Source organism: Zingiber officinale, chromosome 1A (assembly GCF_018446385.1).
Source record: "Zingiber officinale cultivar Zhangliang chromosome 1A, Zo_v1.1, whole genome shotgun sequence".
NCBI lineage: Eukaryota > Viridiplantae > Streptophyta > Magnoliopsida > Zingiberales > Zingiberaceae > Zingiber > Zingiber officinale.
In genome coordinates, this window is record NC_055987.1 from 150,265,423 (window position 1) to 150,337,511 (window position 72,089).

At 40.9% G+C, this 72,089-nt stretch overlaps 3 protein-coding genes and 1 long non-coding RNA gene across 6 annotated transcripts; 1 reads left to right on the top strand and 3 right to left on the bottom strand.

The window, feature by feature from the left end:
* Positions 1-12,368: 12,368 nt before the first annotated feature.
* On the bottom strand, positions 12,369-16,126 carry LOC122037949 (uncharacterized protein At1g01500-like). The gene is made up of 2 exons (XM_042597447.1): positions 15,180-16,126; positions 12,369-12,854 (listed from the first exon to the last, which is right to left on the bottom strand). Exons 1-2 carry the CDS (start codon positions 15,972-15,974, stop codon positions 12,627-12,629), a joined length of 1,023 nt encoding a protein of 340 aa, XP_042453381.1. The 5' UTR covers positions 15,975-16,126; the 3' UTR covers positions 12,369-12,626.
* A 1,823-nt stretch (positions 16,127-17,949) lies between these two features.
* LOC122037950 (protein RCC2-like) lies at positions 17,950-26,447 on the bottom strand. The gene is made up of 16 exons (XM_042597448.1): positions 26,077-26,447; positions 25,722-25,783; positions 25,580-25,647; positions 24,502-24,623; positions 24,060-24,165; positions 23,893-23,944; positions 23,704-23,821; positions 23,576-23,606; positions 23,361-23,384; positions 23,122-23,246; positions 22,331-22,412; positions 21,250-21,372; positions 21,085-21,138; positions 20,942-21,011; positions 19,507-19,540; positions 17,950-18,496 (listed from the first exon to the last, which is right to left on the bottom strand). Exons 1-16 carry the CDS (start codon positions 26,273-26,275, stop codon positions 18,174-18,176), a joined length of 1,593 nt encoding a protein of 530 aa, XP_042453382.1. The 5' UTR covers positions 26,276-26,447; the 3' UTR covers positions 17,950-18,173.
* Positions 26,448-51,167: 24,720 nt separating this feature from the next.
* On the bottom strand, positions 51,168-53,923 carry LOC122011086. Of its 3 annotated transcripts, none has more exons than XR_006119922.1 (3): positions 53,696-53,923; positions 52,370-52,471; positions 51,168-52,280 (listed from the first exon to the last, which is right to left on the bottom strand). It is a non-coding gene; the product is annotated as an uncharacterized LOC122011086 (long non-coding RNA). The 3 variants fall into 3 exon arrangements; XR_006119924.1 differs by having other exon boundaries at positions 52,370-53,465; XR_006119923.1 differs by having other exon boundaries at positions 51,168-52,114; positions 52,210-52,280; positions 52,370-53,923.
* Positions 53,924-68,558: 14,635 nt separating this feature from the next.
* Positions 68,559-69,681, top strand: LOC122037951 (60S acidic ribosomal protein P1-like). The gene is made up of 5 exons (XM_042597449.1): positions 68,559-68,710; positions 68,808-68,893; positions 68,977-69,100; positions 69,208-69,299; positions 69,399-69,681. Exons 2-5 carry the CDS (start codon positions 68,825-68,827, stop codon positions 69,450-69,452), a joined length of 339 nt encoding a protein of 112 aa, XP_042453383.1. The 5' UTR covers positions 68,559-68,710; positions 68,808-68,824; the 3' UTR covers positions 69,453-69,681.
* The last annotated feature ends 2,408 nt before the right edge of the window (positions 69,682-72,089 follow it).

Below are 72,089 nucleotides of genomic sequence, written 5' to 3' on the forward strand. Positions count from 1 at the left end.
GACCCTAAAGGGTAGATGAGTGTGAGTCAGCTGAGGAGTTGGATCTGGGAGAGATGACACAAAATCCGGTGCAACATGGATCAAAAAGGAGCATGTCGGTTGAAATATGACGACGGCTCCTGAGTCGGAATACTACAACGGCTCACGGGCCGGGACACGACACGCAGGACGGATAATATAATAACTCATAATCATAATAGCGAAACGAAACACAGCGGCTCGGTGGTCGAAATACAACACACAGTGCAAGACGCAAGTCACAAAGGTAGAGTGCAACAACAATAGCCCGAAGGTCGAATCAGCGATGGCTCGAGAGCTGGTTCATCACCCGATAGGAGTGCCAACAGTGATGATGGTGTTGTACCCCCTTGACAAAGGTCGTAGGTCGGTTGGTGGCTGTCGCTGGAGGTGGCATCGGAGGGTAGCCTCGACCACTAGAGGTGGCAGCAGTGGTCGCTGGACTCGGCGGCGGCGGAGGCCGCTGGATGCGGTAGAGCTGCTGGGGAGGAAGAGGACTGCGGACCCCCAATCTGGCCGGCGTCGGAGATGACAAAAGGGGACGTCAGTGTCAGAGACGGAGAAGGGGGCATCGACCTCGGAAAAGAGGGGAGGTGGGGCGGGAGGTTGCTGGTGGCGAGAGAAAAAGGAGAGCATGGGTGGCACCGGAGGGCGCGCTGCGTGAGGAAGGCGGCGTCGAGTCCGTCCAATGGCGGCGGTGCGAGGAGGAGGAGGGGAGTGGCAGCCGCATGTGTGCTACGGAGAAGGCGGCGTTGATGCATGAGATGGCTCCGGCGTGCATGAAACAGCGTCGTGAGGGCACGGGGCTGTCGGCGTCGGATTAGGCTGGCGTCGGACTAGGCTGGCGTCGGAGGCAACGAGGATGGACAAATCCGTGCATCCTCATCCTGGCGGCGGAAAAAGCACGGAGGAAGAAGAAGATCCCCACTGCGTGAACAGTGCTGCCTTTTAAAACAAAACCCTACTCATGCCAAAAGATCGAAATGCCCCTCTTCTTTTCCTTAATTCCCTTTGGGCTCCTCCCCCCAATATATCTGCATCACAAGCCTCCCCTTCAAGTCTAGTTGAAGAAGGCATAAGTCCTACTGACTAGATAGTCTGTCGCAAAGGCTAAATCGTTCTCGATAACAAAGTCAAATTGCTGAACCTCTTGTATAATACCACACGAGCGGTCCCTATAGTAATGGTGTCGCACGAGAGGTGATAGCGATGTTGAGCGAACTATGAAAAAATAGTGCCGAGTTAATAACCGGCCAACTGTCGAGCGAGCGACAAAACATCAAGCGAGCGATGAGTAAACTAATAGTTTACCGAGCGGCACGCGGAATACCGAGCAAACCGGGCAGACGAGCGGGAGGTGTCAATCGGGCAACCGAGAAAGTGTCGGCCAATTGATCATAAAATGCTGACTAGATCATCTAGAGAATGTCGAGCGCTCAACCCAAGTAGTTTAACTGTGTGGCCGAACGGACGGCTGATCGATACCGGTCAGATGACTATGAGAGTGTTGAATGAGTGGCCCAGAGAATGTTGACCTGGCGATCGTAGAATGCTGGCCCGACAATCGAGTAGTACTGAGTGGGATAATACCGAGTGGGAGAGGATCGTGAGTGCAAAAAGCACGATGTCGACGTCCCGAGTGGGTGCGAGGCTCATGCGATAGAAGGGCATGGAACTCGCAGGATACCCTGGCCTGATATCAGTGAAGATACTTCAGTCCTAGATCATTGGAGATAACTCGACCCTGAATGGGGGAGATGGACGCTCTGATAAGTTGGTCTGTGACCAGTGGAGATTGCTCGACCCCGAATGGGGGAGACCTGAGATCCGATATGCTGGTCCGAGACCAGTGAAGGTCGCTCGACCCCGAATGGGGGATATATGAGATCTGATATGCTGATCCGCGACCAGTGAAGATCGCTCGACCCAGAACGAGGGAGATATGAGATCCGATAAGTTGGTCCGAGACCAGTGACGATTGCTCGACTCCGAACGGGGGAGATAGAATATTTGATATCCTGGTCCGAGACAAGTGAAGGTCACTCGACCCCGAACGGGGAAGATATGAGATCCGATATGCTGGTCTGCGACCAGTGAAGATCACTCGACCCCGAACGGGGGAGATAGAATATCCGATATCCTGGTCCAAGACCAGTGAAGGTCACTCAACCTCGAACGGGGGAGATATGAGAGCTGATATGCTGGTCCGCGACCAGTGAAGACCGCTCGACCCTGAACAGGGGAGATAGAATATCCGATATCCTAGTCCGAGATCAGTGAAGGCCACTCGACCTCAAACGAGGAAGATTTGAGATCCGATATGCTGATCCGCGACCAATGACGAAAGCTCGACCCCAAACGGGGGAGATAGAATATCCGATAAGACTGGTCCGAGGCCAGTGACGACCTTCACATGGGTTTAACATCGCCGCTCGACGGTCTTCACAGTGGTTTAACGTCGCCGCTCGACAGTCTTCACAGGGGTTTAACGTTGTTGCTCGACGGTCTTCACAGTGGTTTAACGTGGCCGCTTGACGGTCTTCACAGGGGTTTAACGTCGTTGCTCGACGGTCTTCACAGGGGTTTATAGTCACCAGTCGACTCTGGGGTTTATAGTCGTCGCTCGACTCTGGGTTTTATAGTCACCGCTCGACTCTAGGGTTTATAGTGGTCGCTCGACTCTGGGCTTTATAGTCGCCGCTCGACTCTAGGGTTTATAGTCGCCGCTCGACTCCTAGAGTATGTGGCTCTAATATAACTCAAACTCGGCTGATCGACACAGGAGTCTTCGACATTGAGCCTGCGACTCTAATATAATATAATCCCGACCGATCGGCACGGGAGTCTTCGATATTGAGCCTGCGGCTCTAATATAATATAATCCCGGTCGATTGGCTGGAGTCTTCGACATTGAGCCCGCGACTCTAATATAATATAATCCTAGTCGATCAGCACAAGAGTCTTCGACATTGAGCCCGCGGCTCTAATATAGTATAATCCCGGCCGATCGACACGGGAGTCTTCAACATTGAGCTCGTGGCTCTAATATAATATAATCCCAGCCGATTGACACAGGATCTTCGACATTGAGCTCGTGGCTCAAATACAATGTACGCCCGGCTGATCGGCACAGGGTCTTCGATCGGGGAACTATGGCAGATCTCATGTTCGAAAGAGAAAATATAACGGAAACACTGACCTGTTGACTAGCAGAGGATCTGACTCAATTTCTCGACTCTCGAATACCCGTGGAGTGAGGAGAATATGATATACTCATCGAAGCCCACCAAGGTTATGAGTATGACAGAATTTTCCAGCGTCGTCCATCTTCACGTTCCAGATCAGGCGGAGTTCCCACAGACGACGCCAATTATCATCTTGTCGGGAATCTGAGAAGACGGGGCTGCCAGAATGACGTGGTTGGAATGTTGACCGCATCTCCACGACCCGGATGGTGAGCTGTCTTCTGTGTTGATCAAGTCATCAGAAGTCCTCTGGTCAACAGTACCTGTAGCCAGCGACCGGGTTGCCCCGATCCCTGGTACCTTGATGCTCGAGGCGGGCCCCAGGAATATATGAGCAGTCGTATAATAGTAGAGAAATGAAATGCACGAATAATGAGTACAGGAACGTACCCTGATCTGGGGGGGGCGCCTCGGATGGATCGATGAGCTGATCGTGAGGCTGATCGAGTCGTCGCGGCCCTGAAGGGTAGATGAGTGTGAGTCAGCTGAGGAGCCAAATCTAGGAGTGACGACATGAAATCCGGTGCAGCATGGATCCAAAAGGTGGCATGCCGACCGAAATATGACGACGGCTCCTGAGTCTGAATACTACAACGGCTCGCGGGCTGGGACACGATGTTGGGACTTTCGAGCCGCAAAAATTGCTTTTTGCGTTGCGGAAACCCCGAAGTCCCATGTCACCGGATCCGTGCGAAGATAAAATTTCATAATTTCGTGTACAAGTTTCTCTAGTCCTAGATCTACCTTAGATCTACATGGAAGAAAGATATACCTTTGTAGCGAAGCCCTTCGCTTATCCCGCTCATCCAAGAAGATGTCGGATCTCAAGTGTGTCAAGTGAACACCCCTCTATGTGTATCCACACGAACGATTAGGTGGAGAAAAACACCTAGAGTGTGCTAGCACTCTTGGATGTTTCGGCCAAGGAGGAGAGGGAGAGAAGAAGAATCAAGGAGGAATAATGATGATCGATAATGAAAAAATAAGAGTAAAAATGGCTTAAGTATTTTCATCTAATGAAAATACTTAATGCTCATTAACATCATTAATGAGCCTTAATGAGTATTTAATATTCTTCATTAAATGGTCATTTTGAAACTCATTCGAAATTTGAATCTAAAATTCAAATTGAATTCCATTTATCATTTAATTCAAAATTCAATGAATATCATCATTAAGCCTCACTTGAGTCTAACTCAAGTCTACCCTCACTTGAGTCTAACTCAATCGAGTCTTACTCAATTAATCTAATTTGGATTACAATTAATCCAATTTGGTTCATCACATGGACCTAATCCTCTAGGTACATCAAATGAACCTAATCTCCATCTAATTACCCTTTGTGTGTCACCCTATAGGTTCTTGTAACGTTGGCAATGCTCCTAACCCCATTTAGAAACATAAGTAATGAGTGGTATCTAGCAGCACATCATTACTACCCAAGTTACAAGAATGTTGAGATCCAACATCACCTTGTGACTACTAATTGTGACCATTCACAATATATGACAAGTGTCCTTCTATCCTTGACATCTAGATTGATCAATTTGAGGCATAGACGGTGTTATCCTCTGATCAATCTAAATCTTGAACTCCAAGTAGACTCACTATAATCAAATGAGCTCAATATCTCATATTGACTCATTTGGGCATGGCCATGCACTTAGTGGTCTCACTCTATCAAGAATAACGATGTCACTCCCGTTATATAGGAGGGATAGATCCCATCTATATCACTTACATCCCTCCGCATAATTTGTTACATACCCAGTAATCGCCTTTATAGTCCACCCAGTTACAGGTGACATTTGACGAAACCAAAGTATGCAACTCCTTATGTAGGGAACCATGGTGACTTCAGGTCCAAGGACTAATAGTCATACTAATAGCCACATGAGAAAGTATATGACACTCATATAACAATCCATGATACTTTCTCATAGCGGGTCATTCAGTATACATTCTCCAATGCATACCCATGTGTCAACTTGATATCCTATATCCATGACTTGTGAGATCAAGTCATCGAGTTGACCTACATGTTAGTCTCGTCGCATTAACATTGTCCCTGAATGTTAATACTTGACTAGGAATGATTAAGAGTAGTGTTCTCTATATCATCTCACTATCGATTCAACCAATCGATTGATATAGATAAGAACCTTCTACACAAGGACGCTATTATACTTAGTTATTTGGCACCAATACAAGTAAGTATAATAACCAAAACAAATGCCTTTATATATATCGGAATATGATACAATGAGTCCATACAACAATCATCATATGATTGACTCTAGGGCTCTAACTAACACATGACACATAGGCCGGATAATACCAGTAACATACAATCATAATAGCGATACGAAACACAGTGGCTCGGTGGTCGAAACACAACACACAGTGCAAGACGCAAGTCACAAAGGTAGAGTGCAACAACAATAGCCCGAAGGTTGGATTAGCAATGGCTCGAGAGCTGGCTCATTGCCCGATAGGAGTGCCAACAGAGACGATGGCGTTGTACCCCCTCGACGAAGGTCGTAGGTCGGCTGGTGGTTGTCGTTGGAGGTGGCATCGGAAGGCAACCTCGGCCACTAGAGGTGGCGGCAGTGGCCGCTGACGGTGGTGGCGGAGGTCGATGGATGCGGCAGAGATGCTGGGGAGGAAGAGGACTGCGGACCCCTGATCTGGCCAACGTCGGAGACGACAAAAGGGGGTGTCGGTGCCGGAGACAGTGAAGGGGGTGTCGGCCTTGGAAAAGAGGGGAGGTGGCGGCGGGAGGTTGCTGGTGGTAAGAGAAAAGGGAGAGCATGGGTGGCGCCGGAGGGCACGCTGCGTGAGGAGGGCGGCGCCAAGTCTGTCCGATGACAGCGACGCGAGGAGGAGGAGGGGAGTGACAGCCGCGTGTGTGCTACGGAGAAGGCGACGTCGATGCATGAGATGGCTCCGGCGTGCATGAGACAGCGTCGTTATGGCACGGGGCTGCCGGCGTCGGACTAGGCTGGCGTCAGAGGCAACGAGGACGACCAAGTCTGTGCATCCTCATCCTAGCGGCGGAAACAGCACAGAGGAAGAAGAAGATCCCTACTGCGTGAACAGTGCTACCTTTTAAAACAAAACTCTACTCGTGCCAAAAGATCGGAATGCCTCTCTTATTTTCCTTAATTCCCTTTGGGCCCCTCCCCCCAATATATCCACATCATGGGATTTTGATTGAACCCCAACAATCCTCCCCTCGAACGAAGGACTATAATTACTCTCAAGCTCTGGTCTCCTGTGAGCATTCAGTCATCCTGACCTGTTCTGGGCCTTCCTATAAGTAGCTGGATCCGGTCAATCTTGACCTGTTTTGAGCCTATCCATGAGTATCTGATCACCCTGACATGCTCTGGGTCTCCCTGCAAGCATCCGCACCCGGTCACCTTGACCTACTCTGGGTCTCTCCGTAAGCATTTGGTCACCTTGACCTACTTCGGGGGCCCACCCTCATCTTCGTTCAAGGCCGTCCACATGATATCTGGTCTGGACCATAACTCTGATACTATTTGTTGTGCTCAAAGGATGTTCACATATCTCCATAATGATATGATATTATCTACTTTGGACCTAAATCCTCATAACTTTATTCTTGAGCTCTACCCAAAAGATCTCATACCAATAAAAATATCCTATATCCTTTTAAACCTACTATCTTTACTAAATTTTTTCAGAGACTTTAATTGAAACTAACAGTACGTCATAACAATTGATTGAACATTCCTACAACTGATGCAATTCACGCTAATTGGATAGATCGATACAAAGATCTGATACCTGAAATCAGTCTCCTAGACCCCACATGGCTATCTTCCGTGGCTATAGCATTCTTTATCTCTAATCTCTCTACCTACTGGTTGCAATTTTCTTTTGACTTAGAAGAAGCTAGCACGACGGTAGTTCTATTTCTTTCCTCTCTTTTTGATTTGTCCCCTCTTCCTGCCTAATTCAATTAACAATTTACACCTGTAAAAGAAGCCTTGTATAAAAGAAGAATACTATAGCAGCTGAGGAAACAATTTAGGACAAAAAAAAAAAAAAAAAGACAGGTAATAGGATCCAACCAATTTTATAAAGACTATTTTTTTTAACTGGATATCCGGTTCTCATAAGTTGACTAATCCCGGAATGGATAATCCGATCGAATATTTTGTCCATCAAATAAATTCCAACATTACTAGTATACCATCAAAATTACGTAATTTAATTATCGTAAATATATCCTATATGGAAATTGAACCCTAATTATTTAAAAATGCATTCTACTCTCATCACCATACCAAACACGAAGGAATTGTAACCGGATAGTTTTATCAAGACTATTGTTCATAATAAAATGAGTTTGACAAGCTTATAGTACCGTACATCATTGCATAATGTTGCATATCTCAGACTTTATTTTCAAATTTTATTAATGAATTCCTAAACATATTTACTCATCAATAAAAAAAAAACAGATTTCTCAAACATGTCCCATATTTTTATTTTTTTCCCAACTTTTTCCTACTTAACAGTTTTGTGCAATCAATCTTATTTTATTTCTATTGCAGAAGAGATTAGTAGGAACAATTGAACCTGATAAGCTAATTAACATTCGGATGTATGTCGTAGATATAGGTTATAGAAGAAGGGATGAATGTGATTTATACCCCAAATCATCCTTTTCCCGTGTGTATTAATTACTCCATAAGCTTCTAAACACACCCATCTACCTAAAAGGACAGCCTTATCGAATCGTCATTGATCCGGTGATGAGGAGGGGTCCGGTCAGCAGGAGGTCAAAGTCAAATTGGTCAACGCTCCGACATTATCGTCCGATGTCCTCTTTCCCGACCGGGAGGAAGAATCTCCGAGCCTACATGAGGCAGATGTTAGCACAGTTCTATCATGAACCGAGCTTTCGGCACTCAAACAGTCTATCATGAACCGAGCTTTCGGCACTCAAACAGACAAGGTATGCACCGAGCGGCCAGTCCGCTTGGACTCACATCGGCAAAACAGTGACAATCGAGCAGACTACATTCAGACATAGCTCCTCTGATCGACATAACAGCGGAGCCCGGATAGGATGTTGGCCAGGCGGCCATTCCGCTCGGCCCGAGGACAAGATCGCTCGGGCGGCCAAGGGCTGGCCGAGCGGCCCTTCCACTCGACCTGTAACAAACAAAAGGAGTATCAGAGGATATCCTTCTGGGAACCTGTGCCATCGGCAATCAACATGCTTAGCGGCATGGTCGGGCAGAAGATCGTACGACGGAAACTTCCGCTGTTTTGTCAGAGTTATGCTCGGGTCGTTAAGGTATTATGTCAGGGACACTTTTCTGACACATCTTTTCAGGATATGCTTTGAGGAGCGTGCACACCTCGAGAAGCGCGCACGCGCTCCCCGAGAGTCCTATATAAAGACTCCCAAGTTTCGACGGAGGTATGCATAATCACTACTGTAGCTACAGTTACTCTGCCATTTTACTTTCTCGTTTCTTCTACATCGCCGGTGTTTGACTTGAACGTCGGAGGGTTATCGCCGAGAAACCCCTCCTCGGCTCGGCACTGACGTTGTTGTGGTTGCAGACTTCATTGACGAAATGACGAGGAGTCCAACGGTCAACGGGAGCGTCACGTCCCCAGCATCCATTGCCTCGACTCTCGGACAGGATCAGTCATAATATGTAAGGGTACTACAAATCGGATTGTTCTCCGTGGAAATCGATTGGAATCGTAGCAGGACTTGTGGTTTCAAGCGAGCTTGACTGAAGGCTTGCTGCAGAGCTGTGTAGCAGGGAGATCGGATGCGTGAATGTCCTGAGCGAGACGACAACAAACGTTGATATCGTGCCCGACGGTAGGGAAACTTGTCGCATCGACGTGGCGAAAGGGCAGCGGTCGCTCCTAGCCAAATGACGCTCGAGATGGGTGTACAGTCCCTTCTATATTTGTGTGTGTGTGTGATACGTTGGGCACCCCATGCGAGTCCAATTTGCACGACTGAGGAGGCGTCCCCTCAATCGTGCAACCTGGGGTGCCTAGGTAGAGGTTAAAGAGGTTCCCTCCTATCCTATCCGATTTGACTTAGGGATGATAATTTCCTCTCTGATGGAGTTTTTGATATCCAATTTAAATGAAGGATAACAATTAACATGGAAGGACTATTAATATCTTATATCTGATTCGAATACCTAATTAAATTATATATATTTATATATATAACTCATTAACTATTTTTATTTAGGTTAGGAGTAGATTATATAGATTTTTAATCTAATTAAATTTTTAATTGTATTTTCTTTGTTTTTAATATGATGTTAAGTGATTGAGTCTAAGAAGTCAAGTTAATTGGTTAAATGTTAAGTAAAGGTAGAGGTTAAAGTGGTTCAGTAGACTCCTTTGACCTGATCCTACTTAAGGATGACGATTTCTTTTGAGCCCGATGGAGGTTTCGATATCTAACCCGAATGAAGGAGGGCATATAGGGACTACCAATATCCGTAGGTTATATACATGTTTATGCTTTTGTTGAATAATGATGGTTGGATGGAAAGAAAAAAAAATTATTAGTATAGAATATATTCGATTCTTTAATGGTATGAGGATGGAATGGATATGCGATACTCGATGGGTATGAGGTTAGAGGATATGAAATCCGATCCGAACCCAATCTATTTGACTCCTTGGGCTCGATCCATTTGACCCCTTCAACCTGATCCATCCAACCCTTCCTGTAATTACCCCGTGGTAATTTTGATGTGATCAATCAAATCAAGTTAGGTCTTGTTGTCTTTTGATATCTTGTGTCTAAGTGTGCAGGAACTTAAGAGCATAAGAAGTCGAGTGAAAGATGCAACTAGTGAGAAAGACGGCACGAGAGAGAGCCGACAGGCTCAGTATGTCTGAAGGACGAGGCGCTGTGGAAGAGTACGTTGGCGGATGAGAAAGAAGCGCGTAGCAGTTCCGAGGGACAAAAAGCCGAAGCGAAAGGTTGTTCGAGAATGTCATAAAATGGGTTTGGGTCAGTCCTATTTCGGATGGCCGGAATCACCCAAGCGAACGAAGCTAGATCAGGGAGAAAATGGGTAGTCAACAAAATGTTGACTGTCTGGGGCGCCTAGACCAAGTCCAAGCGCCAGGATGATCCGGGCGACCGGATCCCCTGGGCGCCCCTGGGGTGCCTCACCCGAGGGAAGTCGTATCAACACTGTTCAAGCGCCCGGAACCCTTCCAAGCGCCCGGACCGAAAAATTTATCAAAACGCAGCTTGTCGTAACCCGTTGTGACGTGGATAAAGTTCTATCCACGTCCAGGCATCTGGAACCCTTCCAGGTGTCCCGATTAGGGCTATAAATATAACTTTGATCCCAGTGGCTATATATAACACTTGTAAACAATTCTTTTCTTGTTTAGCTTTGTAACTGAGTGCCTCAATTGCTATAAGAGGCTTCTTCGCCTGAAGGAGATTGAATAGTGAGCTTTCAACGTCTTGAATTAGCAATCCCCTGATTGCAAACCAAGTAATCCTCGGTGTCTCTTTCTCTTTTTAATTAGTTTGTTAATTCATTTTATGCAAGTATTAATTTTAATCAAATTATAAAGATCGAGAAAGGTGCTCATTTTTTGTGCAGGGTAATTCACCCCCCTCTTGTCGGCCTCCAAGGGGCGTACACTTCCTACTTGATCACCCGACCCCTCTAACCCGGTCCATCCAATTATTCGAGTTCTATCCATCTGACTCCTCTGACTTGGCATCAAGCTCCTTCAGCTCAGTTATCCTCGATTGGGACCTACATCCTATGTGGCTCACTAAACCATTTCTCCCGTAGGATGTGGACAACATAGTCATTTTTCCCAAGGGCATCGACAACATAGCCCTTTCTTCCAGAAAATGTGGGTAACATAAGGACTCATATCGAAATGTGTGGGCATGTAAGTGTTCATCTCGGAATGCATGGATAACATAAGGACACTCTTTAAAAGGTCGCTTGTTTTTGCGGGCGTAAATACGCACACACAGATATTAAAACTCTTCTTTTCACGTTTCACTAGCCCCTGTACTAATGTGCTCCTATGCTAACTTGAGTGATGGAATGATCATACTGAGTTCAACTTCGACGCTCATTCTAACATCTTATTTAGTATTTTTAGAAATTTCATGATACCCTTTATCATCTACAAGCTTCTCCATGACCGTTATAGAAACAAGAACAATAGTATACTGATGATCGATCCCTCCAATCACATAGTCTTTGTAAAGCAATCCCACATCGAATCCCGTACTCGACCTGCGAAGACAACTCCCAGTATTTTCGCACTACTGCGTTGTGCCCATGGGAAAATAATAATATTTTTGTGTTTACGCAGAGGAAGAGAGGTAGAAAATAAAGATTTTTTTTCATTTTTTATCATATCGTTTATTGGGCAAAAATTAAAAGAATATATATATATATATATATATATATATATATATATATATATATATATATATATATATATATATATATATATATCCGTTACATTAACAACCCTCTTAAGATGCATACAGGTACACAGACGTCAGGCGCATGATGGGATAAATCCCAAGTCGTTAATTCCTGAGAATCGACCTCTGACTATTACGCTAGAGATATCATACGTCCACCGTAATGATGGGATAAATCTCAAGTCGTTAATTCCTAAGAATCGACCTCTGACTATTACGCTAGAGATATCATACGTTCACCGTCTGTACTGCGTCCTGAAGGCAAGAATGCCCTTTATCAAAAGATAAGCTGATTTGATGATGATTCTAAGCCCTAGCTAGAACGTTGGGACCACATTTTAAGATGTCCCAACATTTTAAGAGATCACAAACCCTTCTAAGTTTCTAACTTAAATGTAATTCTCAACATGAGTTTTGTTATTCAATCCTCTTTGATATAAATCTTACATTTACAGAGAGACGTAAAGTTAACAAAATGATACGAGAAATATGATTACTAACCGTGACTGCCCCCAATATAGCACACGAAACATGTTCATTGACTAGCCAACACCCAACAATCATGCACATTAAGAGACACGGTTTGATACACAAACAAATAATAGAAAACTTTTGAAAGTTTACCGGTCCATGGAGGAGGAAACGTACATGGGAACGAGATATACAAACAAGGCTTTATAGAGCTTAGAGAGGGTGTGCAGGGGAAAACCCGTATCTACATTAACCACTCAACTCGTGACAACCAATGCCACTAAAACATATAAAAAGTGCAAGAAACAAAAAGCCATTATTAATCTTATTCAACAGGACGGTAGTTTATGATTTTCCAGTAGACGTGTCATGTTTCTTGTGTAAACTCAGAAGAAACGCCTCTTGAAACTTCTGGTAGTTGCCTGGTACGAGTTCATGAGGAGTCCGACCCCAATCCCTACCCCGACACACATTCCCAGGCCTATTCCAAGGCCAACTCTAACTCCTGCATTAAACCATGATAGTTGTCCATCCTCATCTGAATACCAACCGCCATGATAGCTGTGTTTGACGGCCATAGTTGGATTGTATTCATTGGGTTCTTTCTCTGCCACCTGAAGGTTTTAGATCGATCAAGAACTGAAAATCTAGAATAGCCAAGTAATATATTTTATGATCCAAAAGGGAGTCCGGAAGGAGCTAAATAGGAAAACTTGTTGTGCATATTCTTTTATGTCTTCTCTTAAAGATATTGCATCGACCAAGCCAAGTGAAACCATAGTTCTTTATTATTAACACTCAGTAGCATTGCAAATAATACAAAGTGGAGTGAAATAAGATCACGAAGCTTAAATAATAGATCTGCTCAACAATGAAGTAACTATGATATAGCAAAATATAAAAGATTTAGAACACAGTTCACCTCAATTATAGCTTACCATCAGAGCAATTAGGACTAATTAAAAAGAAAAACTAAGCACGACTATCGCAGCAAATGGACTCAAGATATAAATACAGAACAACAAAATTATAGCCAAAAAACTCTTTTGAAAACTAGACAAATGTTTTTTGTTTTTCCGTTTTTGTTTTAACTAGGAGCAAAAGTGGAACCATCACCGACTAGGTTTGTCCTCTATATGACCATCAAGTTATAACAAGCAAAAACAGCCACCAAAATTAGAACATCTTTCTAATTCTAATGACAAATAACAAAGGATCCAGTATGAACAAATTCTATATAATACGAACCAAAATAAAATAGCAACAACGATCAAGACGGAAATCAAGCAGTAGAATCAATCAATGCAGATAGCATAAATATATTAACCCAGAAACTAGGAAACAGTTGGTAGTATTCTTCAACGTTATTGCACATTCTTCTATCTAACAATATCTCCAAGCAGTCAACTGGAGATGAGCATCAATCCACTGAAGTAGTGAGTAGTCGGTCAACCCGTCTGTTCAGAGAACAAAATATTTCTATCAAGCTCTAGTCGACTATGCTAAGGTCCAACTGGATGTACTGGATTACAGTTGACTTGACAGGTTATTAGTCTAATCGGCTGACAGATTTTACAGGTTGACTAATCTGAAGATTGTTAGCTACCCAATGGCTACAAGACCTATCAGTCGATTGGAGATGTTTGAAAACTAGTCATTAGATTTAAAGCCAATTCTAAATGAATCTTCAAGGTTGTTTGGCTTGTATAGTAGTGCACAAATTTTGTATTAATTGTTGTGTAATACGGTGGTTGAGCTAAAACAATGTTCAAATGCTTGGAAAATGAAGGGAACTACACAATGGCTAAAAGAGTCCGATAAGTCAATTGGAGATGTTCAAAAACTGGCCTTTGAAGCCACTTCTATATATACCTTCGAGGTTGTTTGGCTTGTATAGTAGTAGTACACGAATTCCCTATTACCTGTTGTGTGATACGGTGCTCAAGCTAAACAATGTTCAAGGGCTTGGAAATTAAAGAGAATGTCATTCTCTCTGAGTTCTTGCTAACTCTTCCCATCTTTAAGTATTTGCATATATTGTTCTCTTAATAGGCTGTGAAGTAGGAGTCAAGTTCCAAACCGCATACAATATTTTGTTAGCATTGCTTTTGTTCATATTGTTTACTTTATATTTCTGTTGCGTAATTATTTGACACAACTAATCGAATCCACAAATAAGTATCATGTGTACTAATGGGTTTACTTTGGCTTTGCACTGGCAAGAGAAAAAAATGAATTTTTTAATCACAGGTCACCAACTATTCATACCTCATCTCTATCCTGCCTGATCATCATCAACTACAGCAATCAATGTACTTAATTCTAAAGCATTCTGTTGAATAAACAAAATGTCCAATTGTTAGCTCCAACAGAGACAATCAACCAAACGATGCAGAGATCCATCAAATGTTAGACTGTGTAGTATAATTTAATGCAAACATTTGGAAAGTTGCACCACTTCTTGTCTTTTTTACTTCCGACAACAAACTTGAAATAAAATGTAGGCATATATACTCAATCCTAAAGCATGCTGTTGAAGTAACAAAAAACTTCAACTAAGACTATCGACCTAAAGATGCAGTGAGAAATCAAATGTTGGCCATGTATGTGTCATCTCATAGTTAACTTAAATTCTAGGGTGTCTTTTAATATCAAAATTGTTTAACAATGGTTCAGTGAAAACACAGATTCAATGGCATGAAGCTATAGTATGTCCCAATTATTAATCAAAGTAAACGTATTTGTAAATATTATGATCAGATGATAACAATGGTTTTGTAGCAGACGAGGTGATGAATAAATCTAACCTTCACCAATAAATTCAGTATCTTTTACTTGAATATAGAACTATAAATGCTGTAAGTCCTTTTAAATTGGCGCAACAAATCAGATAAATCCAATTAAATATCCAGATATAGTAAACTCAGATTTGTGATTACCGTTGATGCTGGCGAACTTTTATGAGATTCTAAGCCATAGTCCTTCGCTGGCTCCCCATCTGTTGCTTCTTCATCCTCTGGAATTGCGCCCAATGTTGCCAACCTAACAGACCCCCATCTGGGACTGAGCTGAATAGTCTGCGTGAGAATCAAAGGAACAGCAGCAAAACACCCGGCAACATAGACCTCGATGGAGGGAGATAATTGTAGCCCAGACTTCGAAGGCTGCATGAAAACAGAAGACCCGATTGATGCTGCTAAGTAGCAATCCATGCTCCATCCTGCCTTGGGATCTCTATCTGATGTTTGTAACCGATGATGGTCGAACCCAATCGCTCCGTTGCTCCACGGTGCGTCCATCCTGTCCAGCGAGCCACATAGCATGAGATTGCCCTGATCATCACTTACCTCGAAATCGATAGCTCCAATAAGACGAACGACATCGGTACTGATGTACGTCACATCGGCCGCATCACGATCGGCGCGGTTGCGCCGGAGGTGGATGGTCGTGGGCTCGGATTCGGGGATGCGCGCGTTGTTGATCTCGAGGGCAGCACCCCGATCGCGGCGGAGGTGCGAGAGGGCGAGGAAGGGCGGGGCGGCACCGGAGGCGCAAGGGGAGACACGGACGTAAAACAGACGTATCTCGAGCCAGGAAGAAGAAAGCGGACCAGGGTCATCATCGCCGCAGGGCAAACGGATTAAGGGAAGGGAATTCCGGCGGGTAGAAGGGACGGAGATGGCCGAGGAGGTGGGCCGTTCCCCTGCCACCGGCGTCGGAAGTTGAACCGTCATCACGGTGCACGACTGGGACCTAGAATTCAACAATTGTGGTTTCTTTAGACATCGGATTCGGTCTAGGGTTAGGGTTCCTGGGATCGAAGCGGTGCCGGAAGACGGAGGAAACAAAGAGAGAAAGAGACGCGAATGAATTGCAAAGGATAAGAAATGAATCCTGAATAGGATATATCATTCGTGTATTTTGCTACAATTTAAATATTAATTTTTAATAATGTAGGGTACTGAATTACAGTACGCGTCCTCGCATTAAAAAAAATCTAAACTAATTCGAATTTAATTACAAAGTATGATTTGATAAAATTAGGTAACCGAACTTGACTTAAATATCTATAAATATCAAACTATGAAATATTCACGGTCAACGTAGTTTAGATCATATATTAAGTTTCTTGGATTACTTACCATATTTGCAACAAAATCTCCCGTGTGTGCTAGATGTAAAAGTGTAATGAAAGTTAATTAGAAATCAATTGGGCCAAAAAAAAAAGGACGATTACCCTGTACCAAAATCCCGTCAATCAGTTTCAAGATTATGAGGTGAAAGATAAATCATAACAAATGAGAAGATACATCCTGATGCAAAGATTTATATCGTATCAATCTTGAAATTCAACTAAATCTTTCATTTATTTATTATCTCAGCTAAGTTTATAGGGACAAGTTAATTAGGAATCAAGTGACAAAAGATGATTTGCTCATCCTGAATGTCCCTGTCAATCCGTCCTAGGTTAATATGGATGAAGTAAATCACGGATGACTATTAACCATTAGTGTATGTGGCTAAGGTATGAGAGAAACATGTTTGAACGTGCTGAATTTCGACCCAAAATCTCATATGATAATATCTCATATCTTAACCATCGTATTATCCTGAAAGGATAAGTTAATTAGGAATCAACTTGTTGACTACATCAAACAATAATCATAATGTGTGGTTTCAATTTATTCATGATTTAGGATAAAATAAAATTAAAAGGAAATGCTCTCGTGGTTAAAATATGTACACCTAATGATAGGGATTATAAGTCTCCAGGGATATAAGTGGTAGATGTATCATAATGGAACAAGGGATTAATTTTTAATGGACGTATATTTTCAGAGAAAAAATCTCTCTCGCCCCATATCTAACTTGATGGTTAATTATAAACTGACCTCGTAATTTAACCTTTAACTAACTTGGGAAGGTGAGCTCCACTGGGTAGAAGAATTTACACTCCCATCAATTCTGAAATTTGACCCTTCACTTCTTGAATAAATTTATCATCTATTTATTATCTCAACTAAGCCCCATGGATAAATTAATTAGAATTAAGATCGTTGACTACGTCAATCAATAATTATCATGATCTTCAGATATATGGATATGTGGTTTCAATTTAACGTAGAAAGGATAAAATAAAATCTTGTGGTTAAAATATATACACCTTGTAATCGATTACGATAGGGATCATAAGACACACCATTAATGTGATCAGCATTTAATACAACTTTACCGAAGGCCTGATATAGAGTTTGCATCCTGAAATGAACTGATATCTTCCCTATCAATATTAGTTAAAAGTCCACCAAACCGGAAAAACTTTATCTGCTTATGATCATTTAGCTTGAATCGTTAATATCGACGAAATCTTATAGAGTTGAATTAGAAATTCAAATTTCAGGTTAAAATTAGCTTCACAACAAAAAAGGTGGAGCAAATATACAGAATCCATAGAAAAGCAAATTTTAAAGGTTAAATAAAAATTCTGAACGAGACTAGATAATTCACCTGCATGATATGGTTGGGATATACCTCTAGGGTCTCCCACATCACACTACAAAACATCACTTGTATTCATATGATAATACTGTCACTTCGGTAATCCTCAGTGACCAAGTTCTTGTAAGCATCAAATGCATAAAACAGAGGTATCTTAGCAACAATGATCTTGTTCGCAAAAGCATCAAATGCATAAAAAACAGAGGTATCTTAACAACAATAACAATTTAAGTTTAATGAACCAACAAAATGTACAGCATCTCTACCACCTCAAAACACATCCTAACCAATGAACGCAATTCATATTTGTAGCAATGAGTAGTATCATCGAAGACTGTGGAGGAACTGTTGAACAAATATGAGAGTCAGGTTAACAAGTCAGAGCCAGAGTTGTCAATTCCAATCAGGTATGAAATCTCAAGTGCATAGCATTATCATCTGCTGGAACCGCCCCTCTTTTTAGGACGACCCCTTCCTCTGCCAGAACTCTTTGCGGTTGTCGCCATCTTGTTGGCACCCCTTCCTCGCCCTCGGCCACGGCCTGAAGTCCTCCCTCCCCGCTTCTGTTTTACTCCATAAGCTTCACCATTTAAATCTTCATCATCTTCACTGTCTTCACCATCATTGTCTTCGGACTCTGATGAGTCTGAGTCTGAGTCATCACCTTTCCGTTTCTTGGAACCAGCAGATGACTTATCCTTCTTTTTAGGCGTTCTCTTCACAGCAGCAACGTCCCCATTTTTATTTTCTTCTGTTCCTGAAGCAAAGTCATCCAACAGTATCAAAATCAAACTGCCAGCACTTCCATAACAGTCTAAGCAGGAACGAGCATTGTTTGCAAAACGTCCACGGCCTATAAACCTTTTGATCATTTCAAGAAAAGATTGATTTTCTGTTATCACATCTTGTAAGATGCAAGTGAAGTAATGAAAGACGAAACACTTTCAAGACAGACGTAAATATCATCATCAGTGAAAATTTGCTTATCTAGGAAATGATGATTTCATTAGGTATATATAGGTTAAACAAAAACCTTGACTGGAAACATTTGGTAAAACTAACCTATCTACCAATCAAACCATTAAAAATGAACAAGTAGGTTTATACATGGAGCTGGTTCCAACCATTTTAAACCAGTTGGATGTTTGGTAAAGTTTGATGAGATCGACATGCTCTTCATACTAAGGTCCAGCCCAAAGTAGAACAATTTTTTTTTAAAATGGCTATGAGAATAATGTTTTAACCATAAATATTGTGTCAGTTTAACAGGTAAGCAACCTAGTAAGCTCTTCAGCAGGGTCCAAGCCAGTATAATCCTTTTATTTACCCATCTGGACTCGATCTGATCCATTTTTCCCGACTATCAATACTCAATACTCTTTTCAAAATTGACAACATGACACATCATTTTGTTATCACGCCTATCTATTTCAAAAGAAAGAAGGTACAACATGTTTTTCTATGTGCAATGAACTATCTATTCGTGATCAACATACTCAATAAAGAAGCAGGTTCGATGTTGCTTTTATAGTATTTTGCTATAGAAGAAAAAGTTTGCCACGGCATAACCATGAATTAATATTGCATAACTAGAGACATTTAAACAAAAAATTAATTGGATCAGTAATGCTATTTATTAGGTAGCCTTCTTTTCTATCTTGCTAAGAAATATGTTAAGAATACAGAAAGAAAAATGAAGTCTCATAACTTTTTGCTTGATAGAAAACTGTCTGTTCACAACATCAAAGAGCATTGTTCCAGACATACCTTCAACAGAAGACTCACCATCATAGACTTCCAGCTACAAAATATGGAAAATTATTAGAGGAACCGACTCCCAATAAAAATCCAGAAATTTAATGCCTCTTTTTGCATGTCAAATAATGATGTCCATTCATGGAATCCATAGCTGGCATAAAAGTATAATGCAAGTGATGGCTCAAAAATATCAAGATCAACCTATTTATAGACACAACATAAGCAAAGACATCCTGAGAAAATCATTTGAATAGCACATACATGAGCACTGACAGAGATCAAACAGACAGTTGTCTTAAATCATATATGATTTTATACTGACAGAGATTTAGCATTCCATCATTATACTGGAAGTAACCCATTCTAATTAGACGAATGGAACTGCTGTAAATTTACAGAAAAAACTAAAAACTTAAATGCAACTATTCTTTTGTTCATACACGGAATATACTTGTTCTAAAATTCCAAAATGCCTCCTTTCCAACTAAAGAGCACACAAGTCAATTTTAAAAATTGGTTCAGTTTTTACTACCTTGTTCAGCATGGCATAGACAAATGACAAAAACAAAAAAAAAAGATTTAACTAGGATCAACAACTTAGAGCATGAAGTGGTCATAGTTTATTGCACTAAAATTATTGTTTAACAAATTTTTTTTACATGCATTATTTTTTTTTATACTTGATTTTCTTTTATTTTTAAAATTTGACTATTTCTAGCAAATTAGTCTTATGTCTCATTGTTTATCATACAAATACGAAATACAAAATTTTCCATGATGGAGATTCTTTTCTCCTTTGCAGGATCACCATTGGAGGCACATAGACCTGTGAGATTGGGGCTATGCATATGATATATCCTTGTTGCACTAGCACGTACACATCCTAGGCATAGACTTGTTTGTTGTTGACCCAATCGTTGTGTTGCAGAAAGAAAACTTATGGTCAATTCTTTTACTCTATTGTAACCTGAAGTTTTGAGCAATAACATTGTACCAGTGCAATTCTTCAGGCAGTCTATGAAACTATTTGTGACAAAGCAATAAAATAGGCCTTTACGATCAAGTGTGGTATTACAAACCTAGGAGAAAAACCTCCAATAAAAATCAATACCATGATTTTTTAAGGATCAACAATCAATAACTAGATTGGTTCAAAGGAACCAAAAGATACTAACAGCTAAATGATGGACCAAGGACATGGCCAACAAAGAGAATCCAATAGTTGGGCATGTTAACATAGATGAAACAACTTACCTTTCTACGTATGCAACTGTAATACAGAAACTGTACACTAAGAAAGGTACGAAAAACAAATCCAATATGGCAAGCAAACCAAATTATGCAAACATACTTAGGATTGAATATTGCATTAAAAAAATCAAATAATAATATGGTAAATGAGAGAGGAAAGTATAATAAAGTTTGTTTGTCTTCCAATGCATACCTGATCTAGTCTATCACCACCATTTGTTCTATCAACTACAATAAGTGAAAGGCCCATCCCGCAAGCCACACTAAAAGCAATCCCTAAAATTTTTATCAAGAAGCTACAATATAAATATAAAGGCAGCAATATGTTCAAAGTACCTCATGACACGCATGCCCTCAAGGATATCAACTTTTTTTGGATTTGCAGAAGACCTAAATTACATAATAATAATTTCTTGTTGGTAGACAAATTGAAGGAAAGCAACAAAAATTAGATATTGGCCAAGAAAGGAACATCGAGACAACTATAAAAGGTTGTGTTACTTCTGTCCAAGAGGGCCATAGCCAAGTTCCCCATATTGAGCATGACCCCAACTTATGCATGAATTTTCTGCTCCTACAAGATGGTGCATATTACCAGAATCCATGCAACGAATGTTCCAACCACTGACAAAAATAGAAAGACATCCGTAAGCAAAAATAGCAGCCAGTTAAAGAAAGAAATATCCAAGCAGAAATTATGAAGTTGTGCAGAGGCCTGAAATTACCGATTAACACTTGTCTATTTGATCTGAGAAGTTTCTATGTTTCATGTCAACATTCATAACACCAGAAAAGTAGCAATCTAAAACAGCGGCATATGGCACCGGAGCTGCCATTATTGGATATTACTTCACCAACTAAGGATGATTCTGAATTATAAGTTGAACTTCATGCCTTAATGAATAGGTCAACAGTCTTGAGTTAGGATGACTATAATTTCCCAAGGAAGAGGTTGTGGGTTGCGGCTTAGAAGAGTGAACTATCAGTAACTTGGGTTTAGCTATTTTTGGATAATGAGTGGACCTACCAAAGAGAATAAATTATCTCATCAGCGTGAGTGGTTATAACCACTGCTTGATGCAGTTGTTATCTCATAGTCAATAGTTCTATATCTCAATGTTGTCTATCCAATAGCAATCCCAAAGGCGAAGAGGTGGAAAGCCCAGCAAGGCATTTTTGGTGATTATTAAGGATGAAGCATATTTTCGGCAAACTCTAGTTATCAAAGCAGCTGCAAAACACAATACCCAGTAAAAGTAGACAATGGTAAGGAACTGTTTTGATCTAAGACTGCAAATCAATTAAGACATTGTTATTTTTGAGGCATGGAATGGTCTTCCCAATAATGTAACATAAAAATTCAAAAAGCCAATAATGCAAACAAAATATTTTATTTTTAACAAAAAAAATCTCATCAATTTTTTATAATTCAATCAGGAATATCAAGTAATCTTTTTTCCTAAAATCGTTTATAAAAGGCCACCTCAATATGCTTCTTGTGCAATATTTAAACCAAAAATAACTCATGGTAACAGAGTTAAAAGACACTAATCAGGTGAAACAAAAAATTACTGAACAAAACCTTAAGTCCATCACAGGCTTGGGATACATCCAATCATCACCAGTAATTTTTAGTTTTCCCCACATGTACAGTTGTCCTCCTCCTGAAGAGGAAAAAAACATCTTAGGTTGCCTTACGTCATGCAAATGAAATGACTATTTGCACAAATAGTAAGTGATAAAACAAAACGAAAAAAAGCAAGAATGTTAACAAGCACACAAGCATTCTCAAAGAAGTGATGCAAGCTAAGGTTAACTATTCAATATTCATGAACAAGCTTACAGCAAATTAACATTTGCACAGACCATTGACTATCGAGCCCATTCAATATCAACAGAAATGTTTGACTGCCTAACTGAAATGAAACCATCATGAGATTCATCAAAATCCTTTAAACAATAATAAAGTAAAAAAAAAACTGTGTTCATGTATGCAAAAAGTCACAATTGCATGACAGCAGTGATTTAAAACCAAACAGGATAAAATGGTTTAACCAATTGACCTAGAAACTAGAAGCCAAGCCAGTCAAATTGAATTAGTAGAGAAACCTCAGTTGGATATGATTTTGGATAAGCTCAACCAGAAAACTGCAAACCTAAAAGAAACCTAGTTCATCCGTTAGTCAGGTTTCTGAACACTCAGAAAAAACATTAATAAAAAAGTAGCTTCTGCACAATGTCTAAAAGCAGAAGACTGTATAATCAGTTCGGCAATCATCTATCCAAATGTTCGAATTGAGATCCAAAACATGGGATACAGAATCTGAAATTAGGAGATAAAGTGAGAGAAAACAGGAAGAGGAAGATAATTACCAGCAGTGCAGGCAGAATTTACAGAACCTGCTGATACTATAGCATTAGGAGGTAAAACATTTTGCTTCTGGAAGACCTCCACAAGACGTGGAGCCCACTCATCCTTCTGCTCCCGATGGCCCAGCCTAACATCAGCATGCACAGAGAATAAACACGTGTTTATAAGACCTGGAAGAAATCATAGATCCGGACATAAACTGAAAAGAAAGAAGTAACAAAAGAATGACATTTTGCAATACCTTCCATATCCACCAAACCCCCATCTGTAGTTGAGAAAAGAAAACATTGAAAATATATAATATAATTAGTAACGCACTTTAAGTAGATAAAAATTGAAAAATGTGAAGTGCTATCCAGTACAAATTAAGTGCTGAATTAGAAAACTTAAATGCACAATAGTTGCAATGAATCAAACTAAGATAAGCCAGATAACAGTTACTTGAATGACACATACGTGTAAACAAAGCCGTTTGAATCAACAGCAACTGGAAAGGGATGTCCAGTCCACAACATAAGCACAAAAAAAAATTATTAACAGTTAGCTTAACCTCAACATTATAGCAAATAAATATGGCGCAAAACCTGTGTGATTTGTTCCACATGCAACTTTGAGAATAGTTTTCCCAGATAATGTAGCTATTGCACGTGGGCGTGGCTGGGGCTCGTAAACTAGCTTTACTGAGCTGTCTTTAGAGTTGTACTGCAAGTTATTAAAACAGCCATCAATCGTAAGAAAGCACAGAAGCAACTTCAAACACCTTCCAAACAGACCTCATTATTAGTTCCATGCCCAAGTTGTCCATACTGAGGAAGACCAGCAGTCCTACATATGAGCATTGAGAAAGATAGCCAATTTGATAGAGAACTTCTATAAACAAGCAAATCAGAAGGGACAATAAAATTTGTAGCTTCAGAACTCTTTTTTCATTGAAACATACAGAATTGAAGACCCTTCCACTGATGAAAGCCATACAGTAAAATCAGCACCGCAAACAACATTTGTAGCTTCAGAAACCATACATGCAACTGGAGATGGCTCAATTTCTACAGAAGTTAAAAAACAAGAAGTATGAAAATGCATGTACCTTGCTAACAAGAATCTCAATCTTGGTGAATTCTATTTAAAAAAAATTGATGAAACAGAAGAAAGCATGCATATCCTATGCAATTTTCACTGAATTTTTTTCCTAATTAAATGGTTCGCATGGTTAGATTACCTCAAGAAATGAAAGAAAACTGCATGTCAATCAGATTATTTAGTGGTAGGGGAATAATCAAATTATATATAGGCATTGAATAAAAATTTCAAAATAGTAAACAATCACAAAAAAATAATAAAGAAATGTCAAAATGAATAAAATATCATGCATCACTACTAACCAGTTTTCGCTGAACCAGTTCCCAACTGCCCATGTTTATTCAGCCCAAAAGAGAAAGATTTCCCTTTATCGGTAACAACAACAGTATGATTTCTTCCGGCACCTGCTTTGATAATCTTATACCTGCATCATTGTGACTTAAAGATAAGCCTACCTATGAGTTAATTTATCTCAACAAGAAATAGCAAAGAGGAAAATCAAGGCAACTGTCATTGTTAAAGACTGTGTTTAATTCTATGAACAATGTGGAAGGACCATGAAAAAAATTTTAATTGTTGATTTCTAGAGGACTAGATTTTGAATGACCCTTTCAGTGGTTGTTTAATCATAGATGCACAGGTCATGGTCATCTAAGGAAGCCACTTTGTTATGTGAAATCAACTGAACAAAGAGAAAAAAAATGGGATAATATTGAACTTGCTGCCCGGTGCACGAAGCTCCCGCCATGCGGGGTCTCGGGGAAAGATCCATTATACGCAGTCTTACCCTGCTTTTTGTAAGAAACTGTTTCCAGGATTCGAACCCGTGACCTTTTGGTCACATGGCAACAACTTTACCATTGCGCCAAGGCTCCCCTTCAATATTGAACTTGCTGATTTTCAAAAAAACATCGGATTTTTAGATGATCCATTTGATGAAATTCAGTACGTAGTTGCTTCAATCCACATTCTTGATGTTGATATTTAACATATACGCAAAACAAGCGAAAGATCCATATACAATTCATTTGGATCTACTAGGACGTATTATGTATATCAGACATTGACAATCACAAAAAAAAAATCAGGAAAAAAACTGTATCAAACTTAGTAATACAACGAAAATGATTTTTTTTTAAAAAAAACTCATCATTGCAGTTGCAAATGGTTCAATGAATATGCAGTTACAATTATTATATAACCAGCACAAATATGAAATAACTCGATTATGAAGGCATTTTAATCATTTATTTGAAACAGACAGTACAAAAATATGAACGAACTGGGTATAAGATAAGTATGCGAAAAGATGAGACTTGAAAGCATAAAAGAGATTGAGGACAAACAGAAAAATTCAAACAAACAAACAAAAAAACTCACTTGGATAGTTTAGACGCAATTGTTGGAACACTACGTTGAAGAGTATCCCCATGTCCCAACTGACCTTTCTGTCACCAATGGCGCAGAATGAGAAGCAGAAAAGGACTAGCCGTTATTTACCGTTGTTTAACTCAAATGGTACCTCATTTCTTCCCCACGTGTAGCAACGTCCTTGAGCATCCAAAGCCACGCAATGACAAGAAGCTGCAATGACATTCGACATGGCGATAAATTTTTTTATAGAAATCATACAGGGACCTCATTCAAGGAACGACCTATAATCCGCTTAGCACTAGGTAAATATGTAAAGGGAATTTCAACAAAGCACCAGCTGAAATCTAGCATTGGGTTCACGTAGAACTTTCAAATGGCAACATGCATTTAAGATGTTAACACGAGAAGTCAGCATGAAGCAACAACTATTTCCACCGGTTAATTTGTCGGATTAAAGGAAACGGGAGAAAGGTACGAAAGGCCAAAATGGGAAAGGAACTCACTGCAGCCAGAAGCCACGAAGCGTATATCAACTCCGACGAGGGGCCGAAGCCTGGTGGGCGAAGCGAGGTTCACGGCATTTGGAGGACCCTTCCGGCCGAGCGAGTCCCAGTCGGTCCCCCCGCAGTAGAGGATCTCCCCGGCGACCGGCAGCGCCGCCTTCTCCTCCTCCAGCTTCGTCTCGGCTTCGGCTTCTGACATCTCGACGGAGCGGCTAGGGTCGATCTAAGGCGGGCGGCGGAGCTAGGGTTTGCTCACCGCCCAAATAAAGCAAAAAGAGAAAGGGCAGAGGGGAAATGAAAGCTCAGAGGGAGGAGCACGAGAAAGGAAGGGAGGGATTTAATTGTTTAGGTTTGGTTTGGTCTGGCGTGACAAGGAATCAAACACTCACAGCCTTTTTAAATTTCTACCATTTTTATTAGCTTTTATTTTGGGGAGGGATTTAATTGCAATCAGTTTCTTTAGCGTAATTGGTACTAATGATCGTGTTAGGGTTACTTTGTGTGGACAATTTCTCTTCACAAAGGTATCTGGATTATTGGCTTGTTTGCTTCTCGATGCACATTCTCTCTCCCACTCTCTCTACCAAACTCATTTTTAAAAAAAAAAAAAATTACTTAACACGACCTAATACTTAAAAAAAAATATTTTTTTAAATTTTTTAGGATGAAATGCCACCGTACTCCTCGCGTCAAAAATGTGATGATCCTTTTTCAAGAAAGGGCTAAAAATTTTATGTTTAAATCTTTATTTAGCACATATCAATATTTTACATTCAATATTTGTGACTCTCTGATCATGATTTGTTCTTGATCATATGCTTAGACTCCAGCTTTGGTTTAGATATAAAGAATTCAAGTACAGCTCTTCAAATTGGAGATGGAACTCGAATTGTTTTCCTAGCTTATGAGCAATCTCTGGAACGAGAATCTCTCTTTTTTTTCTTTTTTTTTGGTTCAACTGCTGGGTAGCGTCTTTGGTTGAAGAACAATATTACCTAATCGATATCACGAGCGAGTAAAAAATTAGTATCACACATAAAGCAAAGCAATAATGAGCTGCTAAGGCATGTAATCCTGAATAATAAGAATGAATTAAAACAATTCAGCTGAACAACTAAATTTATGTTTGTTATGATAATTATTGAGTTGGAGCTCTTCTCAAGTTTGAAGTGTATTCAGAGATCCATGTATAAATAAGCTTCTGACTAACGGATCTCGACCAGCTAGAGCTTTAACAGCTTATTTGCAAACTTTTCAAGAGTTTAAAGGTAGAGCTTTAAACCTTAACGCGACATTTTGATATATGTGAAAGCAATGTATTATGTGAAAACCCAATGTATAAATCTAATTGAACATTGAAACAAGTATAATATGCACTGACGTTAGTAGATATTGAGATATTTAATCTGCAAATAAAAACTTTGGGGATATTTACAACATGGTATTGAAAATTTAATTGAAGCTAGAACTGTTTACAAATGTTAGCCAGCTTTGTTTGCAAATAGATTTCATGATTGACTCTAGAGCTTTTGTTTATAGACATCAACAGGTAGAGCTCGTCGACTTACAAATTCAACTCGCTTAGGATAGTTTAGCATAGGGCAATGAAATCATTTTGTATTGAATTCCTTACTAATAGCTCAAGTTTTTGAATTCATGATAGTCCAACATGATATTGGATAGAGGTAGTGCCTTTTATGACGGTTCCTGTCTGAAATTGATGAAGGTGACTAACTGGGAACGCAGTTCTGATTTTGACCAAATGAAAACTCCAAGTTGTCCTACGGGTCATAAAGAGCATTAGCTATTGGGCTAGGGAAGAGGTCTCTAACGTTGGCCCGCTAACGCTGAAGTTGGTAATTGAGTAAGCAAATAGTGAAATCAACAATAGCTACAAGCGTGTCAAAAAAATGTAGCATTGTATACCTACGTTTGTAGATGGAGACCCTTTTCTATCGTACGCTGTGGTGTCTTTGCACAAATTTCAAAGCATTTCCCAAAAGGTTAGACCATAAAGAGACTCTGACATCTTTCCCAAAATGAGCCTGTAATCTCTGTGATTGACAGGATGAAACTTCGAATATGCATATTATATGCAGAATATTCTCTGTTCTCTGTTCTCTATGACACAAAATGCCAAAAAAAAATATGAGGCCGATGGGCTACGGGGCCCGCAATAGCCTACTTTGGCTAATCAACCGAACCACTAGAATAGTCTAATCGGCCATTACTCTCAAGGGGCACTCGGTTGACTTTTATGAATCTGGTCAATGACTCGGCCTTGAATTAACTTCTTCAGTTGAGTTGGAAAGCTTAACTAGACTGAGTGCTCAGCTAGTCTGATCGGACGTAAACAAACTGAGTACACAGCTGGTCCGATCGGTTAGACAACTTTGTCGAGCTGATTCACTGTGCTACTTCTGAATCATGGATAAGCTAGCTCAGTGGAATGCTGGCTTGGTTCAAAGCTCCATGAACGTCGTGTGAATGGGCATCCAACCGGACTCTCAATTCGGTCAGCTTGATGGCCCGGTCAGCTATCTCTTGGCCGAAGTTATCATCGACGTTGGCTTCAAAGGTTGACACTTCCTTGACTTTGATCGCCCTATCATCTGATTCTCTTGACTTTGATCCAACTCAAAGGCTCCAGCTCAATCGTCGCATCACAAGTCTCCCCATTAAGTCTAGTCAAAGGAGGTTACAAGTCTAACTGACTGGACTTTAGTGTTGTTTGTGATTCCCACCCTCCGATCAGGCATTCACTCGCCTCGAACGAGTATTATGTTTTAGTTGCTAATGTTCAAAATTCTATATTTCCCAACCGAACTACCATTCAGCTTAAGCTGATGAAAAGCTTGGTCATTGCTTCTTTTTGCATTCTTTGTTTCCTGACCGGATGCTTCTTGTACTATCACTCAGCCTAAGCTGATCTCACCCTAGTATCTTGGAAACCGAGCGAATCATTTACCATTAATGTGTGGCATGTTGATCATGATTTTTCATCATAAGCCTGTAGATTACCTCCCATCCCTCATAAATGCACCCTATTATTTGCTATGGTGTGTCGCACACTTGTGCCACATAATATCGATGTGACAGGCAAGTATTAGGATTTAATGTGACAACTACTTGTTCAAATTCAATGACCCAGATTAAGTCTCACTTTCTCAGGCCCTTGATCAAACGACTCTCTGACATTCCCACTAGGGTTTTTAAGGTTTGCTGCAAATGATATCATTTCATAATTTTTGTGTTTCTTCTTCATCTTCTTCTTCTTCTCCGCTCCCTTACTTTCTATTTGTCATCGTTAGCAATCTTTCGAGCTCATATTCCTCATGTAAGTCTATTTTTCTTCGTCCCTTTCTCAACTTTTCTCCCCTCCCATGGCTTCTGTTCCACCAGTTGCCATTCACGGGCTTTGATACACCTCCGTCGACTCTAGTTTCAATGGCAACGAGATAGACGAGATGCGTCGTTCCTATCATATTCCTCCCATCTATCACCTTGTAATCCCCTCGAGCTACGATTGCCCCAAGCTTCCTCGGACAAACTTCATTACTTTCTTTAAGTACCAGTTCATGGTTGGCCTCCGCTTCCCTTTACGACCCTTATTTTCTAAAATTTGCTCTTACTTCCATATCCCTTTACAGCAATTACCACTTAACTCCATTAGGTTACCGTGTGAAGTTATAGTCCTTTTCCAACTATACTGAGTCCCCTTACATCCCCACGCCTTTCATTAATTTTATTATCTGAAGAAATCTGAGCCAGACGTATTTCTTTTCCAAGCTCGAGTGGGCACAATTTTTTTGATAAAATGCCTAGTTCTAACAAAGGCTGGAAGTCCCACTATTTTTTCCTCCGACCGAACCAACCTTTTACTTTCCCAATCGAATGGTAAATGGAGCTACCCAACCCTCCCAAGTTAAGCAAGTATAGATGGGAGACGGTCTTCCTGGAAGTCTCCACTTAGTTAGCTGGTTTAAAATATCACATTCATAAGTTGGTAATTAAATAGGTGTTATACATGTTCAAATTGAGTCTCATCCGAACCCAACTACTCGACAATTTTGGTGAGATTTTCCTTCATTTAATTTTGTTTGATCTAATTGATTTTTCTATTTGTTTTGCAGCTAGGACCATGTGGAAGGCTTTACTGAGTGATTCCACTAAGTTAGTTGATGATGAGATAGAGGCTCGAGGAGCAGTTGAGCTGGAGAGTCATGGGTTGTTACTGCCAACTCCGAGGAACTATCCCCACCTCGGCCATCCCTGCTGCCTGAATTTGTCCCCTCTAAGTCAACAACTTCTACGGAGCTACTGATCCACCGACAATGCTGCAAGAGGTGTCGAGTAGCCACACCAGTCCGATTAGCTACCTCTTTGCCCCAAGCTCCTGCTACAGCCTCCGCATCCCAAGCTCTATCTAAACGGGCAGAGAGCTTCACTTCAGTGATCCCCCGAGGTTGCAACCGATCAGCCTACTTTAGCCTCCTCCAACCGAACGCCCTCCCTTTTTGCAATGTTGATCAAAAATGTTCTGGCACAGCCTGTCTCGACAATACACTCAACCACTGTCGATAAGTTCCTGACTAGGTCCAGCTCAAAACCCAATGAATTAGACATGCATAGACAGATAACGTCCATCCTTAAACTGCTTACTAATGAATGACGCTACCCTGACCTGAGCGAGTTGCGAGCCCCAGAGCATAAAATCAAACTCAAGGCTCATTAACCCAAACTTAGGCAAATGCCTGAACATGAACAACGACAAGCTCACTAGAGGAGCTGACCGATCACTTTAGATAGTACTCCATTGGGGTAAGTCTCTTGTCACTCAAGTACTTATATTCTTCAGTGTGATTCAACTAATCCTTCCTTTACTTTGACAATTTTGGATAGATGGTCTAACTGTGTGCTAGAAATTGGCCCAGTTGAGCCACGAGCATAAGCTTTTACATGATTCGGTCGGGAGAGTGGGCACAACACAAGCTTCAGTCAAACGGCTGTCTGAAGAAGTGACTCAATTAAGGAGAGAGTTAGACATTCAGTTGGAACAATTACTGGGGGTCCAAGCAAGCTCTCGCTGTGGAGAAAGATAAGAACCATAACCAAGTTGTCTAGCTCGAAAAACTTATGAAGCAAGCCCAAAACTATGAGTCACGCCTCCACTCGCCCAACATAAGAAAACTTAGTGTCAACGAGGACTTGGATATAAAAAACAAAGAGACCCGAGTTTTGGCCAAAAAGCTGGAGGAAACAATGGTTGCTCTCCTCACCAAACAAATTGGTCGAACGACCGAACAGGCTGAACAAGAGCTTCAAGTCGGGGAGCATCAATGGGAAAGACGCCGAGTTGGAGGCTTTGAAGGCCGAGCTAGAAGCTTCTAAGGTTGAATTTGTCAAGTATCAAGAAAGAGAGCCCGATCTGCTAGAGGCTTTTAGAGTCGAATACTTACGCTTCAGAAATTTCAATCAAATAATAGCCAATCGGACCACCAAAATGCTCAACTACGCATGTAGACGGGGTCGTCAAGCAATTACGGGAGGGGGATACCTAACCACCGAGGTCCCCTGCAATTTCATCAAGTGTCATAAGATCTTTGAAGATGTTCCACCGGATGCTTTCTCTGATTTTGCTTGACATTCTTTTTAGACTTTCATCTAGTAAATGTAAAAAAGTTAACCACTTATGCCGCTCAACGATGCACATTTTCTTTTATAACCCGAAAAGTCTTCATGACTCAAATATTCTCTGTCTTTCCTTATTTTGCCTTGCCTTTTCTTTTATTTAACTTAGTAGCATTGGCTTGCCCTTCCATAAATAGTATTTGAACACTCACCCACTTAGACAAGAATCACTTGGACTTTCTGAGAGACTTTAGATGAGTAGTTTCATAATCAAAATGTCTAGGACTTGATTGTGAGAGCAAACTTACTTACAACTCGGTCGAATGACACAAGAGTCTAGGACTTAGATGTGAAAGTAAGCTCACTTACAACTCGACCGAATGATACAAGAGTCTAGGACTTACACATGAAAGCAAGTCCACATATAACTTGGCCGATCGACACGAGAGTCTGGAACTTAGGCATGAAAGCAGACTCACTTAGGGTAACTGCAATGTAAGGTTCACAAAACCCAAAAAAATGAGTTTTGTGGACCCAACGGTATTGCAAGGTTAGTGGGGTTTTAAACTCCAAGAACCCAGCATCCAAATTTGGATACTAGGTTCAACATAATTTTTTTTTTAAAAAAAAAATATTTAGTGGTGGGCCCACATATGGTGATTAACACCCACTTTATTTTATTTTATTTATTTAAAATTTTTGTAAAAAAATATACAAATTTGCATCAAAATCAAATGGGCTAAACATTTTTTTAAATATGCAAAACAGCTAAAAATGACTATTTTTATTAAAAATTATTAAATAAAACTAACCTATATTATTAATAAATTAATTAATATGTATATTATAAATATATATTTATGATATTATATAAATGAATATTATAAATAAAGATAGTAAATAAAAATATAGATATTGATGTGTTAATTAGTGAGACCTAATATAAAGTTACTTGTTGGGTTTATGATTACAGGGAGAGGTTTATAAAAGTTATGGATATTTTATTTTTGATGTGGCAGTGATATGATACAGTAGGTCCCGTAATGAAGTTGGGTTTATAGGTTTAGGATTGTCGTTATCCTTATAACTATGTCGATCGACACGAGAGTCTAGGACATAGGCGTGAGAGCAAGATCACTTATAACTCGGTCGATCGACAAGAGAGTCTAGGACTTAGGCAAGAGAGCAAGCTCACTTATAACCTGGCCGATCGACACAAGAGTCTAGGACTTAGGCGTGAGAGCAAGCTCACTTATAACTCGGTTGATCGGCACGAGAGTCTGGGACTTAAGCATGAGAGTAAGCTCACTTATAATTCGGTCGATCAGCACAAGAGTCTGAGACTTAGGCATGAGAGTAAGCTCACTTATAACTCGGTCGATCGCCATAAGAGTTTGGGACTTAGGCATGAGAGCAAGCTCACGTATAATTCAGCTAATCGACACGAGAGTTTGGGACTTAAGTGTGAGAGCAAGCTCATTTATAACTCGGTTAATCGACACAAGAGTTTGGGACTTGCGTGAGAGCAAGCTCATTTATAACTCGTCCGATTGGCACGAGAGTCTGGGACTTAGGCTTGAGAGCAAATTCACTTATAATTCGCCCGATTGGCACGAGAGTCTTGGACTTAAGCTTGAGAGCAATCTCACTTATAACTCGGTCGATCGGCACGAGAGCCTGTGACTTAGGCGTGAGAGCAAGCTCACTTATAACTCGGCCGATCAGCACGAGAGTCTGGGACTTAGGCATGAGAGCAAGCTGACTTATAACTCAGCCGATCGACACGAGAGTCTGGGACTTAGGCGTGAGAGCAAACTCACTTATAACTTGGTCGATCGGCACGAGAGTCTAAGACTTAAGCGTGAGAGCAAATTTCCTTATAACTCGACCGATCGACACAAGAGTCTAAGACTTAGACATGAGCAAGCTCACTTATAACTTGGCTGATCTACACGAAAGTCTGAGACTTAGTCATTTCCACTTGCATTTGCCTGTATTCATTGAATGAAAATATTTACAACTTACATAAATTTAGTATAAATGTATTTTCGAGCCCGATGGGGCTATAAATAATTTGCACTCCAAGGTCGTCCAAGTTGTTCACGTTTGTCTACTGGAGGTAATAGGAATCTAAGCTGAGCTTCTACACCACCTTGTATAGCGTACCCCATTGTGGCTCTAATTTGTTGGTATCGTCGGCTGACTTAATTCTCTTCCATAATAAGTCGCCGATCTAAAAAGATCTTCGAATAACCCTTTGATTATAATTTTGCTTCATTCTCTGTCGATAGGCCATCAGTCGAGCGACTACCTTGTCTCTGATTTCCTCTACAAGATCCAACTCCATAAGGTGTCGATCAGAATTATCTTCATCATAAAATTATCTCCAATTAAATTCAGCGTCAATTTCCACCAATACGACTGTCTCTCCTCCGTACACTAAGTGGAAAGGGGTTATGTCCATGGCCTCCCGAGGCATCGTATGATAAGCTGATAATACACTTGGGAGTTTATCTACCCAACTTCCTCTGAGATGGTCAAGCTGGGTTCTGAGTCCTTTAATAATTTCTCTACTGGTGACTTCCTCTTGGTCGTTGCTTTGGGGATAAGCCATGGAAGTGAAAGCTTGCATAATACCATAACTCACACACCATTCTTTGATCCTACACCTTTAGAACTGCCTTGGTTCTGAGTCCTCTAATAATTTCTCTGCTGGTGACTTCCTCTTGGTCGTTGCTTTGGGGATAAGCCACGGAAGTGAAAGCTTGCAGAATACCATAACTCACACACCATTCTTTGATCCTACACCTTTAGAACTGCCTTGGTTCTGAGTCCTCTAATAATTCCTCTGCTGGTGACTTCCTCTTGGTCGTTGCTTTGGGGATAAGCCACGGAAGTGAAAGCTTGCAAAATACCATAACTCACACACCATTCTTTGATCTTACACCTTTAGAACTGCCTTCCGTTATCAGAAACAATCTTGTAAGGAATACCGAACTGACACACGATATTTTGCCATAGAAATTTGATGACCATCTGCTTTGTTATCTCAGTCAGTGACTCAGCCTCCACCCACTTAGAAAAGTAATCCACTGCTATGAGGAGGAATTTCTTTTGACCAGATGTCATTGGGAAAGATTCTACGATGTTCATGCCCCACTGGTCGAACGGGCAAGAGACAATTAATGTCTTCAACAATTCCGTGGGTTGATGAGGTATGTTTTGGTGCTTCTGACATCATAAACATGTGGCTATAAGCTGAGCCGAATCTGCTTGCAGGGTGGACCAAAAATATTCACCCAATAAAATATTATGAGCGAGCGATTGGCCACCCAGATGGCTCTCACATGAACTCTGATATACTTCTTGTAAAATGTATTGAATGCCATCTAATATGATACATTTGAATAGTGGTCTAGAAAAAACTTTCTTGTATAAATGATCTCCAATCAATGTGAACCAATCGACTCTCTTCTTATCATCCGCACTTGCTCCCGATCAACCGGTAAACTTCCCAGCCGAAAGAATTCAATCAAAGGCATGCGATAATCACTTTGTATTTTTTGCTTTGACTGGTCATTCAATATGAGTCACTAATAGTGTTTGATCAATCCACTTATTGAACGAGAGGGCTTAAGGAACTAGCCAACTTGGCTAGCTCATCTATATACTGGTTCTCCGCTCGGGGAATCTTTTGAAGTATTATCTCTTGAAATCCCGGCTTTAACTTTTCAAATGCTTCTGCATACAACTTCAACCGTTCATTATTTATTTTAAAATTGCCCAAGAGTTGCCGAGCCGCTAGTTGAGAATCCGAGTAAATAAGAACCCAAGCGACTCCCACATGTCTTGCCGCTTACAGACCAATTATCGGTGCCTCGTATTCCTCTTCATTATTAGTAGCTCGATAGTTCAGTCGGACGGATAGACACATTCTATCTTCGCATGGCGATATCAAGAGGATTCCAACTCCACTACTTTGTCAAGTGAACGATCCATCTACATAGATTCTTCAAGTTTCTTTTTGCCCAAGATTTTGTATTTTTATCACAAAATTAGCTAAGACCTGAGCTTTGATGGCTGATGGGGGTTGGTAATGTATGCCATATTCACTTAACTTTGTGGTCCACTTGATCAATCTTCTGAACCCAGCATGTGTTAGTTAGAACAATTGTGGGGTGAGAAAGAAAGTAAGGGTGTACCTTCCGAGTAGCTAAGACTAGCCCATACACCAACTTCTCAAGAGTGGTGTAGCGGCATTCAACATATTTCAATAAATGACTTAGAAAATACATCGGTTGTTGTTCATTGTCATCTTGTCTCACCAACGCCGACCCGATAGTCCGTTCAATGGAAGACAAGTATATCCATAGTGGCTCACCGACGATAGACTTTGTGAGTACAAGTAAAAAATATAAATAATTTTTAAGATCCTCTCGTGTCTTGTCACACTCAATGTCCACTGGAACTTGGTGGCTTGACGAAGTATCTTGAAGAACGACAAGCTCCGATCGGACGACTTTGAGATGAATCGTGGGAGAGCCATGATGCGCCTAGTCAGATATTGTGCTTCTTTTAGATTGTGTGACGGGGGTATATCTTGGAGGGCCTTCACCTTACTTGGGTTGACTTCAATTCCCCACTCGGTCACAATATAGCTGAAAAACCATATACTTTTAGCCCTAAATAAACATTTGTTCGAGTTGAGCTTGACTCTATACTTCCTCAGAGTCTGACACATCTCCTCAATGTTTGCACATAAATCAGTAGTTCAGAGTGATTTTATCAGTATATCATCAACATATGTCTCCATGTTTCTAATGATTTACTTTTGGAATACCTTGTTCATAAAGTCGTTGGTATGTCACTCCCGCATTCTTTAGTCCGAACGATATGACATTATAGCAGTATGTTCCCTTTGCGGTGATGAAGTTAACTTTCTATTAGTCTTTTTTGGCGAGCGGGACCTAGTGGTAACCTTGATATGCATCCAACATGCATATCAACTCACATCCAATAATTGAGACCACCACTTGATCAATGTGTGATAGTGGGTAATAGTCTTTTGGGCATGCTTTGTTCGAATCTTTAAAATCAACCAGAGTCACCACTTGTTCTCGGGCTTGGACACTAGTACAACATTTGCTAGCTAACTCAGAAACTGCACTTCTAGGATATGCCCGACCTCAAGTAATTTGTCAACCTCGGCTCTGATGATTTGGTTCTGCTCTGCTACGAAGTTTCTTTTTCTTTGTTTAACCAGCATCCGATCAGATGTGCAACGTGTGCTCCATTACAATTGGCAAGATACCCAGAAGCTCATGGGTCATCCAAGCAAAAACACAATTATTGTGCCTCAAGAAGACAATCAACTCCGCCTTTTTCTTAGGGCTTAGATCGGTTGCAATGTAAGTGGTGGCCTTCGATCGACTGGGATAGATCTGTACTTCCTCTTTTTCTTCATAGACCAAGGTTGGAGGAGCTTCCTAAATAGCATTAACTTCTAGACGTTGAGTTTTTCGAGTAGCCTGAGACTCAATCTTCACAATCTCCATGTAGCATTTGCGCATTATGACTTGATCTCCTCTAACTTCTTTGACCGAGTTGTTTACTGGAAACTTGATTTTCTAGAAAAATATAGAGACGAAGGCTCATAATTCGGTCAGCGCCAGTTGGCCAAGTATCACATTGTATACCCAGGGCACGTCTGAAATTCATTTGGCAGGTTCTCATGAGTGGCTCTTCCTCGAGAGAGATAATCAGCCAGACTTGCCAGATCGACTGTATTTCATTTCCGGTAAACACATACAGTGGCGTTGTCATTGGCTGAAGCTCACTCTAGTCTATCTGAAGTTGCTCGAATACCTTTTTGAAAATAATATTCACCGAGCCGCCTGTGTTAACAAACATTCAGGGGATATTATAGTTAGCGATTACAAATTTAATAATTAAAGCATTATCATGGGGTATCTCTACCCTCTCCAAGTCCTTGGGACCAAAACTATTCGTCCTTATGCTTTCTCTTGATTGCACTCGATCACGTGAATCTCTAATCAGCGTGCCTACAACTTCCTGGCCTGATTAGAATCACTACCTGTCGGCCACCTGCTATCATGCCAATGTCACCCCGAGCGGCATTGTGTTGATTTTCTTTCTCCATAGTGACTTGGCGTGGAGGTCGCTCGGTAGACGCCCAAGTCAATGTTTGGTTGTTTCTTTGATAGGAACATTGCTAGTTCCGATCAGCTCCTGCAAGTTTCCGACTCGGGTGTTCGTATGATTGTCGTTGGTGTTGGTGATTAGGAGAAGGGGAACGCTGACGAAATCCTTAATGGGTCGGTCAGCACCATCGTTGATTATAATAATAGTAGTCTTCTGTATTATGAGTCCCCGTACGTTGATAGGTGCAGAACATAGCAGCCCATAGTTGGGACTCAAGAAGGCGTGCCCGATCGGTTTCCACATGTTGGACTACATGCGACCTTAGCTCATGATGATGTGGCGAAGGGCCCGCTCGGGGCCCTTTTGGAGGCAAAGTATTAGGGGTCGCTCGACGCTCGGGAGCAGCGACGGGAGCAGGAGCTACTCCTTTTTTTTCAAGCGAACTGGGCTTCTTCAATATCGATGTATTTGGTGGCTCATCTGAGTAGATGATCGAAATCCCTCAGAGGCATCCTGATGAAGGATTGGAAAAAAAATCATTATCTGTGAGTCCCTGGGAGAAGACACTTACTAAAATTTTTTGGATAGCTGATGGGATATGTTGGAGTTGTTGGAACCCCAGGTTATTTTGATGTGATCAAATAAGTCAAGTTAGTTCCTATGGTATTTTGACCATGTGTCTAAGTGTGCAGGAACTAGATGGCCGGAAGTTGGATTCGAGTAAGTCCTATTCCAGATGGCCAAGATCACCCAAGTAAGCGGAGCCAGAGTGGAAGACCTGGACCAAGGCGAGCTGAACTGGAGCAGAGGGACCGGACCAAAAAAAGTCAACGAGGTTGACTCTAAGGGTTCGGGCGCCCGGAACCCTTCCAGGCGCCAGAAACCGAGTTTTTATCCACTCGACGTGGATGTTGACCATTGCGTTACGGATAAGATTTTATCCCGCTCCAGGCGCCTGGAACCCTTCCAGGTGCCCCGACCAAGGCTATACATACAGCCTTGGTCCAGAAGCTAAAAATAACAAGCATTTTGTAATACAACAGTTGTGCGCTCTTCATTGTTAGTTTAGCTTCTCATTTTCTGTGCTGTCACTACTGTAAGAGGCTTCTCCGCTTAAAGGAGATCGTTAGTGCATTAATTTCCTTGAATTAACAACCTCCCCAGTTGTAACCAAGTAAAAACTGGGAGCCTCATCCTTTAGTTCATTTCTTTAATTATTTATGCAAATGTTACTTTAATCAAGTTATTTGTCCGAGAAAGGTTTTGTTTGCTTTTGTGCAGGGGCTATTCACCCCTCCCCTCTTGTCGGTCACCAAGGGACCAACACGTGATATCAAATCAAGGATGCCTCAGAAGGACTAACCGTCGACTGAAGCAACTAGATGGCCGGAACGGACATCTACCCACCAATGTTCGAGGGGGAGTTCGCATTTTGGAAGCGACGAATGGAGGTATTTCTTAAAACAGATTTTAATATTTTATTAATAATGAAATATGGTTATGAAACACCAAAGAATACGAACGGAGAAGAAACGGCTCTGGACCAAAAAGCAGCGTGACGATTTTACGTCAAATAGTAAGGCTGAATTTCATCTTTTAAGTGTACTTCCAATTAAAGATCTCGATAGAATCGACAATTACCAAAATGCAAAAGAACTTTGGGAAAAGTTTATGAAACTCTATGAAGAACTAGTTGAAGCCGATTCCAACTCCTCGATGTGTTAGAGTATATACTAAAAGTTTAGCTTTTTGTAAACAATTATAAGAATCACATTGGTCAAATGTCTACATTTATGCTAAGTGTAGTTGTCCGTTTAATTTATATTATAGATAACATGGTGTGAGGAGACATACAGAAGTTCATGTTATCAGTTCCTTATAAATTATAAACAGTTGCTCACAACCAAGATTGAATGGGACAACCCATTGGAGTGGTTGTAGTAATAAGGTATTAGTTTATCTTGACTAATAAATTACACTAGTACACTATGAGTGTATTGAGCAGGACCATCTGAGGTAGTTTCTTTTTATATTGACTATATAAAAGAACAAAACATATGTTATTATGGAAGTGTGTACTCTTAATCATGATATAATAACAAACACGTATATTTAATATTTATTTCTTTAATTTATCAAAGGGTGCGATTTAGCTCGTTAAATCAATAGACCCGATAAGTTGGGAAATGATATTATTTATATGGTGTGTTGTTGATTATAGAATGAAACTGTGTCCTAGTAATCTAGGTTGATGATGCCCCCTTGAGGAGCTCATAAGGATTGTCATGTAAACTTGCAGGTGGACTTAGTCTGACATGACGACAAGGTTGAGTGGTACTACTCTTGGAGCTAGATATTAATTAAGTGAATTGTCAGTAACTCATTTAATTAGTGGACATTCAATATCTTAAACACAGGAAGACCAACACACTCATGATAAGAAGGAGCCCATATTGTAATATGGGATTGGTGCGGTAGTGCAATAATAACTCTTTAGTGGAAAGAGATATTATTGATGAACTTGAGTTGGGTGTTCGAGACGAACACGGGAAGCTCAAACTCATCGGAGATCAAAACTAATTCCTCCTCTCAGTCCCTATTGTAGCCTCTTATATAAAGCCTTATATCCACCCAAAGCCTAACTTCTTAAGGCCCAAGTTAGGGCCGACCAAGCCTTGCTTAGAGACCAAGCAAGGGGTCGACCAAGCTAAGCTTGGATCCCAAGCTAGGGTCGGTCAAGCCTTGCTTGGTACCCAAGCAAGGGATCGGCCACACAAACAAGAAGAAGGAAGTTTTATTTTTGTAAAATTTTTCCTTTTATAGAGATCCATAAAAGGATTTAAAATGATGATTTTAATATAAAACTTTCCTTTTTTAGATTGGTCATAAAAGGAAATAAAAGGGAGTTTTTATTGCGTTAAAAACTTTCCTTTTATGTTGGTTTTAAAAGAGAATTTTAAATTTTAAAATCTTTCCTTTTTTAGATTGGTCATAAAAGGAAATAAAAGGGAGTTTTTATTGCGTTAAAAACTTTCCTTTTATGTTGGTTTTAAAAGAGAATTTTAAATTTTAAAATCTTTCCTTTTATAGCTTTCTACAAAGGAATAAAAGAGATATTTGAAATCTTTCCTTATTTGTAGTTATCTATAATGTGAAAGAAAAATTTTAATTTTTGTTATAAAACTTTTCTTTTTTTAAAACCATATTTTATTTTAAATCTTATCTTTTATAGATATCCATAAAAGGATTTAAAAGAGAGTGATTTTAATTTATAAAATATTCCTTTTATAACTATCCACAAAAGTGATTTTAAAAGAAAGATTTAAATTTTTGTTTAAAATATTTCCTTGCTTGGAGAACAAGCTTGTGAGCGGCCATGCTATGATAAGAAAGGAAATTTTATTTTTTGTTACAAAACTTTTCTTTTTTGCCAAGACCAAGGAATATAAAAGAGAAAGAGGAGGTGTCTCACCCAAGAACACATCTTCTATTCCTCTCTATTCTTCCTTGGTGGCCGACCCTTGCTCTTTCTCTTCTCTCCTTTTGTTTTCTCTCTTGGAGGTCGGCAACATCAATTGGTGGTGATCTCTTAGTGGTCGGTTGCTTGAAGGAGAAGAAGAAGAGAAGGTAGTTCTCTTGTCTAACATCCCTTGGAGGATAGTTGATGGCCGGATCTTGGAAGCTTTGGAAGAAACTTCGGTGGACTACCTCTTGGAAGATCGTCGCCCACATGACGTTCAAGAGAATGAGAGGAATACAATAGAAGATCAAGAGGTCTATAAGCTATGAAAGGTATAATTAGTTATTAGTTTCCGCATCATGACTAGCTCATCCTTTTGTATAGATCTTGTAAAACCAAACACAAGAGGCTATCAGTTTTAAGTTATCGTTTTTGTTATCGATTTTATTTTTCGATTTCATGTTTCGATAATGTGTTTCTATTGAGGTCTTTATAGTTAAACCTAGTTTACTGTAAGAAGTTAAATATCCAATTTCTCTGTGAGGCTTTGTCTAGGAAATGGTGGATGATCTCATACCCAAGAAGGTCTAGTGCCTCACCATGTTTAACCTGGAAGCCGATCTTAGAAATAGATATTTGATAACTTCTGTAATATGATTTAACTTAGGAAGATCATATCGGTTGAACTTAAAGTAAAAATGTTAAGTTTTGTTCCCAATCTAAGTTTAACTTCTAAAGGAAAATTTGGATTGATAATGTTAAGCATCGTTTGCAATCCAAATTTAACTTTAGTAGAGCACATGGGTAGCTAGAATAGTTCTATGCTTGTACAAATTTTTGTACAGAGGAACTAAGACAGTATTCCGAGTAGCAACCAACACGATCGGCACCGAGTCATCATCAGAAGCTGAAAATGAGGAAATTGTCAGAACAACTCTCATAGTCGAGTACCTACAGAAAACGAAGTCAGCTCTTCCTCAATGAGCATCGAAAGCATCGATGAAGAGGGAGCAACGTCGGAGGAAAGTAACTCTATAGGGGGAGGATCAGAACCCGACAAGGTAAGTCAGGTACGGTCTCTACTATCTGACCAAATGTTTAAATTTATTAAATTATTAACTAAAGATGGTTGCATGCTAGAAAAAGAAAATAAAAAGTTGAAATTAATTTTAGATAAATCTCGTCTGTTAGAAGATTTTAAAAGATTAGAATTATAAAATGATAAATTAAAATTAGAAAATGATAATTTGAAAATACAAATAGAAATTTTGAAAAATCATGCATGCTCAGATAATTAACATATTAGAAAATTCTATGGATTAAATTGGTACCTTAGATACCATAAGGGACAAATAAGAAGAATTTTAAAGAAATATATTGCTAAGAAATTCTTGGTTAATCCTGTAGAAAGGAACTTATATTGAGTTTCAAAGTCTTGTCTAACTTGAACTTTAATTTAGACTTAGCGCTTTTCAGCGAAAAAAATTAAACGTTTAATTTCCTTATGAGGCTTTGTCTAGAAGTGGTTGGTGATCCAATAACCAAGAAGGCCTAGTGTCTCACCACAGCTTAGAAGTCAAATATTGAAATAAAATATTTAACTGACTAACTGATAAATCATTAAATTAAAATTAGATAATGTTTTAAAAAAAGTCTTTTCGAACATTTTTTTTGGAAATTACTCAACTTTTTTTTTTCAAAGTTCTCCAAACTTAGAAATTTCTTTTGCAAAATTTTTAACTTAGAAATTTTCTTTCTTTTTGAATTTAACTTAGAGATTTTTCAAAGTTTAAAGTTTCTTAAATTATTGCAAATTCTTTTTGGTGATATCAAAAATAATCTTCGAATTTTTCAAAGTTTTCAGAGTTATAACCCTTAGACTTGTTGTAATACCCCATTTTTTACGTGATCAAAGAGAGAGAAGGAAAATATTAAGTCTGGGGGGAGGTAGAAATCAAATTTTTACACTTTCATGTAAAATTTATTACTCTTGATTTATGTTGGTTTACCCTAGCTTAACTTGGATTGCTCACATCAAAAAGGGGGAGATTGTTAGAACCCCAGATTGTTTTGATATGATCAAACGAGTTAAGTTAGGTCCTGTGGTGTTTTGACCCTGTGTTTAAGTGTGCAGAAACTTAGGAGCACAAGAAGTCGAGAGGAAGACGCAGCTAGCGAGAAGGACGGCACGAGAGAGAGAGAGAGCCGACGGGCTAGATGCGTCTGAGGGACGAGATGCTGCGGAAGAGTACACCGGCGGACGAGAAGGGAGTGTGCGGTGTTTCAGAGGGATGAGAAGTCGGAGCGGAAGATTGTTCGAGGAGCAAGAGACGCAGCAAGCAAGAAGGTTGACACGGGAGAGAGCCGACGGGCTCGGTGCGTCCGAGGGACGAAGAGCTGCCGATGAGTATGTTAGCGGATGAGAAGGAAGCACACAACGATTCCGAGAGATGAGAAGCCGGAGCGGAAGCCTGCTCAAAAAGGCCGGAAGTTAGGTTCGGGTGAGCCCTATTCTGGATGGCAAAAATCACCCAAGTAAGCGGAACTGGAGCGGAAGACCTGGACCGAGGTGAGCTGAACCAAAGCAGAGGGCCCGGACAGAAAAAGTTAATGAGGTTGACTTTAAGGGTCTGGGCGCCATGATCCATTCCGAGCGCTCGGAACCCTTCCGGACGCCCAGAATCGAGTTTCTATCCACTCGACGTGGATGTTGACCATTGCGTTAGGGATAAGATTTTATCCCGCTCCAGACGCCTGGAACCCTTCCAGGTGCCCTGACCAAGGCTAGAAATATAGCCTTGATCCAGAAGCTAAAAATAACAAGCATTTTGTAATACAACACTTGTGCGCTCTTCATTGTTAGTTTAGCTTCTCATTTTCTGTGTTGTCACTGCTGTAAGAGGCTTCTCCGCTTGAAGGAGAACATTAGTGCATTAATTTCCTTGGATTAACCTCCCCGATTGTAACCAAGTAAAAACTAGAAGTCTCGCCCTTTAGTTCATTTCTTTAATTATTTATGCAAGTGTTACTTTAATCAAGTTATTTGTCCGAGAAAGGTTTTATTTGCTTTTGTGCAAGGGTTATTCACCCCTCCCCTCTTGCCCGCCACCAGGGGACCAACAGGAGCAATCTAGGTATCCTAGCTTTTAATGTTTGGACAAAGGTTTAAGTTAGGTTTATTGTTGTATTTGATATGCATTGTGAGTGTGCAGGATACAGGTACAATAAGGAAAGTCTAAGTGCGATCTTGACAAAGGTGAAAGTCCAAGTTGAGTCTTGGCGGTGTAAGTCCAAGCATGTAGTCTTGACAACGTAAGTCCAAGTGTGACTTGACAATAGAAGAAGTCTCGGAGACGTGACCTCTTGGCAAAGGAATACCCGACAACAATAACAACGCCGATGAAAGCTCCAGAGGCAAGGTGTGAAGGATAGGGAGGCATAAAAGGGATGCGAAGCTGATGGAGAAGACTAGAAGGCTAGGTCTAGGTTGTGCGGGTAAGGATGGGTGTATGAGAGACTGTACTCAGGATAAAATTTTAGTATTACTATATCATTACTATAGCTTTATTGTAGCAGTCGACTGGTGTTTTCATCAGTCGACTGGTAGTCGACTGTTGGTTTGTAACAGTCGAATTTCACTTAAAACCAGTCGACTGGTGGTTGTACCAGTCGACTGGTGGCGGGAAAATAACTTAGTATTTTCCTTCCAAGCTCTATTTAAAAGAGCTTAGAGTGCTTGGACATGGTTGATGAAATAGAGATGGTTAACCCCTATCAGTAGTCTACCAGTGCCCTAGCATCTCAAGTGTTCTTGTGAGAGTTGTGGTGAGATTTCTCCACCCATAAGGAGCTATGTGAGCTAACCAAAGTTTGCCAAGGAGTCATTCACCGACGGATCGGGATCGTCCACCTTACGGATAGGAGTGGAGTAAGAGCTTTATCATCGAACCATGTTAAATGAGCATGTCGAGTTTGGTTTGTTTTCTTGTCTTGTATTTAGATTAACTTTCGTATTCATATTTGTATTCCTTGTATTCCGTTGTGCTAATGAATACGTAGGAAAGCGATTTGGGGTAACGAGTTATTCAACCCCCTCTTTCTAGTCAGCCATTCGATCTCTAACAGGATATCTATGGCCACTTGATTAAATTTCTTGAAAATAGGCCCTCAATGTCTCCTTGGGCCCCGACTTGAGTGAGAGCATGCTCAGCGACATTTTGTGGTAACAACGGCTGCTGGTGAAGTGTTAAATGAAGACCGTTCAGAAGTCTTTGAAGCAACAAATGGACTCAATAGACAGCTGTTTGAATATCTCTATGTCGAGTCGGACAAGGTAGTAAGGAACACTCGGCATTTGACTCCGTCTATGTACTAGTGGAGCATGGTCATATTCTTAAACTTGACTAAATGGTCTTCTAAGTTAGTTGCTCCACCATATTCTCTGATTAAGAGGGGTCGGAAATGAACCATTGACCCAGACGGGTGCGTTCTCGGAAGACGATCCCTGAGGCTTCTTTGCTCGGCTCATGTCGTCAAGGGGTGTTCGGAACAACGCCCTGTGATATACAATTGGTGATGGCGGCACGGGCAACAGGCTGGTCGGCAGAACGGGAACTTGAGGAAAGACAACCGGGGGAGGTTGGGTCGGTTGGAACCCGGTCGGGCCTTCCACTCGAGCTCTGTGTTCGACCTATTGGCCAATCGTTGATATAGCAAGGTCATTTAGTGAACGACCCTTGACTACTGCTTGTTGTTGTTGCACAATTTTAGCAGCTCAAGCGGCTATCAACATCTTTAGTTCTTCTTACGTCAAGGTTACTGTGGTGAGTCGCATAGTCTCGTCCATCTTCATGTCTCAGATGCAGGTGAACTTCCCACAGACAACGATAAATATGATCCTATCCGAAATCAGTGAAGGTGGCTGGCTGGGAAAGCAGCTCTAATGTTGACCAAACGAAAACTCCAAGTTGTCCTGCGTGTCACAACAAGCTTTAGTTGTCGGGCCAGAGAAGTAGTCTCCAACATTGGTCTTTCGACGCTTAAGTCAATAATTGAGTAGATGAATAGTGGAATCTACAATAGCTACAAGCGTGCCAAAAAATGTAGCATCGTATATCTGTGCCTATATATGGAGACTGTAGGACCGTTAGGCCGGCTAGAAGGGGGGTTGAATAGCCCTGAATAAAACACAACCCTTTCTCGAACAATTAAGCTAACACTTGAAAAATAGATTAAGCAGAAAATAAAGCATAAAAACGAGGCACCGGATTTGACTTGGTTACAACCGGGGAGGTTGTTGATCCAAGGAAGATGGTTGCACTAAAAACTCCTTCAGGCGGAGAAGCCTCGTTTACAGCAGTGTAGGCACAAAAAGAAAGAAGCTAATCAAAGCAGTGGAAGCACACAAGTGTTGTTACAATTTCTGAACTGATGATTAGCTTCTCGACCAAGGCTATATTTATAGCCTTGGTCGGGGCGCCTGGAAGGGTTCCGGACGCCCTAGGGGGGATAAAGTTTTATCCCCCAATGTTCAGATCGCGTAAATCGCGATCTTGGTCAAATCGGTCGGGCGGAAGCATTAGGGCGCCGGATTGTTCCGGGTGCCGGGCAAAAAATCAGCTGCGGTTGACTTTTGTCGAGACCACTTCTCCGTTAAGTCCCCGTCTCGGTCCGGGTCTTCTGCTCCGGATCCGCTTGATTGGGTGATCTCTGACATCCGGAATAGGGCTCACCCGAACCCATCTTCCGGTCTTCTCGAGCGTGCTTCCCTCCGGCTTCTCATCCCTCGGAATTGCCACGTGTCCCTTCTCGTCCACCAGCGTACTCATCCGCAGACTTCGTCCCTCGATCGCACCCCGTGCCGACCTTCGCGCTAGCTGCGTCTCTTGCTCCCCGAGTAATCTTCCGCTCCGGCTTTCGTGCCTCGGAACCATCGCACGCACTTCTTTCTCGTCCGTCGGTGTACTCTTCCGCAGCGCCTCGTCCCTCGGACGCACCGCGTGCCGTCCTTCTCGCTAGCTGCGTCTTCTGCTCGAGTACCTGTGCTCCTAAGCTCCTGCATACTTAGACACAAGGTTAAATACAACGCAGGACCTAACTTAACTTTGTTGATCACACCAAAATAACCTTGGGGTTCCAACAATCTCCCTCTTTTTGGTGTGATCAACCCAAGTTAAGCTAGGGTCAACAATAGATATGAAATTAATTTCAATAATATGCAACATGATAGAAAAAATTAAAATTTCAAATTTTAATTTGTAATTTTTTCTACCTCCCCCTAGACTTATACTTTCCCTTCTCCCCCTTTGATCACAATAAAAATGGGGTTCCATGAAAAACAATCTAAGGGTTAAAGATTTAAAAAATATTTCAATAAATTTCTAAGTTTTTAAGAAATTTAAAAAGTTTTTCTAAGTAATTTAAGCTGAGATTTCTTGTTTAAAAAGATTCTTAACTAAAAAAAAAGATTTTTGAGAATAAAGAGATTCTAAGTAAGTAAATTTCTAATTTGAAATAAAATGTTTTGAATAACCTTTTTCAAGTACTAATTAATTCTTGTATTAATGCTTCATTAGTAAGTTAATTAAACATTTATTTCAATATTTTGGCTTCCAGGTCGTGGCGAGACACTAGGCCTTCTTGGTTATTGGAGCAACAACCACTTCCTTAGACAAAGCCTCATAAAGAAATTCTTTGTTTAATTTTCTCACTTAAAGCGCAAATTTTAATTTTAAAATTAATTTAAGCATGATTTAGGAACCCAATATAGGTTCCAACCTACTGGATTAACTAAAAAGTTTTTAGAAACATATTTTCTTGAAATGTTCCTAATTTGTCCAGGGTGATATTTAAAGTATCAATTTAAATTATTAAATCTTCTAACATTGGTTTTAGATGAACATGCATGGTTTTTCAAGTTATCTACTTGAATTTTCAAATCATCATTTTCAAGTTTCAATTTTTCATTTGCTAATTTTAATTTATCTAATTCTTCTAAGGGACAAGACTTAGCTAGAATTACTTTTAAATTTTTATTTTTACTTTCTAATTTGCAGTAATCTTTTGTTAAAAGTTTAACAAACTTAAACATTTTATCGGGAGGAAGAGATCGTACCTGACTTACCTTGTCGATCTCGTTTAGGGGTGGCAATTTTTGACCCGACACGAAAACACGACCCGAACCGAACACGAAAAAATCATGTTAGGGTTGGGTAGTTTCGGGTTCGGGTCGAAATCGGGTCGACCCATTTGACCCAATTAATAAACAGGTCGGGTTCGGGTCAACCTGAAATGACCCGATTACAACCCGCGAACCCGTTTATAAATAATTATAAATTTAAACTAAAATTACAAATTTAAAAAAGTTAAAAACCCTAAACATAGAGATATGTTATGCTATTGATTGCAATGTTGCTGTGGCTTATCATTTATGATATGAATTTTCAATTTGTGTAGATAAATGTTATTTTTAATTTTTAATTAAATATACAAATTTTATTTAATGAATTCAGGTCATATTCGGGTCAAACGGGTCAAACGAGTTAAACGGGTCAAACGGGTCGAACGAGTTAAACGGGTTAAACGGGTCAAGCGGGTTAAACGGGTCAAACGGGTCGGGTTCGGGTCAAGTGCAAATAAACAGATCAGGTTCAGGTTGAATATTTTGACCCGAAATAATAATCAGGTCGGGTTCAAGTTGTCATTTGCCAACCCGCCAACCTGCCAACCCGAACCTGTCAACCCGAACCCGAACCGAATTGCCACCCCTAATCTCGTTGTCCGTTTCTCCCCCTGAGCTGCTGCTTTCTTCCGACGTGTCTCCCCCTTCATCGATGCTCTCGATGCTCATTTCGGAAGAGCTTGAATCGCAGTCGTCATCTTGATGACTCGCCATCAGTGCGAGTCCGGAGAATGCTTCGACTTCCGATTCGGACGACGTATTGTCCCACGTCGCCTTCAGGGCCTTTCGTTTTTGGATAGGCTTGTTACTCTTTTCCTTGTCTTTGTTCTTCAGCTTGGGGCAGTTGTCCTTGACATGCCTTCTTCGTCGCAATGGTAGCAGCAGATCGTTCTTTTCTTTCTACCCTGTGGATGGTTAGTTTTTCTAGAATTGTACAACTTCTTAAATCGTCTTACCATCATTACCATTTCCTCGTCGTCGAGAGAAGATTCCGATTCAGGTTCGTCTCTCGAAGCTTTGAGGGCGACGTTGTTCTTTGGCTCCCTCATTCCTGCACATCTTGACTCATGCACTTCAAATGTTGAAAAAAATTCTTCTAATGAAATTTTTTCTAAGTCCTTCGAAATGTAAAAGGCATCTACTAATGATGCCCATTTTGAATTTCTAGGGAAGGAATTTAAAGCGTACCTTAGCGAATCTCGATTACTTACCTCTTCTCCGAGATTCGAAAGTCCGGTGATGAGCTCCTGTATCCTCGAGTGTAGATGTGCAATTGTTTCACCTTCTTCAAGACGGAGGTTGGTGAGCTGGTTGCGAAGTAAGTCCCGTCTCGCAAGTTTGGCTTCGGATGTTCCTTCGTGTAATTCAAGGAACTTCTCCCAAAGCTCCTTTGCCGAAGTGTAGGTGCCGACACTGTTCACTTCTTGTGGTGGAAGTACGGTTAACAGATGAAATTCTGCTTTCTTGTTTGCCATGTACTCGGCCTGCTCTTTCTTTGTCCATTGATTTTTTGCTTTGCCCTCGGGAGTTTCAAAACCGAGTTCCATTATTAGTAATAAATCAAAATCGGTACCGAAAAATACCTCCATGTGCTTCTTCCAGCTTGCAAAGTCCCCCTCGAATTTTGGCGGGTGGATGTTAGATCCGGCCATCTCGTTGCTTCGTTCGGCGGTTAGTCCTCCTGAAGCGTCTCGGCTCTGATACCACTTGTAGGACCGTTGGGCCGGCTAGAAGGGGGGTTGAATAGCCCTGAATAAAACACAACCCTTTCTCGAACAATTAACCTAACACTTGAAAAATAGATTAAGCAGAAAATAAAGCATAAAAACGAGGCACCGGATTTGACTTGGTTACAACCGGGGAGGTTGTTAATCCAAGGAAGATGGTTGCACTAAAAACTCCTTCAGGCGAAGAAGCCTCGTTTACAGCAGTGTAGGCAAAGAAAGAAAGCTAATCAAGCGGTGGAAGCACACAAGTGTTGTTACAATTTACAGTCGATGATTAGCTTCTTGACCAAGGCTATATTTATAGCCTTGGTGGGGCGCCTGGAAGGCGTTGCATTGAGGATAAAGTTTTATCCCCAGCGTAGATCGCGTAATCGCGATCTTGGTCAAATCAGGTCCGGGCGATGGTTCCGGGCGCGCCGGAGCAAAAAGTCAACAGCGGTTGACTTTTGTCCGGACCACTTCAGTCCCGTCTCGGTCCGGGTCTTCTGCTCCGGATCCGCTTGATTGGGTGATCTCTGACATCCGGAATAGGGCTCACCCGAACCCATCTTCCGGTCTTCTCGAGCGTGCTTCCCTCCGGCTTCTCGTCCCTCGGAATTACCGCGTGTCCATTCTCGTCCACCAGCGTACTCATCCGCAGACTTCGTCCCTCGATCGCACCCCGTGCCGACCTTCGCGCTAGCTGCGTCTCTTGCTCCCCGAGCAATCTTCTGCTCCGGCTTTCGTGCCTCGGAACCATCGCGCGCACTTCCTTCTCGTCCGCCGGTGTACTCTTCCGCAGCGCCTCGTCCCTCGGATGCACCGCGTGCCGTCCTTCTCGCTAGCTGCGTCTTCTGCTCGAGTACCTGTGCTCCTAAGCTCCTGCACACTTAGACACAAGGTTAAATACAACGCAGGACCTAACTTAACTTTGTTGATCACACTAAAATAACCTTGGGGTTCCAACAGAGACCCCTTTTTATAATACCTCGTGGTGCCTTTGCATGAATCTCAAAGCATTTTCCAAAAAAGTTAGATCATAAAGAGGCTCTAACACCTTTTCCAAAATCTCTACAATTAATAGGGTAGAAGCTTCAAATATGCAGATTATATATAGAATATTCTCTGTTCTCTGTGATATAAAATGTCAAAAAGGAATACGAGGCTGATGGGCTATAGGCCTATAATAGTCTACTTTAGCCAACCAACCGAATCACTAGAATACTTCGACCGACCATTCCTCTCGAGGGGTACCCGGTCAGCTTTTATGAATGCGGCCGACGACTTAGCCTTCACTCGACTTCTTCAGTTGAGTTGGAAAACTTAAATAGACTGAGTGCCTAGCTGGTCTGATCGGACGTAAACAGACTGAGTGCGATTATATGGCCAGATCGGCTAGACTACTCAATCGCGCTGATTCACTGTGCTATTTATGAATCAGGGATACAGCTGACTCAGCGGAATACTGAGTTAGCTCAAAGCTCCATGAACATCATGTGAATGGGCATCTAATCGGACCTTCAGTCTGATTGGCTTGATAGCCCGATCGGCTATCTCTTGATGGAAGTCATCATCTATGCTAGCTTCAAAGGTTGACACTTCTTTAACTTTGACGGCGTTATCATCCAATCTTCTTGAGTTTAATCCAACTCTGAAGCCCAGCTCAATCGCTGCATCAGGTACCATAGCCATGCAAAAATAATAAAAGTGCAGGAGTTTCCAAATCACATCGAGTACTAAAAGGCAAGTTTCATGAGTTATAGCACAAAGTAGAATCAACAAATATGGTGTATCAAATAAAAATGGCCAGAAACCTCTGGCTATGTAGAATTTTAGAAATCGCAAAAATGATGAGGTGCACTGTAGGTTGAAATAATCAACAATAACTCTGCTTCAATCCTGTAGCACATGATGAATGTGAACCTTAAGTTTATACAAATTAGTTGTAGACTTGAAAAATATATTGAAATTTATATAATGTCTCGTTTCTTTACCAAAGTTGCAAAAGCATGGCCAGCAAGTGCACCTCCTATGACGCCCAAAGGCGAAGAAGCTGTAGCAAGTGCTGCAGAAGAGACAATTCAGCTGTCATGACTCATGACTAACATCAAAATATATTACTAAAAAGGAAGTGAAACAGACAGCAGATTTTACCTATTGTGGAGAAAAATGACACATCACCCCATTCAGCAACAAAAACTAAGATGAATGTGCTGAGAACAGTACTGGCTGCGGCTATATTTCCTGCACTATCTCCTGAAAATTATGAAATTGCTAATTCTGCCTGATTTGAAATTTGAAAGGCAGATCAATTGACCACATTGGACAATGGTTTAAGAATAGTCGACTATATAACAACACCATAAGAATAATAAAAAGCATCAGGGTGTATAAACATAGTACCTCAAAATGCACATGAAGGATCATTTCTTAAAGTCAAATAAATTCTTCCTGATAGTAATGCCTAAGAGAAGATTGGCTGTGCATATTGAAGTTTTCAGTAGCAGATGATCAGGCATTAAACTGTATAATGACAGTTTAGTCACCGAGCAAAATTATAATGATACTAAAATATTATGTGGATTGAGCAAGATAGAAATGCAAGGATATTCGAGGAATCAGAGATTTACTAAATGGGTTAACTATGAAACAACTAGATCTGAAAAGTAAAGAACAAAATAAGGAATATGAGCAAAACAAGAGAAAAAGACACTACGTTAGATATTGATTATGAAAAAAAAGAGTACCAGATGTTTGGGTATTTGTAGGAAGCCGCCAGTATCCTAACACAGATGAGGTTGCTAATTGATACGGTAAATGAAATCAAATGATGCCACAAGACCACCAAAAGAGAAGAGCATAGATTGAAATAACAGAAGAAAGAGAACCTCGTTGAATAAAGAAGTCTATAACAATCAGCATTGTATCATGGGGAACTTGATTATACATTTCATGAGTTAACACCCATAGATTGATCTTAAGAACTGGAGAAACAAGTGACACTATAGCAGAAGAAGCTGGTGTCAAACTAGAATCTAGATAGGTCCTTCGGGATAGTGGGTAAAAGCATTACTTTAAGGTTGATTCAACCAAATGTTTTGGATTGACTGAGAAGTGGTACTGGAATTACCTCAAGCCCAAGAAATTGATATTTGATATTAAAAGAACAAACGAATATGTCGTACTGATGCAAATCTTGTATTGATATCACCCGGATCTCCTAAATCATTCGTCTGAACTCCAGCTAATTCTGTTCCAGAAATTACGTTCTGAGACGCTTGAAAGGTAAAGAGACCAACAAGAAATGTGAACTCCAGTGTTTTCTTAGCATTAAAGAGTGGAATTATGTTATGCTTGTAAGACGGAACACTGCCTCCAAATCGATGAAATCATCAAACGTCTAACCACATATGCTACTTAATTCAACATAGAAACGAGATCTCGAAAAGTATATATACACATATACATATAACGTTCTACCTCCTCGATCCCAAAATCGATAACTCTCCTAGACTTTTAAAAAATGTGGGAAGCCGGAAGGAAGAACGGTGTCAGCGCCTGGGGAGGGCATCGCTGAATGGGTGGCGAGGGATGACGGAGAATGTGGGCGGATCGGGGAAGTCGGAAAGGAAGGATGGGGAAGTAAGAAGGCCTCTGGTGAAGCAGAAGCACCAGGCTATCCCTCCTGTTAGGGCTGTAAATGAGCCGTCGAGTTTTGGGATCTTCAAACCGAACTTAAAATGAATTAAGTTTTTAAAATAATTATTCGAGCATTTTGAAATAATTGTTCAAGTTTGGCTTGATTTATTTTTTTATGAGTTTGAACTTGTTCGAAGCTTGACTTGAGCTTGATTCATTTAAATATTATTGAACTCTCAATTCAAGGTTGGCTTGAGCTTAGCTCGAGTTTGGTTCGAACTTGGTTCAAGTTTGGTTCGTTTAGATGTTATCGGGATTTTAATTCAAGTTTGTTTGAATTTTTAAAACTTTTAAGAGGTGCTTAGTAGGCAAGTTCCGGATGCTGGAATGAGAATGAAATCTAGGGGGCGTTTGGTTTAGGAGAATAGGAGTGAGGAATGAGAATGAGAATCATTGATTGTCATTGTTAATGTTTGGATTATAGCAATAGGAATACAAATAAGGGAATGAATCCTTGAAATTGGGTAATAACTCATTCCCATGTACCTCCCCTTCAATGAGTCATTACCCTATTTTCATCAATCAAAATATTTCTTTATTCCAAAAATACCCTTGACCTAAAACTAAAATTTTCTCCCTTAATATCAAATATCAAAATATATTTATTTATTTTTTCTTTCATATCACTTCTCTCTTCTTGTTATCATATTTTCTATCTCATCATTTTATCACACACTTTCTCTCTCCTTAATCTCTCCCATCACATTCTCTTTCCTCTTTTTTTCTCATTGCATTTTCTCTCTTATCATACTTTCTCTCTCCTCAATCTCTACCATCGCAATCTCTGTCTTTTTTTCTGATCTTACTTTCTCTCTCATCATACTTTCTCTCTCCTTAATATCTCCCATCATACTCTCTTTTATCTTTTTTTTCATCATACTTTCGCTCTCATCTCACTTTCTCTCTCCTCAATCCCTTTTGTCACACTCCTTCCTTTTTTTTCCTCAACACACTTTCTCTTTCATCATACTTTCTTTCTCCTCAATCTCTCCCATCACACTCATTGTTCTCTTTTTTTCTCATTACACTTTCTCTCTCACTATACTTTCTCTCTCACCACATTCTCTCTCCTCTTTTTTTCACATTACATTTTTTCTCTCTGCATCCTCTCCCATTATACTTTCTCTCACATCATATTTTCTCTCTCATCTTCTCTCATCATGCTCTCTCATATCACACTCTTTTTTTTCATTTCCTCTCATCATATTTTCTCTCTCTTCATTATTCCTCATCACACATTTTCTCTCACCATACTTTCTCTCTCATCATACTTTCTCTCTCATCATATTTTTCTCTCACACTCATCTTTCTCTCACATCTATTTTTTTTCTTCTTATTTTTCTTTAAGGGTAAAAAAATAAAAATTGATTTATTCCGATAGTAAATATACAACTAATCAAACATTACTTTTAAGAGTGATATTCATACTCATATCGATTCTCATTCCACAATACAATGATTCTCATTCCGATTCTATTCCTAGGAAAGAGCCAAACGCCCCCTAGTTCATTCCCATTCTTGATGCTTGGTAGATGGGAATCGGAATCAAAATATGGATTTGATACCCCTACTTTCATAACCCACCCACCTCTAGGTTATAGTTAAACTCATTCCTCCCTATCACTATGTGAAAATAGACAATAGACTTCAGCACTGTTTACTTCGGCAATTAGTAATTACGAAGTAAGAAATGGTAATCAACTTCGGTAATAAAGTTGATGTAGTAAATACGATTTTAGACTTCATAAGTTTAAAAATGTGAGTCTCACTTCTAATTTTGTTTGATATTTTACTTCATAATATATATTTGATGAAGTAATAAGTTATAAAATAAAATTTATATATATATATATGCTGAAGTAATAAGTTTAAATGGGTTTAAAATTTTAGTATGACTTGAACCGATTAATTATTCTTATAAAATCTTTACTGTGACTTGTTCTCTACTAAAACCTAAGTTTTGCTGAAATCACTTAGCATTTTTTTCCTTCACGTTTTCCCCCGACGGCAGCTTCTCCTTCTCATTTTCCTCGATAGTCTTCTTCGCGTCCCCCCTCCCGACGACAGCCTTCTTCTTCACGTTTTCCCCACGGTAGCCTTCTCCTTCACATTTTCCCCCGACAGCAGCCTTCTCCTTCGTGTTTTCCCCTGACGGCAGTCTTCTCCTTCGCGTTTTCACCTGACGACAGACAACCTTCTTGTTTATCCCCAACACAAAGCCTTTGCATTGAGACACCTCCACTTCCTCTTCTCTCTTCTCGGTAGGTTTCTTCCCTCTCCACCCCTTCTTTTTTTTCCTCTATGTTGTGCCATTAGTGTTCTTCCTCTCTGTAATGCCACCGGAGAATCGACCTTCGATTGGTCATCCTCTTTGAGGTTTCCTGGCCATGGGAAGAAGGCAAGTGCTTTGTAGCAGTTAGAGCTAGAGGCCACCGAACTTCTCAAGCCCCCTTCCCTTCAAGATATGTAGTTCATCCTAGGTTTGTAACCCTAATCCATCCATTCGTCCCTGTTTTTGCAATTGTATGAGATGCTACAAATCTGGCACAGGTCAAGGCCGCGGAGTGGATACCATGGTCATTGATGACTCTATGGTCATCTTGTGTTGCTTCCATTGCCAATCTATTTGGATGATTTCTCCAGATAAATGCTTCCTAGAGGTTTAGGAACTTTTCCTCATTAGTGTTCAAGGTTTCTGTAAGATGAAGCTTATTTTAGTACCCAATATTTATTGAGCTCATATCAATCTTCGCCTTATGTTTTTTGTGATACCCGCTTGTTTTTTTTTCTTTTTTTTTTTCATTTATGTTGTCAGTTTGAATATATGGTATGAAAGTCTTGTTTGCTGTTACAATTGAAAGATAAATATTGAACTATTAATGAGTGCTCATCATAGACAATTCTGTAGGAAAAGAAGAGAGTTATAACTAAGTAAAAATACTATGCTGATAGTGTATTACTGCTTTTGTGTCATGTGCTTTTTTGTCTAGGTAATTACAATCTACTAGATACTTATTAAGTATTCAGATAGCTTACATTGCCACATATATAGCAGTATAATATTTCATAAATTTAATATTAGGATAAAACATCACATCCCCTTGTTAGTGTGGTGCCTTATTGCAATATGATTCGTATTGGTTTAGAAGATGCATGGTTCCATTCTATCGAAATATGAGGTTGTGGTAAGGTGTCATGCAAAATATGAATGAGTTTTCTTTCCGTTGTTAAAATTATTTAATGTTTCTATTATGTTGTACAATATATCCATATTGAATCATCTTGCTACCTTATAAGAGCTCAGCATTCTAAACTCAACTTAGACACTGATTATTCAGTACATTTCATATCATTTCTCACATTTTTTTAATATCCTTAGATGCTTTAACTGATTACCTCTAAATGCGCTTAACAGTAGTTGAATGCCCTTGCTCAATTTAGGTTCTTTATTTTGATGATGAGCTATAAAGTATTTAGCTTTCGTTAGTAATGTAAATTGCTTTTTGGTTCAAGTTATGTTATGAAGCAGTAAAGATTGTATACCTCTTTCACTCAAGACTATTTCTCAAGCTGGAACAAGTTAATTTTGTTAATCTATGTGATGCTTTGAATCCAGTCCTGCAGATGATTGGCATGAGAACATCTATCTTTTTTTAATTGTGTGTAAGTAATTGATTCTTTCTTAATTTTCTTAATCTCTTCTTCTATCTACTTTTTAAGCATGTTTTCATCATCCTATAGCATGTGTCATATTATGTTCACATAAGACATTAACATGGAGAAACAAATAGAAATATGTAGTCAAGTTACAAAATTTTCAAACTCAGATGTCAGTGCTTAGTAAAGTTACAAAATTTACAAAAATGTCCAAGATTATGACAAAGATGTCAGTGCTTAGTATATATTTGCAGCTAGATAAGTTGGAATGCTTTACACCCTTGTTTGATGTGTCTCATGCATTCACAGCCAACTGTTAAATCTTCCAACTACTTGTGTTTTTTTGGGTTAGAGGTTAGCACTGAGTGCAATGCAGAAAGAAAGTAGACCAAATTATTTGTATGAAGAGATCAAGGAAGAGGTCTATTTAGATAAAGGAAACAATCTAGTCACTAAGTTTGTTCCTACTATATTAACTGATGAGAAGTTTCTGGAAGGAAATTGCATCTTTTCTGAGGTAGTCTACTGGTTAGTTTCGATCTCTTGACAAGTATTTAAGAAACTTGATTATTTAGATCTTGCTTATGTTGTTGGTATTATCCCCCCATGTTCTGCTGAAATAAGAACTAGAGGAGCCTCCTGAACATGTAGCCTACCTTGCTTTTGAGATTTTTCTTGCAGGAGGTGAAGTGCAACAGCAACAAGAAGGTGAGGGGTTTTTCTCGTGATCAATGGTTCTCAAGGTCAGTCCATGGGTTCTTAATAATAATCAGATGAAGTTTGACTGCACTCCTACTCTACATCAATATAAATAATCACGCTCAAAGAAAGACTGCAATATCTTTAGTCAATCTTCTAGAATTTTTATCTCGATAGGACTTGCTATCACTGGTGATCCTGTCTGGAAGCTGAGAAAACGAACCTGCCGGTGTGACGTGTCTGGAAGGTTGACCGCATCCCCATGACCCGGTTGATGATCTGTCCGCTGCGTTGACCAAGTCGTCTGAAGTCCTCCTCCGGTCAACTGTACCTGTATCCAGCGACCGGGTTCCCCCGGTCTCTGGTACCTCGGTACTCGAGGCGAATCCCACAGATGCATAAATATCCGGATAATAATAGAATATTGAAATAAATGCAAAGAAGGTACGAGAACGTACCCTGGCCCAGGGGGGCGCCCTCGGATGGATGGATGAGTGGGTCGGGATACCGATCGAGTCGTCGCGGCTCTGAACAATAGATAAATGTCCGCTCGATGAGTAGCTGGCTCCAGTGGCTCGGAGCCGGACGCGATATAGATCCATATGATGATGCACTGTCCGACTACAACCTCGGCTCGCAGGCCGGAATACAACAACGGCTCGCAAGCCGGAACAAGGCACGCAGGCCGGATAAATCCAATAACCCACCATGATGATAACGATGCAAAGAATAAAATACCCCGGCGCGATGGCCAGTATTACCCATATAATACCAAACTGCGGCTACCTGGAAGGGGACAATATCCACTAAAGACAGCGGCAGTAGACGCGTGAGGGGGCTATTGCGGCTGTCGGCGACGGCTATGGCCGCGGGAGAGGGCAGCGATGGCTGCCGGCAGTGGCTATGGCCACGAGAGAGGGCAGCGGTGGCTGCCGGCGGCGGCTATGGCCGCGGGAGAAGGTGGCGGTACCCGCTGGGGGCGGTGGCGCACGCTAGCGGCAGCGGTGGCGGTGCTTCCCGTCGCTGTCCGCCGGGAGACCGAAGGAGGGGACGGCTCGACTCCGGTAAACCAGCATCCTCCTGCTCGCCGGTGGCTGAAAACGCAGTCATGAGGAAGCCCTTCCTCCTCATGGTGGCGGCGGCGACGCTAAGAGGCTAGAGGAAAGGGATAGTGGAGAGGAGAAGGGTAGTGGCTGTCCGTCGGCGCCGGCGCCGGAAAGACACGCGAGAAGAAGCCCCCCCCCCCTCTTCCTGGCGGCGACGCCCTCCCCCTTCAACACGAGCCCCCTTCCTCTTCCTTTAAAGCCCTAGCATGTAAAAAGCCCTAAGTGCCCCTGTTTTTTCCTCCCAATTACCTCTTTGCCACTCAACTATATCCGGATCACAAGCCTCCCCTTCAAGTCTAGTCGAAGGAGGCGTTAGTCCGACTGACTGGACAGTCAATCCCAAAGAGCTGAATCACTCTCGATGTCAAAGCCAAATCGCTGAACCAATAATATAATGTCGCTCGAGCGGTCGCTATAATAGTGGTGTCGAATGAGATAGTAATCAAGCCGAGCAGATCAAGTCGATAATCGGCCCGAGGCCGAGCGAACGACAAAACATCAAATGAGCGACAAACCAACAAGCGCATGACGAGTGCAAGCATAGCAGACCGAACAATATGCTGGACCACAGGTAGACCGAGCGGACGAGAGATGCCTAGTACGCGACCATGAAGATACCGACCGGATGATCGAAGTGCAGTCGATCGGATGGATAGATGCTAGACGAACGCTGTCGTGCGAGCGATCGAAATGACGCCGATCGGTCGGATAAATGCCGGGTGGACGATATCGCGCGTGCGACCGGAATGATGTCGATCGGTCAGATAACTGCCGGGCGGACGATGCCGCGCGTGCGATCGAAATGACGCTGATCGGTCAGATAGATGCCGGGCGGACGATGCCGCGCGTGCGACCGTGGTGACGTCGATCGGTCAGATAGATGTCGGGCGGACGATGCCGCGCGTGCGACCGTGGTGACGTCGATCGGTCAGATAGATGTCGGGCGGACGATGCCGCGCGTGCGACCGTGGTGACGTCGATCGGTCAGATAGATGCCGGGCGGACGATGCCGCGCGTGCGACCGTGGTGACGTCGATCGGTCAGATAGATGCCGGGCGGACGATGTCGCGCGTGCGACCGTGGTGACGTCGATCGGTCAGATAGATGCCGGGCGGACGATGCCGCGCGTGCGATCGAAATGACGCCGATCGGTCAGATAGATGCCGGGCTGCGAGGACTGCTCAACCCCGAACGGGGGAGATAGATGCTCGCGACGGCTACTCGACCCCAAACGGGGGAGATGTGTGATATACTGGTCCGGTATACTGGTCCTCCCGGCCGAACGGCTCGGGCCTTCGTCGTCGAGCGCTTGGCTCGGAAAACCATATAACCGGCCGACCGGCTCGGGCCTTCACATCGAGCGCTTGGCTCGTATATAATCCTCCCCGAGGCCTTCACTCCCTGAGGTAGTCTCGGCTAAAATGTACCTGACCGAACGGCTCAAGCCTTCGCTCCCTGAGGTAGTACTCAGCTAAAATGTACCTGGCCGAGCGGCTCAGGCCTTCGCTCCCTGAGGTAGTACTCAGCTAAAATGTACCTGGCCGAGCGGCTCAGGCCTTCGCTCCCTGAGGTAGTACTCAGCTAAAATGTACCTGGCCGAACGGCTCAGGCCTTCGCTCCCTGAGGTAGTACTCAGCTAAAATGTACCTGGCCGAACGGCTCAGGCCTTCGCTCCCTGAGGTAGTACTCAGCTAAAATGTACCTGGCCGAGCGGCTCAGGCCTTCGCTCCCTGAGGTAGTACTCAGCTAAAATGTACCTGGCCGAACGGCTCAGGCCTTCGCTCCCTGAGGTAGTACTCAGCTAAAATGTACCTGGCCGAGCGGCTCAGGCCTTCGCTCCCTGAGGTAGTACTCAGCTAAAATGTACCTGGCCGAGCGGCTCAGGCCTTCGCTTTCGAGTCTGGCTCGGATATAAACCTCCAGGCCGATCGGCTCGGGGGCCTTCGGCTTCGAGCCTGTGGCTCGGATATAAACCTCCCGGCCGATCGGCTCGGGGGCCTTCGGCTTCGAGCCTGTGGCTCGGATATAAACCTCCCGGCCGATCGGCTCGGGGGCCTTCGTCTTCGAGCCCGTGGCTCGGATATAAACCTCCTACCGACGGCCGGGGCCTTGACCGAGCCGTGGCTCGGATATAAACCTCCGGCCGATCGGCTCGGGGCCTTCGACTTGAGCCCTGGCTCGGATATAACCCTCGGCCGATCGGCTCGGGGGCGTTCCCGTGGCTCGGATATAAACCTCCGGGCCGATCGGCTCGGGGGCCTTTCGAGCCACTGGCTCGGATATAAACCTCCCGATCGGCTCGGGGCCTTCGCTTCGAGCGCGTGGCTCGGATATAAACCTCCCCGCCGGCCGTCGTCTTCGAGCCTATGGCTCGGATATAAACCTCCCGGTCGGGGGCCTTCTCTCTCGAGCCGCGGCTCGGATAACTCCCGGCCGATCGGCTCGGGGCCCTTCGGCGCCTGGCTCGGATATAAACCTCCCCGCCGATCGGCTCTTCGACTTCGAGCACGTGGCTCGGATATAAACCTCCCCGCCGATCGGCACGGGGCCTTCGTGACTTATGGATGAAAAAACAAACAAATAAAAAAACGGCCGTGATCTGAGGATGGCAGAACTATCCGGTGTCGTTCATCTTCACGTTCGGATCAGCGTTCCCGCAGGCGCCATTTTGATCCTGTCTGAAGGCGAGAAAACGAACTCGGTGTGGCGTGGTCGGAAGGTTGACCGCATCCCCATGACCGGTTGATGATCTCCTGCGTTGACCAAGTCGTCCGAAGTCCTCTGGTCAACAGCCCCGGTCTCTGGTACCTCGGTACTCGAGGCGAATCCCACAGATGCATAAATATCCGGATAATAATAGAATATTGAAATAAATGCAAAGAAGGTACGAGAACGTACCCTGGCCCAGGGGGGCGCCCTCGAATGGATGGATGAGTGGGTCGGGATACCGATCGAGTCGTCGCGGCTCTGAACAATAGATAAATGTCCGCTCGATGAGTAGCTGGCTCCAGTGGCTCGGAGCCGGACGCGATATAGATCCATATGATGATGCACTGTCCGACTACAACCTCGGCTCGCAGGCCGGAATACAACAACGGCTCGCAAGCCGGAACAAGGCACGCAGGCCGGATAAATCCAATAACCCACCATGATGATAACGATGCAAAGAATAAAATACCCCGGCGCGATGGCCAGTATTACCCATATAATACCAAACTGCGGCTACCTGGAAGGGGACAATATCCACTAAAGACAGCGGCAGTAGACGCGTGAGGGGGCTATTGCGGCTGTCGGCGACGGCTATGGCCGCGGGAGAGGGCAGCGATGGCTGCCGGCAGTGGCTATGGCCACGAGAGAGGGCAGCGGTGGCTGCCGGCGGCGGCTATGGCCGCGGGAGAAGGTGGCGGTACCCGCTGGGGGCGGTGGCGCACGCTAGCGGCAGCGGTGGCGGTGCTTCCCGTCGCTGTCCGCCGGGAGACCGAAGGAGGGGACGGCTCGACTCCGGTAAACCAGCATCCTCCTGCTCGCCGGTGGCTGAAAACGCAGTCATGAGGAAGCCCTTCCTCCTCATGGTGGCGGCGGCGACGCTAAGAGGCTAGAGGAAAGGGATAGTGGAGAGGAGAAGGGTAGTGGCTGTCCGTCGGCGCCGGCGCCGGAAAGACACGCGAGAAGAAGCCCCCCCCCCTCTTCCTGGCGGCGACGCCCTCCCCCTTCAATACGAGCCCCCTTCCTCTTCCTTTAAAGCCCTAGCATGTAAAAAGCCCTAAGTGCCCCTGTTTTTTCCTCCCAATTACCTCTTTGCCACTCAACTATATCCGGATCAACTGGTAAAGCTGCCACTTAACAACACAAATCATTGTAGGAAACTGTTGGCACACAAGAAGTTTCTTATATGCAGCCTTTTGCATATGTGATGACATTTTTCATGTATTTGTTGAGGAAAGACAACAATACCAATGTTTTTTCAGCTTATTTTTCTCAATTGTAGTATTTATATTTATATCATTGGTATACTAAAGAATCTTGACTCCCCGTCAGACAGGTTTCAACATAGAAGAGATTTTAAGAAAGTACATTAGGTATGCTTTGAATGAAAAACCTTTCAACCCTGACTTGGTTGTGAACCTTATTCATCTAAGAAAATCATCAATGCTGGAAGATGCTCAAGTTGCAGAAATATTGAATGAGGTTTCAAGGCGAATTGTCAAAGAGAAAGGTATAACATTCCCTTAGCCAATTTGTATCTATTCATTTCTATTCCAAGTATGCATCTTTTAGGTAACTAGTTTAAATGATAATGGGCTCCAAGTTCAAGTGCCAAGTCTCTTTATTAAGGTCATGGTTCCAAGTATTTACAAATTGAACAGACTTTATTTGTTCATTTGCATTTGCATTTGCAATTCTTTGGAATATAGTTTGTACTTCTTGCATGACATTTTCAATTTTATTAGGGTAATCTTAAATAAAATGGTGATGTTGAATGTGGATATTGTGTGATGCGGTACATGAAAGAGATAGTCTTGGATGAAGATCCACAATTGGAGAGAAAGGTTAATTTCTTTTTTATGAATATTTTTTTTATAAAATATTGAGTCATTTTTTATTGATCCTCAAACTTCTATTAATGTTTCAGTTTGCAGCATCAAAAAATAAACAGTATTACAATCAATCTCAGTATGTTGAAGTCAGAAGTGAATGGAGCGAATTCGTCTACTTCTATGTGGGTGCCTAAGTGTAGGCTATGATATAAATTTTAGACATGTATTTAGAGATTTTTGGATACAAAAGTTTTTGGGTTATGGTTAAACATGTCTTTTATGAATACACTTTTGGATTGTATTTGATACATCTTTGTGATATATTTGTTTAATTTTGGTGGTAAAAAATATTGTGTTGTAGTAAAATATTATAATCTAAATTTTTGTCAATTAAAATTGTATTGCAGTAAAATATGGTCAATTACTTTGATACTATAAATAAATGATGAAGCAATACGACAAACAAGACTTCGCTAAATTTAAATAGTGGTGTAGTTAAAGAAACTATTTACTTCACTACTGATCAAATTTATGAAGTAGTTTGTATAAATTACTTCGCTACATTGAATTTTTTGTTGTAGTAAAATATACTCTATTACTGCTATACTACGATGAAGTAACACAATAATAAATACTTCAACCAAGACAAATTATGTAGAAGTAAAATTAAACTTTTACTACACCAGAATTCAAAAATTGTGAAGTTGTATACCTATTTTACTTCATCAAATAATGAAACCTATGAAGTAATATATCATCAACTACTTCAGTCATTTTACTGGTCTCGATGAAGTAATAGAGTTTTTTTACTTCGAAAACGGTTCGATTTTGAACCGGTTTTGGACCGGTGATAGACTTCGGTAAAAATGTGGTGAAGTAAAAAATTGACCCTTTTACTTCACGTGCGTCTACTTCGGTAATTATCTACCTATTACTTCGGATAATATCCGAAGTCTATTGTCGATTTTCACATAGTGTATGTTGGTTGCTACTCGGAAAACCTAGAGGTTCCACTGTACAAAAATTTTGTACAAAGGTCTGAACCTTTTCCTAGCTACCATGTGTTCTTTTAAATTAAATTTTGGATCGCCTGCGGAACTTAACACGTTTGATCCAAAACTTAATCTATTCGTTCTTTTAGGTTTTGACTTGGGTCTCCTGCGGAACTTAACACGTTCGACCCAAATCACCTTAAGTTATTAATTCTATTAAATATTAATTTCCATAATTGGTTCCCAGTACTGACGTGGCGAGGCACATGACCTTCTTAGATATGGGAGCAACCACCACCGACTAGACAAAACCTTTTATGGAAAGCTAATATTTAATTTCTTAAAATAACTTTAGGTTAACCGAAAAGAACAATCAAATCACAAGGAAAAAAAAAATAAAAGAACACAACATCGAAAAACATATTCGAAATACTAGAATCGCATGCCTATTGTATTTGGTATTATTTCCAAAAATAACTAGTATGACGCGGAAAGAAAAATTACTAGTTATACCTTTTAGAAAGACCTCTTGATCTTCTACCGTATTTCTCTTCTAACCTCGGACATTGTGTGGGCAACGTTCTTCCGAGATGAGAAACCACCAATCACCTTCTTCTTCCTTGCAAGTTTCGGCCATCAAAACATCTTCTAGGATGAAGAGGTTCGGCCACCACCACCATGCTCCAAGGGATGCTAGAAACGAGGCTTGCTTTCTCTCCTTCTTCTCCTTCCTTGATCCGGCCACTAACAAAAGCTCCACCAAGAGATAAGTTTCGTCCAACAAGAGGAGAGGAGAGAAATAGGGCCGGCCACACCACCAAGGAAAAGAGGGAGAAAAATAGAATAGAGTCGTTAGCCTTGAAGCCTCCTCTATCCCCTCTTTTATAATCCTTGATCCTGGCAAATAAGGAAAATTTAATAAAAATTTCCTTAATTCTTTTTCCATTGAAAAGGAAAAATTATTTAATTAAAATAATTTTCTTTCTCAATTTTATTTTGGCCGACCACATAAAAGCTACAAACAAGGAGAGTTTTAATTAATTAAAACTTCCTAATTTGTCTCCAGAAATTTATAAAATTTCTCCAATAATTTAATCCCTTCATGATTGGTTTATAAAAAAGAAATTTAATAAATTAAAATCTTTCTTTTAAACATGTGGATAAAAAGAAAGTTATCTCTAAAAATTAAAATCTCTTTTAATCTACAAATAAGGAAAGATATCAAATCTTTTCTCAATCTTTTGTAGAAACTAATAAAAGAGAATTATTAATTTTTAAACTTTCTTTTAAATCATGAACATGGTTAAAAAAGAAAGTTTTCTTAAAATTTAAAATCCTCCTTTAATTAACAAATAAGGGAAGATTTCAAATTTTAAACTCTCTTTTAAACATGTAGATGATTTACAAATAAGGAAAGTTTTTACCAAAAATTAAAACCATCATTTTAAACTACAAATAAGGAAAGAGATTAATCTCTTCTCTTAATCTCTTGTAGAAAACTATAAAAGGAAATTTTTAATTTTTAAACTCTCTTTTAAAAACATGATATCCACATAAGAAATAATTTTAATAAAAATGCTTTTTAATATTCTAGTGGCCGGCCACCTAAGCTTGGAACCCAAGCTTTGGCCGGCCACCTACATGACTCATCCACTTGGTCTTGGCCGGCCCTAGCTTGGGTTCCAAGCTAGCTTGGCCCCCTTTAGGATGGGTAAGAAGGTGGTATGCGGTGGGTATAAATCTCTATATACTAGAGGCTACGATAGGGACCGAAAGGAGGAATTGGTTTTGGTCTCCATGAAATTAAGCATCCCGTGTTCGCCGCACACAACTTAATTTCATCAATAATAATTCATTTCACTAAAGAACTATTATTGAACTACGCACCAATCCCAAATTACATTTGGGCTCCTTCTTATTATGAGTGTGTTAGTCTCCACGTGTTTAAGATAACAATGTCCACTAATTAAGTAAGTTCTTGACAACTCTTAATTAATATCTAGCTCCAAGAGTAGTACCACTCAACTTCATCGTCATGTCGGACTAAGTCCACCTGCAGGGTTTAACATGACAATCCTTATGAGCTCCTCTTGGGGACATTCTCAACCTAGATTACTAGGACACAGTTTCCTTCTATAATCAACAACACACACTATAAGTGATATCATTTCCCAACTTATCGGGCTTATTGATTCATCGAACTAAATCTCACCCATTGATAAATTAAAGAAATAAATATCAAATATATGTGCTTGTTATTATATTAGGATTAAGAGCACACACTTCCATAATAACTGAGGTCTTTGTCCCTTTATAAAGTCAGTATAAAAGAAACGACCTCTAATGGTCCTACTCAATACACTCTTAGTGTACTAGTGTAATTATATAGTTAAGATAAACTAACACCTAATTACACTACGACCTTCCAATGGTTTGTTCCTTTCCATCATGGTCGTGAGCTACTGTTTATAATTTATAAGGTACTGATAACATGATCTTCTGTGTGTGACACCACACACCATGTTATCTATAATATAAATTAATTGAACAACTACATTTATCACAAATGTAGACATTTGACCAATGTGATTCTTATTTCTAAATAAATGTTTATACCAAAAACTAGACTTTTAGTATACACTCTAACAGTGTATTCATGTGATTTTTTTTTTACGATCCAGCCCCTCGAGCCGAATCTTTTATTCTCTTTTAATTTTCGCATTTCTGCGTCTTTCTTCCTCACTCGTCGTTGCACCTCAACTCGTCTTTCTTTCTCTTTTGATTTTCATATTCCAACGTCTTTTTTTACCTAATTTTCGTCAATCGAAATTAGTGTTCTTTATTTTCTATTGGTGACAACAGTGGTCCTTTTTCTAGGACTATGGAACTCGATCGTCACTTTTGAGATCTCTCTCTGATGTAGTTTTATTATTTTTGATATTGTGATAGATATTTTAATTATGCAAGACCATTGACAGAGTTGTTGCCATCATATTGCATGAGAATAATATCCATTCCAGTATCTATACCAAGCACCATCAATCCAGTAATCGTTATCATTGTCATTAACCCCTCAATAAAAACTCATTATCATTCCCATTGCCAAATATATACCAAGCACCCTCTTAATTGTTTGATTCATTATTGAGTTTGATAATTTAAATTTATTTTATTTTATTTTATTTTATTATTTATTTAATATATTGAAAAGAATTTTATTCATGAATATTATTCATGAACGCGAATATTGTTCATAAACATTATTTATGAACATTGTTCATTAATGTTAACGAACACATATGTATTCAAGTTTATTTATTTAGCTTAACAAAATATTCAAATTTATTTATTTAATTAATTTTATATATTAAACAGATTTAAATAAATTCTTATTAAATCGAACATTAAATTTATTTATAAATATTTAGTTCATTTAGTAGATGGATGATATAATATTATAATTCACAAAGGAGAATTTTATGAATTTTGATAATTCGAATTCTTTTAAAATTATGTATTAAAATATTTATTTTCTGAAAATTACGGGAATTCATCGAAATTAGATTATTTTAAGTGTGAGTAAAATATGAGTGTTATTTTCGTCGTTGTGAGTTCTGAACTAGGATTTGCATCGGCTGCTATTGGTGTATCCTGTTTTAGCTAAGACAGCGATTCAAGTTGATCGGCCATGAAACCCTAGCTCTCGCAGCTATAAAGACTCCTTTCAGTTCGGGCGCCGTCTCCACCTTCGTTTCTCGGCTGCCCAATTTCTCCACCGCCTCTTGGCTGCCGAATTCTCCCAAGGTAACCGGTCAACTCGCTTCTACATCTTGTTCCTCACGATCGCGTGTCTTCGTAGGTTTTCAACTAAGTTTTTTTTTTTTTTTTTTGTCGAAATCAGAGTTCTTAGCGATCACCATGTCGATCTCAGAGCTCGCTTGCACCTACGCCGCTCTCATCCTCTACGACGATGGAATCCCCATCACGGTTATACCTTATTCTCTTCTTTCTTTTTTGCGACCTTTTGTTGGCGATCTGTTCCTGTAATATTTCCCTTATGAATTCATCAGGCGGAGAAAATATTAACTCTGGTGAAGGCCGCCAACGTAAGCATCGAGTCCTTCTGGGCGTCCCTCTTCGCCAAGCTCCTGGAGAAGAGAAGCATTGAGGACCTTATCTTGAGCGTTGGATCCGGTTCGATTTTTTTTTTTTTGCTACAACTCCTTGCTTTTTCGTGTCCGTAATAATCAAGATTGAACCTTGAGCTGATTTTATCATGAAAATTTTGGATGCTCTTGCAGGTGGTGGCGGTGCTCCGGTTGCCGTTTCTGCTGCCCCTGCCGCTGGTGGCGCTGCGCCTGCCGCTGCCGCTCCTGCAGCTGAGGAGAAGAAGGTTAGAACTTTATTTCTAATTTGATTCAAATCCTCTATATTTGATCATAGAAAGTGTTCGACTTTTTTTTCTGTTTGTTTGCCTTTGTTCTCACCACAGGAGGAGCCAAAGGAAGAGAGTGATGACGATATGGGATTCAGCTTGTTTGATTAGAGAAAAGTAGACGCCTTCATGTCCCCTTTGTTCTCTCCATTACCGAATGCTTTCTTTTATGGTTTTTATGTTTCCGTCCTTTGTCAAGCTGTTATAAGAGTTCTCCACCGAATTGGCATTGTTCTCTCTTGGTGATTGGTTTTGCTGTTTTGAGCAATCGTAGTCTAAACTGTTGTTTATCTATAATCCTGTTTTTTTTTCTTTTTGTTAATGCATGGTAGATTATCTAGTTCTGGTTTCTTGGCTATTTACGTTGCACCTATGTGCAATGCTTCATCTTTCAGTATGTCTCTTTTTTGATGTTTGTTTCATTATAGCAGCATTTTGAAACGTGTTCTGGTGTTCTTGTTGCACTTTGGTGTTCAGCTGTATGATTATCATCAGATTCTTAAGAAATGCTATCCGAGTAAAATCTTTTGCAGGTTTTTTAAAATCTTTGTCTGCGATCCTGATTGATTCTCATTTTGTACTTAACATGAGTTACACAAGTTTAGCAGACTCAATAGATTGTTCACAAAGAGAGACATTCCAGCTTCATAGTGACTTGGTGTTTACTCTATTTTTCATCTCTTTTCATATGATCCAAATAGGATTATATTCTTTCCTTTCTCTTTATTTTCCTTTTTCTTCTCTCTATTATGATTCATTATCTCTTTTCTTTCAACTCAAATAATAGCTTCGAGTATTTGACGAGTGAGGTAACCGATTTAGGTAACTGTATTGAGGATACAATATCATAACCATTAAACCACTGGCAATGTTTATTTAATCCGTCACCTTTTAAGAATATCAGTGTTATTTTAAAGTCAGCAGATAAAAAATTTATTTTAATGTAAGTTACTCAATAATTTTGTTGAACAAATCTGATTTATGATTCTCAAATTAATCGATTACACCGATCAATTATTTGACTTCAATCTATTGGAACAGAAGATGATCAAGTAAGCGGTATAGTTTTGTCGGTCCAGATTTATAAATTATAGGAGATGTTTTGTTGTAATGTAGCGCCTCTTTGCATTTATTGGTTTCTTTGATGGATGAAATGTGAGGCCGGATAATTGTTTTCGGGATTAAGCAACTTATCCTGTTATTAAAAAATAGTGGCATGTAGATTTACTCTTTTCTTCCTAATACGGTGATGAAGATGGCTTTTCGCATCAGGTAAAAGATCGGTTGTCGTGAAAGTTAAAATTAAACGATTAAAATTATAGGGTCGAGTGGATTATTAGACTGTAAATTAGGTAAGGTTGGTCGAGCGGGTCCTAAGAGTAGGTTGGACATGAAGGGCTGATTAGATCATTTGAGCGGTCATCCAGGTAAATTTAAGAAGGGTGGTCGTTACAGTTAGTAGAGAATTTGCAGTCGAGGTTAAGAGCCAAATATTAAGTTATCTGGTCCATCACCATTATCGATCGGACCTTATGTTCGGTTGGATGGGATGTGCCTTTTCGACAACAGTTAGGCCGAGTGAAGAACATGTCGATAGCTTCATTCTATATGGCCAAGCTGGTGACGTCCCGGTCGAGTGCCCTCCGGTCGGCTTGCAACGGGACCCACATATATATCTTACCGTATTCTTTTGGAAGTTTGTGCCGTTGATAATAGAGAATGTCCAGCAGACAAATACTATTTTAGAAGCTTCTAGCCTGTTACGTCACATATATTTGCCTGCTCGTTTAAGGAAAGATGTCAGTGATACTTTTCGACTTGTCTTTTCTTAGGAAGCTTTGGAAAATGTGTATATACTTTAGAATGCGTATACAAATGCTACAATGACATTATAAAAGGGGGTCTCCATCTACCGATAGAGGTATGTGATGCTTCATTTGTGAACATGCTCATTGTTACAGTCTTTTTAATGTTCTTCTTCTCCTAATACACGGATCACTGACTTGAGCGTATGAGGGTCAACGCCAGAGATCCCTTCCTTGGCCATGCACTAACGCTTCTGATTTTGTAGGACAACGCAAGGTCTTCTTTCAGTCAACCACAGAGCTACATTCCCAGCCAACCGTCTTCTCAGATTTCGAACAAGATCATATTTCGTGTCGTTTGTGGAAACTACACTTGCATCCGAGACGTGAAGATGGAAGACGCTGGACGACTCCCTACAGTGATGTTAACCCAAGAAGAGTTAGAGATACTAATAAATGTCTGAGCTGCAAAGATGGTATAGCAACAACAAAAGATAGCAGTCGATTGTTGATCACCGAATGACCTAGCTGTATCGGTGATAGCAAGCCGACCACAGGACCCGAGCGGAAGACCCTGTTGGCCACAAATCGAATCAACTGTCAACTGGCGCCTTCCAACAAGTACTGAACGCAATGATCCTGAACCATAGGGCGTTATTTCATACACCCTTGGAAGAGCATGGCCGAGTTGAAAGGACGCAAGGATTCTTCCGAGAATGCATCCGTCTGGGATATGCAGAAAGGCAAAGCACTCTAACTCGACGATTCTCTCGAGTGGATCTACAGGCAATTCTCCCAAAAATCCTAGACGATCAATTGCCACCTTATTTTAAACCTATGATGATCGGAGAGTATATATGGTCGATTGATCCCGAAGATCATTTACTCAAATTCGACAACATAGCCACGCTCCATCAATGCACCAACGAAGTCAAGTGCCAAG

Excerpts from the sequence above, each read along its gene's own strand:
- LOC122037949 (XM_042597447.1), bottom strand. The coding sequence starts at position 15,974 with ATGACGGTTCAACTTCCGACGCCGGTGGCAGGGGAACGGCCCACCTCC. Across the intron at positions 12,855-15,179 it reads AAAGTTCGCCAGCATCAACG|GTGGCAGAGAAAGAACCCAA; the intron begins GTAATCACAAAT and ends TAAAACCTTCAG.
- LOC122037950 (XM_042597448.1), bottom strand. The coding sequence starts at position 26,275 with ATGTCAGAAGCCGAAGCCGAGACGAAGCTGGAGGAGGAGAAGGCGGCG. Across the intron at positions 24,624-25,579 it reads ATTGCGTCTAAACTATCCAA|GTATAAGATTATCAAAGCAG; the intron begins GTGAGTTTTTTT and ends ACAATGATGCAG. Across the intron at positions 23,945-24,059 it reads GTGGAAGGGTCTTCAATTCT|GACTGCTGGTCTTCCTCAGT; the intron begins GTATGTTTCAAT and ends GCTCATATGTAG.
- LOC122037951 (XM_042597449.1), top strand. The coding sequence starts at position 68,825 with ATGTCGATCTCAGAGCTCGCTTGCACCTACGCCGCTCTCATCCTCTAC. Across the intron at positions 69,101-69,207 it reads TATCTTGAGCGTTGGATCCG|GTGGTGGCGGTGCTCCGGTT; the intron begins GTTCGATTTTTT and ends ATGCTCTTGCAG. Across the intron at positions 69,300-69,398 it reads CTGCAGCTGAGGAGAAGAAG|GAGGAGCCAAAGGAAGAGAG; the intron begins GTTAGAACTTTA and ends TTCTCACCACAG.